Source organism: Gobio gobio (assembly GCF_949357685.1).
Source record: "Gobio gobio genome assembly, chromosome: 14".
Classification (NCBI taxonomy): Eukaryota; Metazoa; Chordata; class Actinopteri; order Cypriniformes; family Gobionidae; genus Gobio; species Gobio gobio.
In genome coordinates this window covers 51,343,373-51,415,461 of record NC_137107.1, presented here as the reverse complement: position 1 = coordinate 51,415,461, position 72,089 = coordinate 51,343,373, and the positions used below count along the sequence as shown (strand labels likewise).

General features: G+C 40.5%; 2 protein-coding genes and 1 long non-coding RNA gene across 3 annotated transcripts; all 3 read right to left on the bottom strand.

Moving 5' to 3' along the window:
• Positions 1-18,654: 18,654 nt before the first annotated feature.
• On the bottom strand, positions 18,655-22,994 carry LOC307137231. Its single transcript, XR_013817893.1, has 4 exons — positions 22,869-22,994; positions 21,169-21,351; positions 21,018-21,069; positions 18,655-20,928 (listed from the first exon to the last, which is right to left on the bottom strand). It is a non-coding gene; the product is annotated as an uncharacterized lncRNA (long non-coding RNA).
• Positions 22,995-27,762: 4,768 nt separating this feature from the next.
• On the bottom strand, positions 27,763-36,851 carry LOC307137940 (uncharacterized protein). The gene is made up of 2 exons (XM_079835975.1): positions 34,126-36,851; positions 27,763-29,055 (listed from the first exon to the last, which is right to left on the bottom strand). Exons 1-2 carry the CDS (start codon positions 34,148-34,150, stop codon positions 28,094-28,096), a joined length of 987 nt encoding a protein of 328 aa, XP_079692101.1. The 5' UTR covers positions 34,151-36,851; the 3' UTR covers positions 27,763-28,093.
• An 8,406-nt stretch (positions 36,852-45,257) lies between these two features.
• On the bottom strand, positions 45,258-57,418 carry LOC307137939 (uncharacterized protein). The gene is made up of 3 exons (XM_079835974.1): positions 57,233-57,418; positions 50,917-50,996; positions 45,258-49,511 (listed from the first exon to the last, which is right to left on the bottom strand). Exons 2-3 carry the CDS (start codon positions 50,939-50,941, stop codon positions 47,794-47,796), a joined length of 1,743 nt encoding a protein of 580 aa, XP_079692100.1. The 5' UTR covers positions 50,942-50,996; positions 57,233-57,418; the 3' UTR covers positions 45,258-47,793.
• Between the last annotated feature and the right edge of the window lie 14,671 nt (positions 57,419-72,089).

Sequence of the window (72,089 nt, the reverse complement as noted above, 5' to 3'; positions counted from 1 at the left end):
GTGTGTTAGCTGGGACACAAGCAGAACGAATTTGTGTGTAAATCGTTCGTAAAGCCGCTCTGACGTAAATTTTCGGATTCACGAAAATGTTCGTATTTTCAAAATGTTAGTTGGTACGAAAGAAATGAACACCTGCTCCCTACCACGTGTAAATGGTGCGTAAAACATTTGAACGTGTTCTTATTTAGGCAAACTGACGACCATGTGTACCATAATAATATTTAATATGCAGCGCTCGTCACTGTCACTTTTTAACCGGCCGTCCAATCACAGTGGAGGAGGGGCGGGACAAAAACTACACCGACCAATCATCCCGCTTGTAAACCGACTAAAAAACAATGGACTAGTCCCAATCATAGACTGTAAAAAACTATGGACGTAGTGTCCGTGACGTCACCCATAGGATTCTGAAGAGCAGTTTTGAAGCGTAAAGTCGGGTCTGTTGAAACGGTCTGTAAAGCTGAGGTGATGACTAACAGACAGCAAATAAACGGCAATCCACCTGTCACTCAAAGTGGCCACGCCCTTAATTAAGCAGAACTTTAAGGCTTTATATAATGTAAACGAATGAGTTATAAACCCCCCCCCCCCCCCCCCCCCCCCCCTCACAGTCGTCATGAAGGGCAACTTTAGCCGTACAGACCAAAAGCACAGTTTGTCCCAGACTGTAAACATGTGTTCTTCTGCTGTAAAGTTGGGGATTTTAACACGAGCTCAATGAGATTCTGCTCCTTCTGGAGTCTGTCTCTAGTGGCCAGTCCATGAACTGCAGTTTAACTCACTTCAGTATCGGCTTCAGGAGAAACTGCGGGAGGAGCCGCTTGGTCCCAATGTGAACACACCATGATGAACAGCCATATTGCTGCGGCGCCTGGGGAGCAGTTTGGGGTTCGGTGTCTTGCTCAAGGGTCTCACATGGTCTCACCCCAGGCGTGGTATTGAGGGTGGAGGAGAGCGCTGGTTATTCCCCACCGACAATTCCTGCCAGAACTGAGACCCGAACCGGACTCTCAGACCTGAGACTTTAACCCTCAACCTTCGGGCAACAAGTCCGACTCTAACCCTTCAGCCACGACTGCTGGTCTGATAAAAGGAGCTGCTGCTGCTTTCTAAAAGAGAAAACACACTCTCAGATCTATAACACACATACACACAGTCAGTTCTACACAGTTTCTGTTTAGTCTGTGGTTCGTCTCACCTCTTCTGTGAGTCAGTCTGAGACATCAGAATCGTGTCTGCATCATGAGAAACTACAAGTGAACACACAGACATCTGATTATTAATGCATAGTCATCATAGAAGATTAAACTGTTCCTGATGAGGATGCATAAGAGTGTCATCTTTACTAACAGTTTGGTTTGCCGCTATTAATGCTCATCCGTCGAACCATTTTCCCTGTTGATTCACTCGGTTGTGACTCGTCCTCTTTGCTTGACATTTTTCTCTTTCTTTCTTTGCCTTCTCCTACAGTTTGTGATGCATTCCTGCCATGCATTCAATTGTCTTTTATTCCGTTTTTTTCATATATCTGTTGAAAATAATTAATAAATACAGTTTATATTTAAGTTTACATTAGTTAATGTACAATGTCAATACTAACCAAGTGTGGTTCTACCAAACGTATTTACTTACGTTTCTACACATTGAAACGCTGGGGAGACCTGGTATAGTTGTAACACAACCAATTCCACGAATCACGGATCAGATAGGAGTCATGTGACAGTTTCAGTTTCCCCAGGCTTCCTTTACGATCCCACATGGAGGTTTTCCCGTCTCTCCTGAAGCTACAGCAGAAAATCTAATTCTGAGGTAAGAAAGTAAAATAAAATTACAAGGTAATATTTTGTTAAGTACTTCTACCGTTGTAGATAATGTTGTATGAGTTATATCAGGTCAAAGTGTAGTTTCTCTAGTAAAGAATGGTGTATCAACAGCAGCACCATGCTAATACAGCTAGCTAAACAATGGGTGACAGTGGCGGGGTAGGTTGTAACACGTGTTTTGAAACAACTATCCACTTACAACTAAGAACATTTTTGTGATTTTAATAATTCTACTGAATGCCTATGTTTATGTTAATGTGCTCTCGCAACCCTCTACAATGCGAGTAAATCTTCACTCTGGGCGACTAAACAATATCAATCATTAGCCATTGGCTAATAAATTCTCTTATTTTACTCACTAGTGTGTGTGTGAGTTAGAGGCTAAGAATAAGTATCATATATATATTTTCACTCTGAACACTCAGAGAAACAATTTGGCTCTCTGTCAAGGGATCTGTCTATTTCAGTTCAGATTATTCAGCTTTTAAGAAAAAGCAGAACGTTTTCTCCGGTAGTGGGCAGGACTAATGCGCAAATGGCAATCTCATTGGCTGCCGCTCATCTATTACCTTCACTGTTTTGATTTCAGCAAATCAGCTGGAGTGAACAGACAACGTGATTAATATTCATGAACCCAGCAGCTCATCAACCCTTAAGGCCCGGGTATACTTCGGCGATCCGCGTTCGTGCACCGTCCGCATGACGTAATTTTCGTAATTCGGAGGGCTCGCGGCGCATGCGCCAGCAGTACAGAAGAGTCCACTAGGTGGCAATACGCACAGTATTGAGCACAGTGTTCAGCCGTCGAAGAACAGTGTGCAAAGACCGGTTTAAAAACAACATGCTTGGGAAAAAAAAGAGAGAATTTTTGATTCTTCAGTGTTTCTTCCAAACTATGTTGCAATGGTGGATGCACTACAGTCTCCGATCATGCCCAGCGAACTCAGTGCTGCCCTCCGATGTCTGGTAGAGCATAGACATTTTTTTTTACTGTGCATGTGTCGAACGCGATATTCCGCGCGCATCTGTGGTGTAGTATACTTTGAAAGACGCGCGGACAGGGCTGCGCGAGTGACGCGTCCGGGCGCTGTAAGTGAAGTATACCCTGGGCTTGAGTGCGCTGTATATTGTTATTAGTAGTAGTAGTAGTATCTTATTAATAATTACTATTATATATTACTATTATCATTTTATACAGAAACACTGAATGACCAACAATATCTTAAGCACCACCACCAATACTACGTTCAGTTAAAATATCAAATAAGTTATATACTTATATTTATTAGGGCTGTCAAACTATTAATCTCGATATATAATATAGATGTAGATCTCGATATAGATGTATATTTGAATACACACATGTATATATTTAAGAAATATGTGCATGTATATTTATATAATTTATTTTAAATATAAAAACATTTCTTAAATATATACATGCATGTGTGCGTATTTATATAATAATTTATAATAATAATACTCCTATATTATGTAAACAAACTTTTATTTTGGATGCGGTTAATTGATTTGACAGCGCTAATATAAATAAAATAGAAAATCAGTCTGTCGAGTAAACTAAAACATTTACTAGCCAATGGCGATTCTGTTGCCAAGGTGTGCGTAAAGGGTTGTCTCGCTCACACACACATACACTCACACACACACACACACACACACACACACAAAACCATATGAATGTGCATGTACAGACATGCACAAACAAACGCACACAATATTCACACATATTTTATTGTTGCAGCCATTTATTTAAAATAAAACTGTTGTTGTGGCATATCACTTGTAGCCTACCCTTAAGTTTTTGTGCATTTTCTCTACCTGTTACAATCTACCCCAGTAACAAAGGATCAATTTGTATTTGTCATCATCTCACCAAGTCTGTGATATAATGGTTGCCATTTGTAGTAGACACATTTTCAGACGTGTAGCTAAAAAAGGGTAGTTTTAGGTGCTGAAGAAAAAAGTGTTACAACCATACCCGGTCTCCCCTACCACTCCAATATTTACTGACAGCACTAAAACGTAAATTATGTAGGCTATGTATGAACATTTTACAGATGTACGAATGCATACAAATTCCTATTTATGAATATTAAAATCATGGTATTGATTTTTATTTTATTTTATTGTATTCATCTTTCATATCAGTGACATCTTTTGTCGCATTTATTTAATGCAGTTTACTCATCTACTTAATGTGAAATATCTGTTCTGTTATTTCTGCCGCAAAAAAGTTTCGATTGATTGTTTTGTATTTGTTTTTTTATGTGCATTTTTGAATGAGGAAATTATATATCTAGCTTTAGCATTTAGCATTAGACATCTAGCTATATGATATAAAAGATTCGTGAATATTAAGTTTTTTTTAGCTGTTTAAACGTAAATGGTAATGTTACGTCCACATTAGCATCTATCCAAGTACCTTTTTTGTTAAGCCATCAGGGCTGGCAATACAGATATAGTAAGTTTCACTTTTACTCACAACACTTTCAGGTCATAAGTAACTGTTTTAAATAAAAATAAAAAAGTTATTTACAAAATGTTTAAAGATAAAATGAATCACCTTGTGATGAGCTGGAGAGAGGGAAATATCCACTGCAGGTCTGAGATCTGTGCTGAAGTTGAGCGTTTAAAGTTTCAACAATGAAGATGGAGCACATAACTGAGTCCCCACTCCCCATTATATAAAGCACAAGTATTAATTGTTTCATGCAGTCTATACACTCAATGCATCTTGCATAATCAATTTCTGATTGACCATACAGTTTTTGCTTCTTTTTCTTTTCTTATTTGGCTCTATTTGTATTCTGTATGCCTCCCAAGACTCAATAACGTGACTGTAACATGCATGTCACATTTGCACGGGGTCGCTTCTAGGCATGGGCAGGGGTTAGACTGAGCCCACCCAAGATCTGCATTGCCCACCCAAACGAGGCTGAATCCAGCTTCTTATTGACGCTATCCGTTCCACCTTAAAACCCCGTTTGTGAGCTTCTTATTCACGCTCAATTTAAGGGCCGTGCGGTTTTTCTCTTTTTCACGCTTTTTAAGGGCTTGTGTTGCTTTTGTGTCTATGTTCAGAATAAAAGAATAATATATTATCGAAAATGGACTGTAAAAATATAAAAGCATATACAATAGGCTATAATTACAGTAGGCTTATTCTTTAATGATTATGATACATGCCATCGGCTCAATTTAGGGACCATGTGGTTTTTCTCTTATTCACACTTTTTAGGGACCCTGATACTATTGTGTCTATTTTTAGAAAAGAATAATGAACTATTTTGAAAGGTAGGCTAAATAACAGAGAAATATCAGTGAAAATGACTGTAAAAATATAAATGTACATAAAATACAATTACACCATTCTTCAAAAATTGCCCTTGAATGCTTTGAATGCTTTAATAAATCAATAAAAGGTAAGGTAACTGGAGATTAATGCCAGCTCCAGCTTGGATCCAGCCTCCGAAGACATCAGATGAACCAACACTCCAGAACATCAAATATGGATGATTATACAAAATGTATAATCATGTTTTCATTGCTTTAAAATGCTAATTATTTTTTCTTAAATGCATATATAATATTTGTTAATACTATAATTTGTAATATCTTACAACTGTAGCTACTTTCTGATTGAATTGACTAATTAGGCTAAATTGACTTGAAAGAGCCATTGCATTGTTGGGTACTGTACTGTACTGTACTGTACAAGTTATGGACCCAATATGACAATACGTTTAGAAGAGAGAATCCGTGTATCATTCGTTCAGTCGATTTTTGATTTAATATTGAAAGTTGAAAATGAGAAAACCGCTCCTTTTTCGTTTTTTCTGTTTTTTTTTTAGAAAAACGAAATTTCAACTTGATTTTTCGTTTTTCGTTCAGAGGTAGAAAAATGAATAAACAGTTTGAATATTTGATTTCTACACATGCGCGGGAATTATACGCCCCTTTCTGCTGATTTGTCAGCCGAAGATCAAACTATTCCTTCATTGGTTCTTCCTCAGTTCACAGCAGAATAAAAGTCCTGCGCTGCTACAGCTGTAGCCTACGGATTCTTAACGCGTTTATTGCAGCTACATTTCATATTTTTCTCATCAAACAACCAGACTAACGAATGCCTCGACACAACCCGTACCGGGGCGGGGCAGAGCCTAGACAGGGCTTTCGTCTGTGCAGATATAAATTCCTATTTCTTTGCATCAACTGGCAGTATGACGGCTGTCATAGCCTATATATATATATATAACACTAATGCAAAAAGGAAAGAATAATGCGTTGCAACCAGAAAAACCGGAGAACAACAGAGATATTAAAATAGGCTACATATGCCTAGCCTACTCTTCTTTTTTTATGATTTAAAATTGATCTCAAAAGATTGTCATTAAAGCCTGTAATAACTTTGCATTTCGGTTTGTTTCTCAAACCAGTATACCTTCAGAGCGCTTGGAATATAGGCTATAGCACGAGTTGCACATGAATTAGGCTATGCTGCGATATATTTGCATCCGCTTTAAAAAATAAATAGGCCTAAATAAAAAAAGCAAAATGCGAACAGGACATCACAGTGATTAAGCCCAAAGTTAATGTGGGTGGGGATAATTAACAAAGTGTATAGCCTATAACGCATAGGCTATGCATTTTGTAATAATAAAGCACATTTTATAATTGACCGTATTTGCCAGAAAAGTCGCACCGAGTGTAATTCACATGACGCCGGATCATGTTGAGAGAAAAACACGCGAACGTTGCATTGTAGTAAAATATGCATTTTATTATTGGCATAAATTCAGAAAAATACCGGAAAATAAAATAGGCTATTAACATTATAAACACTATTAACACGGACGCTATGTGGAAGCTATTTTACTTCCCATCAGTGACAAATCCTTAAATGAATGGTAGCCTATTCAGAAAACAACAACAATGAAAAATATAGGCCCTAAGTAGCCATATAATAAAAAATATACATAGAATCCTAGCCTATACATTATGCCATTTATTACAAACAACATTTAGTTTAAACACCAAACCTAAATTAATTTATTTGAATTGAAACATATCGACGTTGGGCTCGTCGCTCGTGCATCTTTCATTCGGTCCAAAGATTCCATATTTGCAATGTAACATTTGGATGCTATTATTTTATGTAAAGAAGGCTTCGTATTTCAGCCTAGTCCCATGCGTAGAGGTATCAGCATCTTCACATGCAGAGATATGAGTTTGGAATTACAGCAAGTAGCCTACTAACTTGCACAGCCTTTAATATTGTACAACAGACAAATTAAATTAAACCAAACTTTTTATATGTTTGGTTTTATTTTGATAATGAACAGGGTGCGATGCCAGAACGCCTGTTATCTCGCAAAAATCACTGGCGCAATCACTGAATTTTTTCCTCATTCGAAACAGTAAAATATTTATTTTATTTGTGTACATTTAAAATTACTACAAAATGTCATGCCTTTGAAAAATTAAGAAACCAACAGGATGCGCTGCTTTAGCGCATCTCGGTCTCATATGAACATCTATCTGACGCACAACAGACATATGAACTACAATACAGCGAATACTGGACGCCTTAAAAAGTCAACATTTCGATTATGCATTATATAAGTCACTTTGGAATAAATCATCATGGCATGTTTCATGATAAAAAACATGACTTTACAGTATGGAAAATATGGTAGGATAGCCTATAGCAAATTATTTTGCGGACCCATTGCACTTTCCTGGACTAAAACCGCTGGTTACACAGACGAAAGCCCTGTCTAGGCTCTGCCCCGCCCCGGTACAGGTTGTGTCGAGCCATTTGTTAGTCTGGTTGTTTGATGATAAAAATATAAAATGTAGCTGCAATAAACGCCGTAGGCTACAGCTGTAGCAGCGCAGGACTTTTATTCTGCTGGGTGGAATTGAGGAAGAACCGATGAAGGAATAGTTTGATCTTCGGCTGACCAATCAGCAGAAAGGGGCGTATAATTCCCGCCCACGTGTCGAAATCGAATATTCAAACTGTTTATTCATTTTTCTACCTCTGAACAAAAAACGAGTTGAAATTTCGTTTTTCTAAAAAAAAAAAAAACGAGCTGTTTTCTAATTTTTCAACTTTCAATATTAAATATAAAAATCACAGATTATTATACCCAGTGCACTTGGCTGTCACCATGCAGAATTCCAGACATTTTTACTGCATCATTTTGAAATTATGGATCCATGAATTTGACAGATATGACAATACAGTCAGAATAGCTATTGCATTGTCGGCCCATTTGGAGGCGCCATATCTTAGGGGTCTTTATGGGTGCGGCCAAACTTTCACTGGGGACTTATACCCAGTGTGCTTGACTGTCACCATGCCACATTCCAGACATTTTTACTGTTGCATTTTGAAGTTTTAGATCCATGAATTTTGAAGATATATGAAAGTACAGTTAGAATAGAAATGACATTGCTGGCCCAATTTGAGGCGCTATATCTCGGCTGCCTTTATGGGTGCGTTCAAAGTTGCACTGGGAACTTACCCAGTGCACTTGATTATCACCATGCAGAATTCCAGACATTTTTACCGAAGCATTTTGAAGTTATGACTTGGTGTCTCCGCTGTAATAGATGGTGCGCTAAAAGGACAAGGACTTTATAGTAGGGACTTTTTGCCATTTGAGATGCCTTGGAAAAAAATGTCCCAATCACCTTGAATTCACCCTAGAGCTACTCCTCTAATGAAATTCAAATTTTCAGAATTTTTCACATTACCAATTATTTTGAATAATATTTAACTTGGTCATGTCCAATGAGCCGCTTTTTGCATTTTCTGCCCAGTTTACGCTGCCGTTTCCCGGCCGACACAGAGGGTGCGTTAAAAAGAATGCAAGGACTTTATACTAGAGCTACCCCTCTAACGAAATTCCAAATTTTCAGCATTTTTCACTTTACCATATATTTTTTATAAACATTTGAACTTGCCGCTTTACACAGAGTCGTATTGTGCATTCAGCCCATTTCACGGCGTTGTTTCTCAGCCGACATGGAGGGTGCGTTAAAAAGACACGAGGACATTATAGTAGAGCTACTCTTCTAATGAAATTCAAATTTTCAGCACTTTTCACTGTTGTGTTATTTTTTAATGACACGTTGAACGTCGCATTTTCTGCTGTTTCTGGGCCGCCACAGAGGGTGCTTTAAATTGGACGAGCCCAAGTAGAGCTGCTCCATAATAAAGTTGACATTTTAAGCAGTTTTTAGACCTACTATAGATCATTTATGAAGCGTTGAGCCAATTCTACAGTTAAAACTGTTTACAATTTGGATTCTGCTAGAGGAGTAGCTCTACTATAATGATCTTGTCCACTATAGGCTAATGATCAATGCACCCTCATGGCAGCCGAGAAACAGCACCACAAATTGGGCAGAAATATAGCGTAAATATTTGTCTATACACACATTGTTTTATTTGCCAAATTCAACGGTTAGTAAAAAAGATTTCATGGACAGAAGATGTTTAAAATGCATTATATTTATACTTCATTTGAAACCATGCTCTCTTTGGCTTTCTGCTTAAATAACAGCACTGAAATAAGAATGCGCTGTTTAATCAGGTTAGAGCCATTCGCACACAAAACGTGAGACACAGGTGACAGTCAGTGCAGGTCTAGAGACGCGTTTTTTAAAAGTTATTTTTTAATTTGATGCTCCGTTTAGAAAGCCGGGTCGTCATGCACCTCTGCGAAAGTAAGGACGTGAGACACGTCTAGGGTGATGTCTACATTAAAAACGACAGGAAAGTATGTGGAATGGGATGAAAAAACACATCCTGTGTGGCATTTAATTGCCTCTTTTCAAGCAATTAAGATAGCATTCATTGCTATAGTAGGCCTAATGAAGGCTTCCAATCTGTTTTCTTTCCAAATTATCACTGGGAAAAAAATGAAAATGTTAGCATTTTATTTAAAAGTGAAAATAAGGCATCGAAATAAGACAACCATTTTTTTCTTTCTTTCAATATTTTAATTATGCTTTAGGCCTAGTGAATATTAAAAATAAATATATATCCATCTCATACACACCATAACTTATACTATACAACTATAACTATAAACACAAACATATATATTTTTTTGCTTCAATGTTTTTTGTTTAAACTTCACTGAAAAGCCATTAAATGGCCCATAATCCATATTAAATTCGGAAGATGTTTTTTTAATATTTTTTTTATATATAATTTCATCAGTCATAATGTCAGTGAACAGGAGGCTTATGGTGTGACAACATGCACACTATACAGGGGTCAATGCTTTTTTCCCTCCTAGGCCTATAGACAATAATGGAAAATGTTCAATAAATATAAATGATCGTCAAGACTGTAATATTTAAGTCTGTGCATAAACTGACTCATTGAAGTAAAAACTAAAAAGAGTCTCCCCTTGGACCTGGTAGCCGTTTTTAAGGTTCTGGCATATGTGTTGCTCATTTCAAAATCAAGGTTGTGTAAATAAAATAAATAAAATTGTGTGTGTGTGTGTGTGTGTGTGTGTGTGTGTGTGTGTGTGTGTGTGTGTGTGTGTGTGTGTGTGTGTGTGTGTGTGTGTGTGTGTGTGTGTGTGTGCTGACACAATGAGTGTGTTTCCATTGTCTGATGGTCACACCTTCATTTTGAAACTCCTTGGGGATGTAACAGTTTTTGACTTTTCAGTGTCAGGGTCAATTTCAGATAGGCCTATATGTAATATCAGGGAACATCAGGTGTTTTTCACTTTAAGCCACACCTTAATTCCCCCATTCAAAGACACGCAGTGCCACGGTCCTGATGGTTAGGAAAACACGGTCACTATGTGACACAAAAACACATACAGCTGTGTTTGAGTTCTATAAAATACTGGGTATCTTATTCAATTTAGTTGTAGAAGTAGCCTATTCAAAAGAAAATTCAAGGCAAAACTGAACATATTTATTAAATAATTGCTTATTGATAAATGTTCACCTTTTGATTATTATTGTTGCCTGTAGTAATTATGTCTGGTTTTTAATTTCCAACCTATTTTGGGTTCATTTTAAGTCAGCCATACAGTGATTATTAGACAATAGCTGGGTTAAATAAAACTGCCCAGCAGGTTGTGCAAACATTTAACCCAATCACTGGGCTAAAACAATCCAATCACTGGGCTAAAACAACCCAACCGCTGGGCTAAAACAACCCAACCGCTGGGTATAAACAACCCAACCGCTTGGTTAAAACAACCCAATCGTTGGGCTAAAACAATCCAACCCCTGGGCTAAAACAACCCAACCGCTGGGTATAAACAACCCAACCGCTTGGTTAAAACAACCCAATCGCTGGGTATAAACAATCCAACCCCTGGGCTAAAACAACCCAACCGCTGGGTTAAAACAACCCAATCGCTGGGCTAAAACAACCCAACCGCTGGGCTAAAACAACCCAACTGCTGGTTTAGAACAACCCAACCGCTGAGCTAAAACAACCCAATCGCTGGGCTAAGACAACCCAATCGCTGGACTAAAACAACTCCACCGCTGGGTTAAAACAACCCAATTGCTGGGCTAAAACAACCCAACCGCTGGGTTAAAATAACCGAACCGCTGGGTTAAAACAACCCAATTGCTGGGCTAAAACAACCTAATCGCTGGGCTAAAACAACCCAACCGCTGGGTAGAAACAACCCAACCGCTGGGATAAAACAACCCAACTGCTGGGTTAGAACAACCCAATCGCTGGGCTAAAACAACCCATCCGCTTAGTTAAAACAACCCAACCGCTGGGCTAAAACAACCCAATCGCTGGGCTAAAACAACGCAATCGCTGGGTTAAAACAACCCAATGGCCGGGCTAAAACAACCCAATCGCTGGGCTAAAACAACCCAACCGCTGGGTAGAAACAACCCAACCACTGGGCTAAAACAACCCAACTGCTGGGTTAGAACAACCCAACCGCTGAGCTAAAACAACCCAATCGCTGGGCTAAAACAACCCAATCGCTGGACTAAAACAACTCCACCGCTGGGTTAAAACAACCCAATTGCTGGGCTAAAACAACTCAACCGCTGGGCTAAAACAACCCAATTACTCGGCTAAAACAACCCAACCGCTGGGTTAAAACCACCCAACCGCTGGGCTAACAACAACCCAATCACACAAAATGAATTAATTTCCATATTGTCTTTGTTCCAATGTAGAGAGCACTATTATCTTTATTATGATGGGGTTTTTTTATATTACCATAATGCATGTTTAATATCATTAGTGCTGTGGTGTTTTAATGGTTTCATGAGAATGACCCACAGATTTATTCTTCACAGTGATAAACATGAAAATAACAATCAATGATGCAAACAGAATTCAGTTCAAGGGGAATGAAGAGGAAACGCAACACGTGTTAATACAGTTGTTTAAATACAGGGAATGGTGAAAGTGTAGAATAATATTGTTGTCCCTAGCAGGATGCAGTTAAGTGAGTTTTCAGCTGTTTCTTGGATACACAGACGCTCCTACAACAAAGTTCATGAGTTCATGTGTGATCTTATCCAGAAACACCAGCACTGATGTCAGTCCGATCCCTGCATGTGAAACACATTTTACTCACTGACCTTCACTCATAGAAACACAAAGGGCAACATGACAATAAACACAAACAGCTTACGTTTGAGCTCTTTTATTCTCTGTAAATGAAGTGTGTGTGTCTCACCTCTTCTGTGACTGTTTAGGTCTGTCTGTCTCAGGAGAAACTAGAAATCACACACACAAACATCTGATTAGAGTATATATAGCAGATGAAATCATGATTGATTGGACACATTCAGACACCAGAGAAGAGGAAGCAGCAGAATGTGTGAATGAAAGACGATAGTAACAATGTTTAACTCACAGTTTGGTTTTCCACTGTTAATGCTGTTACGTCTTACTACTCCCAGCGGCTTTTTCCCTCTTGATTTGTTAGATTGCATCTCATCCTTTTTCTTTGCCATTTTTCTATTTCTTTGAGCACAAACTGAAGCCTGTGGTGAATGTTGTCCTGCTTGTAGTCATGGTGCCGATTATGTTTGTGGTGGCGCACCAGTTAAAGAAACAGACTCTTAGCTACACAAGTCCTGTCATTTACTCTCCCTCATGTCGTTCCAAACCCGTAAGACTTTCCTTCATCTTCTGTACACAAATGAAGAACTTTTTGATGGAATCTGAACCAGTTCTGTCCCTCTGCTTTTTAGATCTATGACACAACCAATATCCCATTAGCAAACGTGCTGATGTTCAGGAAAACATCACTCTTGCTCTTGTGGTATTATAAACATTAACAACAAGGGGTTTAGGGACATTTTTGCCCCATGTCCTGAATTTTTATTCACTTTGGTGGCATTATTTACCCATACACCCAGGGGCGCAACTACCCAGTAATCCCCCCCCCCCCCCCACCCCCAACACACACACACACACACACACACACACCAACACAAAAATAAATAAATAAATAAGTGAGCCGGACATCATTATGTATGGGCTCTAAATAATAAAGGTTTATTTTAAAGTACTTATACCAGACACTGTAGGTCTACCATAATTATACGGTATGTACATATATATTATTAACAATGTAAACAATAAAAAAACTGTCACAAATTGACAAACATTATGATCGGATTCCAATAAAGAAACGAAAAGAACACTCTTTAGTTCCTACTAAATTGTGACATGGCGTGCGTTTTCACTTGCCCGTTTATCCAGTATTGATGGTCATTGCAAAAACTGTCATGCAGATCGGCTGAGGATGGGAACCGATGATGGTGAATGAATTTAAATTTTATTGTAACTGTAATCATAGCCGCGAGTGAGATGATTGACAGGACGATAGCGGAGGCACAAGCGCAAGATCACTTTTGTTAATAAAAAAACCCACAAACTGAGGGTTTCCATTTTAAAGGGGAATTTCCAAATATCTTTTATTTATTGTTATAATTCGGGTATAGCTATTTTATGTCATATGTCTTATTCGTTTTTTTAACAAAAGTTTAATATAGGCCTATGCGAGTTTTTTATTGTACTATTTTATTGTTGTTGTATTTTCATTAAAAATAGGCTAATAACGAACAGGAAAATAAATATTCGTTTGAAAGTAATTAAAGAGGAAATTATGAGTTAAGCAATATCATACGAGCAAGAGTGCTATTTTCCATAATAGTCAAACTATTTCTTATAAATATAAAGTTTGCTAAATTAATTTTCACTTTGTTTACCACTTTCTTCACATGTTTTTTTTAAAAGAGAGTTGAGAATCCATTATTATTCCTAGGTATTTAAATTCATGTACTAGCTTTACATGTACAAGTTTCTGTCGCTGGACGAATACTTCTGCTTTCACATCATGATCTGGCCTTTTTGTAAAAACATACAGACGGTTTTCTTAACATTCAGATGTAAACATGATAAGCCTGATTAAAAATATCAAAAGCCTATTTGATATTTGATAAGCCATTTTGAAACGTGATTCTTTGAATCAGTTAATTTCTGTGCAGGCTCTTGTTGATTTTTTGTCTGTACACAAGACAACATCATCAGCATACATTTGACATACAACATCTGGAGGACAGATATTTGGTAAATCATTTACATGCATACTAAATAACAATGGACCTAAAATAGAACCTTGTGGAACTCCAATATTACACTCTAAAAAATGCTGGGTTAAAAATAAAATAAGTTGGGTTGAAAATGGACAAACCCAGCAATTGGGTTGTTTTTAAGCAAACATTTAGCCGAACTTCTGGGTTAAAACAACCCAATTGCTGGGTTTGCCCATTTTCAACCAAACTTGGGCTGTTTTTAACCCAGCATTTTTTAGAGTGTATAATCTAGATATTCTGATGTTGCATTTATAACCCTTAAACATTGATTAATTTATCAGTGCTAATCTCAGGACAGTTATGGGACAGTTTAGTAATGCAATTGTTTTTGCTGATCAAAATGTAAAGTTACTCCCAGAATTCTAAAGTCTGATATGATGCACTCTAAAAAATAACCAAACTTTGGGTTAAAACAGCCCAGCATTTTGTGTAGAGTGCAGATCAGCATTTATTTTGCAGATTTTAGTGCATTTCTCAGAGATACAGACCAGCTTTGAGGCTAAAAAGACATCCTGGAATTTACCACGGTTATAGAACATGTGAAAACCATAGACTGTAAAGAAATATGGATGTAGTGTCCATGACGTCACCCATAGGATTCTGAAGAGCAGTTTTGAAGCGTAAAGTCGGGTCGATCTGGCCGTCGCCATCTTGGCAGCGCGTCATCGAGCGTCACACCCGGATAACAGAAGATGGGCAAAGAGGCGGGACGTGGGCGGAGCTGAGGTGATGACTAACAGACAGCAGACAAACGGCAATCCACCTGTCACTCGCCCTTAATTATGCAGAACTTTAAGGCTTTATATAATGTAAACGAATGAGTTATAAAACAATTCCCCCCCTCACAATCGTCATGAAGGGCAAAATTAGCCATATAGACCAAAAGCACAGTGTGTCCCAGACTGTAAACATGTGTTCTTCTGTTGTAAAGTTGGGCATTTTAACATGAGCTCATTGAGATTCTGCTCCTTCTGGAGTCTGTCTCTAGTGGCCAGTCCATGAACTGCAGTTTAACTCACTTCAGTATCGGCTTCAGGAGAAACTGCGGGAGGAGCCGCTTGGTGAAAACTTGAAAAAACTAAATATGAAGTGTAAAATTGAACACTGTTCATTTTCAACGAAGATGATGATTTGTTTTTACAAATGAATTCACAGTGACTCCACCCACTTACAATTGAGTCTGCATGTTATGAAAGCATACAGTCTGTGGTTATGAGCCATCCATCGAAAGGGACTTTAATTTGCAAACAAACAAATGAAGCATCCGCACGTGTTTGAATATATGCAAATAATTTGTTTTTACTCTTTCCTGTTCTGCTGGTTCCATCAGTGTTGGCATGATGTGGTTTTGACATCATCATAATAACAATAATAATATGTTTAATTTTTATGTTTTTTTTATGTTTTATATGTTTATTCTTTCAAGAACCCAAGGTCGCTTCAAAATGGAGTTCAAGAGTACAATCAATTTACAATCAAAAAAGACAGTCAGTCTTCTCATTATAGCAAATAAACAAGCAGGTGTACAACAAATAACTCCAGATGGACAACAACAACAAAGAAGTTATAGAATCAAAGACAACAATTAACAATTGTTGTTCATTTAGCATAACATGAAGAAGTGTGAGATCACTTGAAGGCAGAGGAGGTGAGGAAGATTATATATTTACTGAGCAGAGAAGTTTTAAGTTGGGACAAAAGTCTGGAGAAGGTGCATTATGGATATTCAGTCTTCACTAAATGAAGCTCATATCTTCAGAAGTTTCAAAACTGAATTATTAATAATCATTATTAAATATTCAGCAATGTTATTAACAAAAGGTAATCTAGGCAGTTGTGTAGGCATGCATGTTGTACAATCATTTGTTTTACATTACAGTCAAAATTTTGGTCTTCTGCTCACCAAGGCTGCGTTTATGTTATTAAAAATACAAAAAAGCTGTAATATTGTGAAATTTTATTAAAATGCAAAATAACACATGAGAACACGTTTTCTATGAGAAAATAAAGTGTAATTTATTCCTGTGTTTTTGCTGTATTTTGGATCAAATAAATGCCGCATTGGTGAGCAGAAGAGACTTTCAAAAACAAGTTTCTAAAATGTTTACTGGTAGTGTATGTTGTTTTTTTTATATTTTCTTTTTTAAAAAAATGTTTTATTGTATGTGATTTCATGTATAAAGTCTCATATATAAAACAAATAGTCTGTTTACAGCATATGTCTTCCTTTTGAGGAGCTCATGTCTGATCCTATGCAGAAGTATCCTCAATTATTTCAATCATAACAGATCCCTGCAGAAGTGAGAGTGTGTGTGAGATCATTTGTGCCTTACAGGATGAGTTCACTTCAGAATTAACGTTTCCTGATGATTACTCGCTCCCATCTCATCCAAGATGTTCATGTCTTTCTTTCTTCAGTGGAAATTAAGTTTTTTGATGAAAACATTCCAGTATTCTTCTCCACATGAGAACTGTCGCAGAGCAGCGCAAGGTGAGCATCTGAGGTTAACGTGTATAAATGTGTGTTTGTGTTGTAAATGTGGCGATGGTTCCTCTAGATCAGACTCTATTCCTCTGGGATTGGTCAGAGTCTCTGAAGCTCTTCCTCTGAAACTGCATTGATTTGATCTTCAACCGTTGGTTCCCATTGAAGTCCATTATGAGCAAAAAAATCCTGGAATGTTTTCCTCAAAAAACTTAATTTCTTTTCCACTGAAGAAAGACAGACATGAACATCTTGGATGAGATGGAGTGAGGACATTATCAGGAAATGTTCAATCTGAAGTTAACTCATCCTTTAAGTTATTAACTTCAGCGGTGAACAAAACTGAACTTCAGTAGGAACACACAGTACAACATGAACATGAGCACGAAAGTAAACAGAAATATCATTCATATTTATTTTTACTAGACGTGTGGACCAACGTTATTCTTACAGTACAGATTTATTACAGTGAGATTTATTCTAAAAAATAATTTCATTCTGATATTGTTTATTCTCTCACCTCTTCATCAGAATGAATCTCTGCAGGACGGTCAGAATCATGAGAAACTAGAAATAATAACACAAGTGTCTGGTTATTTTCATATACAGTTTATATAGACTCATTTGATGAAAGATAATAGTAACAGTGTTTTATCATGAATATACTCACAATTTGGTGTCCCGCTGTTAATGCTGCTCCGTTTTACTTCTCTCAGCATCTTTTTCTCTCTTGGTTTATTAGTTTGTATCTCGTCCTCTTCGGTTGCCATTCTCTTGTCCTGATGTTTAATTGTCTTGCAGATCATCTGCCATTATATTATTTTAACTCTGTTAACACCATCATTGTGCATTGCAAAAAATAGAGATTAAATTTAGAGTTAAAGTTTAAATAACTACTGAAAGTTAAAAGTGTTTGAATCACCTTGTGCTGTTCGCTGTTCGTGTGAGTAGTTGGTGATGCCACACCTGTTTCTCTCTCACTGGTTGATGCAAATACATTGGCTGATTCATTTCCTCCACATGATGCATTCAAACGTGGATTCCTAGCCTTAGATTATTATAAGGCATGTGAACAATTAAACTAGGCAGGCCGATATTCTGATCATATATTTTTCCAAGCACATACATTTTAATAATTGCTGTTAGGACTCTATATAATCATTTATAAATGATATGTAATTAATGACGAATGACTTAAAGTAACAAAAGCATGAAACATCAGTAACTGAGACACAATAAGAAAACATTGAGCCGTAAAACAATATTGTAAACTTTATTTCACTGTGGTGACTTTGACGCATGGATGACATTTCTCATAGGCATATGCCTAATAGATTTTCTTAGTAAAATTAAATATTCACACATTGTAACCCTGTGTGTGTGTTGGTGGTCAAGGGATTCATTTGACCCTGAAATGTGAGGTAATTTATTTAACCCTAAAGCCATCACTTGGACAAATGAGGGCAACTTTTTTTTTTTTTTTTTAAATACTTCCCTTAATCTGAGCGGTACAAGACTCGGCTACTTTTCCGAAGTTTGCCTCCTAAACACACAAAAATAATATTGACTCGACTCTACAATGTTAAGTGCTAGAAAAAAAGTCCTTAACCCCGCCTTCATGGACAAAAATGGGCCCCCTAGGAATAAATTGGAAAAACTGTAATTTCGTGCATATTTTTTTATTTATTTGTCCAATAAAAATCAATAAATCCAACACAATGTAGATAATACATACACACAAATGAAGGAGTGAGATATAGTGAATTCTGATGTGTCATATACCGCAAAACCGATATAATTTAGAAAAATACTGTGATATAAATGTTTGGTATGTGTATTGCTCTTTGTTTACTACTGATCAGTCCTTGAAACTGCATCCGTTTCACTTTCAGTTTGATCTTGTTTTGCAGATGCATAAACTTGCAGCGATAAAAGTCTTTTTCCAGTACATTTACCAAAAACACAATGAAGGGAGAAATAGAACATACATGTTACAACAATAAGATGAGAACAGTGAGTACTGAAAAACGATCATATTCATTCAGGGAAATTCATCCTGGAGCAAAAGCGGTGGTTGCCATGGTAGCGAGAGAGAGTGACAGTCGCCCAAGCCAATCACTTGTTTCGGCCCGAAAGAAAATAATGAGCGGTGTTTATTGCAGATTAAAAAGTCTAGAGTCACTCGATTTTTATACTCTCTTTTTCAGAGTACTTCAATTTTAATTTTGTATTGACATATAAAGACAGTTTAAACAAATTTGGACAAAAGTGTTTTAGATCATACTTACCTACCCCACCTTTAAAGGAATATTATAATATGTGTACATATAATAATACAAAAAAATAAATATTTGAATATGTGAAAGTGATGTGTGGCCATGTATGATGCTCTGCATTTAACCCGCACACATACACACAGTAGTGAACACCGTTCGTAAAGCCGCTCTGATGTAAATTATCGGATTCACGAAAATGTTCAAAATGTTAGTTGGTACGAAAGAAATGTACACCTGCTCCCTACTTATGGCACACTGACGACAATGTGTACCATAATAATATTTAATATGCAGCGCTCGTCACTGTCACTTTTTACCCGGCCGTCCAATCACAGTGGAGGAGGGGCGGGACAAAAACTACATGACCAATCATCCCACTTGTACACCGACTAAAAAACAATAATAGAGAAGTTAATACTGCAGTATTAGCAGTATTAACTTTATTAGCAGTATTAACTTTTATTACTGCAGTAAGCATTTTTTATTTTCAGTAATATTCTTCAAAATGAGAAGCTAGTAACACATTACTGCCATGGATATTCTGTATCATAGCAACCAAAGTATCTCAGCTGCGCTTGCAAAGCGCTCTCAAGCGCCACCCACTGGCCATTTTCAGAAGAGCACCAGGCATTTTTTAGCTGGATAAAAATGCTTTGGCACATGATAATTTAATATTTATTGCTAGGCATGGTCAATTAGTCTCTTTAAAATACTGGAGCCAAACCTGAAGGATTTCCAGAAGATTCCTGGACACGTCATTTGCAGTTGTGACTCATGGGCGGGGATTATGCTAATTATGAATGAGGGTGCACGCGCACCCTATTTATGAATGTTTGGAATTCATTAATATACGTTTAACTACTGTAAAAGGTAAAAAGACTGTAAAAAAAATATGGGCGTAGTGTCCGTGACGTAACCCATAGGATTCTGAAGAGCAGTTTTGAAGAGAAAAGTAGGATCGAGCTGGCCGTCGCCATCTTGGCAGCGCGTCATCGTGCTTCACTCCTGGATAACAGACAATGGGCAAAGAGGCGGGACGTGGGCGGAGCTTAAGTGACGTGATGACTAACAGACAGCAGACAAATGGCAATCCACCTGTCACTCAAAGTGGCCACGCCCTTAATTATGCAGAACTTTAAGGCTTTATATAATGTAAACGAATGAGTTATAAAAACACCCCCCCTCACAGTCGTCATGAAGGGCAACTTTAGCCGTATAGACCAAAAGCACAGTTTGTCCCAGACTGTAAACATGTGTTCTTCTGCTGTAAAGTTGGGGATTTTAACACGAGCTCAATGAGATTCTGCTCCTTCTGGAGTCTGTCTCTAGTGGCCAGTCCATGAACTGCAGTTTAACTCACTTCAGTATGGGCTTCAAGAGAAACTGCGGGAGGAGCCGCTTGGTCCCAATGTGAACACACCATGATGAACAGCCATATTGCTGCGGCGCCTGGGGAGCAGTTTGGGGTTCGGTGTCTTGCTCAAGGGTCTCACATGGTCTCACCCCAGGCGTGGTATTGAGGGTGGAGGAGAGCGCTGGTTATTCCCCACCGACAATTCCTGCCAGAACTGAGACTCGAACCGAACTCTCAGACCTGAGACTTTAACCTTCAACCTTCGGGTTACAAGTCCGACTCTAACCCTTCAGCCACGACTGCTGGTCTGATAAAAGGAGCTGCTGCTGCTTTCTAAAAGAGAAAACACACTCTCAGATCTATAACACACATACACACAGTCAGTTCTACACAGTTTCTGTTTAGTCTGTGGTTAGTCTCACCTCTTCTGTGAGTCAGTCTGAGACATCAGAATCGTGTCTGCATCATGAGAAACTACAAATGAACACACAGACATCTGATTATTAATGATAGTCATCATAGAAGATTAAACTGTTCCTGATGAGGATGCATAAGAGTGTCATCTTTACTCACAGTTTGGTTTGCCGCTATTAATGCTCATCCGTCGAACCATTTTCACTTTTGATTTACTCGGTTGTGACTCGTCCTATTTGCTTGACATTTTTCTCTTTCTTTCTTGTCCTTCTCCTACAGTTTGTGATGCATATATATTCCCGCCATGCATTCATTTGTCTTATATTCAGTTTTTTTGTATATCTGTTGAAAAAAAAAAAATGAATACAGTTTATATTTAAGTGATGTTTGATATTCGTTGATGTACAACGTTAATACCAACCAAGTGTGGCATTTATGTACGTTTCTACACATTGAAACATCCTACTACAATATATATGTATTGACAGCATTCAAACTTAAATTATGTACGTATGAACATTTTACAGATGTACGAATGCATTTATTTTTTTTACTGCATTCAACTTTCATATCAATTACCTGTTTTGTCACATTTATTTAATGCAGTTAACTAATCTACTTAATGTGAAATATGTCACTCTGTTATGTGATTTCTGCCGCAAACAGTTTCGATAGAATAGTGTTTTTTTTACCAAACATAATGTAAAATCTTTTTTTTTATTATTTTTTAATTATTATTACATTTGAATAATTTAAGTGAAATATGTGCATACATATATATCAATCACAGGCTAAACATTACTAAATGTGGCTGAACTTAATAATCCAGAAGAAGTGTTGGTGAAGAGCCGTTTGGGAGCTGAAAGAGTTGACTCTTTATTTGTGAGCTGAGCCAAACGACTCGGTTCCCTAAAAAGATCCGGAATTCCCATCATGATTCACAACAGCGACCGTTGACTCATATCCCGCTCTCTCTCGTTTTGAATTAAAAAATTCCAAGCAGCATGACATGACGCATTTTACTGGAATGATATCACACGCTCATTGGCTCTCGCCAGCTTCGTCTCAGATATCGGTTGATGTGCATTTTTGAATAAGAATATAATAGAGATCGCTTTTTGACTGTCTCAGTTTGTGTAAATCCACTTGGGGTTCAGAGTATTTATTTTTTCCCATATTAATTTCACATGTCTAGTACAATTATGTGGTTTTGTTTAATTAATACATTGTTTACTTTATTCTTGATTTACCCCGGAAGAATGAAGTGAAATGTGACAACATGCCCCATAGATAGCCTATATTATAACATATGTAACATTAACACGTCAGCTTAAAATGTTATCTGATCTAATCAGAAAATATCCAAGACAAACTAAAATATTTTGACAATAAAATGCAATTTTTAACTTTATAAATAAAATAATGTCATTTTTTTCCCCCATTAAAAATAAACTTTTTTATTTGTGAGGGGGTGAGCTATTTTTGAGTTTGACAACAAACACACCTCAAAATAGTTCAATACATCATAATAATTAATTACTAATGAACAATTACTCTCAGTCTTTATTCACCTCTTTCTCATGGTTTCTCAACAGTAAGTTTGGTCATCCTGGCATGTGTGGAAAGTGTTAAACCGTCTTACAACTAACCCCGCGCTCCCCTACATCTAGCTTTAGCTATGATATAAAAGATTCGTAAATATTACGTTGTTCAGCTGTTTAATTACTGCTACGTCCATATTGTATTATCTATCCAACCGCATGTTTAAGTTTCAGTTTCGCTTTCGGTAGGCAACTGTTCAAATTTAAATACAAAAAAAAAAGGTTATTTACAAAATGTTTAAAGATAAAATGAATCACCTTGTGATGAGCTGAAGAGAGGGAAATATCCACTGCGGGTCTGAGATCTGCGCTGAAGTTGAGCGTTTAAACAATGACGATGGGAGAATAACTCCACTCAGGGGCGGTTCTAGACCCTTTTTAGGGGGGCTTTAGCCCCTGTCTGTCATGCCAGCCCCCCTAAAACGATCAACTTTCATTTTCATTTCATCGTTTATTCGTATTTCGTTATCAAAATTTTTAAAATAAAAGTGACAATAAGAAATACAGGGCATGTCGATTAAATAAAGACTGATTCAAATTTTTTTTTTAAAACAAAAATGTTTATTTTATTTTATTATTTTCAGCGCATGCGTGTGGTGATAGCTCTTCGTCAGAAGTGTAACGCTTGTAAAATAAACAACGGCACATAGGACGTTATAGAAGGTATTTTCTGTGATTTTTTTTTTATTGATTAGCCTGCATTAATGTATTAAATGTATATAATGTCCCATCCCAAATTAGCTTTCCATAGGAGCCCAGCTCATGATATGCGGACAAAATATAAGTTTGCTATAGGCAAACTAGCCACTAGTTAAGAATACGTATTGTTTTCATTTAGTTGAATCGTGGATGTGATTTACTGAAACGAGGTAATAAATGGTGAGAAGGAATTCAGTTCGTAGCTACTGTAGTTAAACATCATCATTATCCAGTTTATTTCAGCATTGCTTGCTCACGCTATTCAAACCAAAGCAATCGAGTTTTTCGTTGACAATTTTTTTTCATTTACCTAGCTAACAACATATTGATAATAATGAGATCTCAGGTGAAAATAGTACACAACACTTCAATTACGTATTTTAAGTGCACTATTTTCGAGCACTATTTATTGTAGGCTATTTTATATGCCAAAAATCTTCTTTAGTACTTCTTAAGATAATCTTAAAGGAGAAGTCCTCTTTCAAATTAAAACCAGTCCATGACTTAGCCTCAAGTCATCCTAGGTGTGTATGACTTCCTTTATCTAGGATGGCTTGAGGGTGAATAAGTCATGGACTGGTTTTAATTTGATTGTTTAATTCAACTGTAAGAAGCAAATTTTAGTTAATATTCATGGTGTGAGGGGCGGACTGGCCATCTGGCACACCGGGTGCTGGACAATGTGGGCCGGCCGTTGCGTAATAAATATGAAGAATAAATTATAGTAAAATTACGTAGCCTATCCTTCCGTAAGCTCAGACGAATGGCCCGCACAGCCCAATTGAGGCAACTCTAATCTATTTAGCCTGATCAGTCAGTGGCGTAAAGTGCTTGTCAATCTCAGAATCTTTGCAATATCCAATCAAATTTAAGGAGGCGGGATTTAGCTTACTGTCCACAGCAGCCGAGCAGCGCAGCAATGAACGCAATCCGAGGTAAAATAAACTGCTGAATATGACGAGTCAATAGGATACAGCAATATTTCCCGACTGTTAACGATTTTAAAAATGTTAAACGACGGACATTAATTTCCAGGGATGTAAACTACTGCTGACCTTTTAGAATTAATCAGATTGTAATGCCTTTTACGTTATTCGTCACAGAATCCACAAAGAAACATTAGCGTATGTGTCGCAGTTTTCAGCAAATCAGAGGGAATGTTTGTCTTTCCGTTTCTAGGCTTTGTTCAGTAATTTCACAATCATTTTCAAATTATTCATAATACTCAAAATATATTTCTGAAACCAGGAAACACAAATTATAACCGAAAGAAGTATGCCAGTCATTCAGTATGATACGCATTTCAATAAAACAGTTATATAATTCATATTTTTGTATAAATAGCTTCGGTGTTTAAAATTGCCCTGTGTATAATGAGGTGGGTTTATGGTGCCGCAGACTGGGTGTGATGGGCCGCTTTGTGCCAGAAAGTCGTAGGGTGAATCCAGAGTGAGGAAGAGAGCAGGGAAAATCATCACAGACTCCGCTCACCCTGGACATCTCCTGTTTGAACTGTTACCATCAGGACGGCGACTCCGATCACTGGCCACTAGGGGTGGAAATTTCGATTCTTTCAAGAGATTCGTTCATTTTCAGTTCGTTCATCAAAATGATTCATTCAGATTCGTTCACTGATTCGTTCAGTGACCATTTTTTTATATTACATAAATATCCCAGCAGGTGGCAAAAAGAGTGTCTTGTGTGTTATTTCTTAAGTCAACAAACGTATTTACTTACAAAAAATTATTTGGCTTTATTAAAATGTGTGCATAATCTACTCATTAAATAAAATAAGTCTAAATAAGTGGTTCAGATGACCAAAGCACAAGGTTTTCTTGCATGATTAACATTTAATTGTTTGGTCAGACATTTACACATTCATATATCTGGGATTATGGTAAACGAACGTGGAGTTATAAACAAAGGTAGCCTAAAATTGCGCTTTGCAGCCATCCGCTCTCTGCACGAGACTGATTCACATGCTAAATGACCGACATCCATTTCCACGAACGAGATGTACCACCAGTTCGTTCACGAACGAGATGTAGCAGTTCGTTCGATTCGTTCACGAACGAGATCTCTCTCGTTCAGATTCAAAAAAGCAACTCGGTCAGTGATGGACGTGTTCGTTACCTCCAATAATATTGAATTTTTTTATTTGTTTTACAGTTTTTGGAGACTCAAACGTAATGAAGTCATTTTTATTAATTTTATAAAACAACAACAATGAAAATAAATAATACAAACACAATACATCAGTCCTTAAGTAATAATTTAACCATCAGCCTGCATTATTACACTGTTTTCATTAAAATGGTAAAGTGTAAATGTCTTTCTTTGCTGCATATATGCCTAACTACACAAGCCGAGCTCTACATGTTCGCTATCAGTATCGTTCAATAGCTGGTTCATTTCGTTCACGAACGAAATACAGTTCGTTCACGAACAAGTCGAGAAGGAGATCAGTCTTTGGTTCAGAGTCAGACTCAAAAGCATCTCGGTCAGTAAAAGGCGTATTCGTTCACTGAATTCAACAAATCACATGCTCCGTCACATCTTATACTCAAACGCTATAGAGTGCCGAAGTTATGACGTCAGTTTGTAGGCCAACCCGGAAGTTAGCGGCGCATGGGTTCCCTCGATCGAAAAGCCATGCATTTTCCCCATAGACTTTTGGAAAATCGCAAAAAATAAGATCTGTGTTCAACAAAGAGTTATGACCCTTACACGTTTTGTCTATCAAGATAATCTTTACAAATTAATCCAAAATATATAAATTTTGAAGCTTAAATAAAGCCGTCAGATATAAAATGCTAACGGTAGGCTATAAACGGACTACAGCACACCATGGTCGCGGATCAACGTCATCATCAAGCTTCCTCAAACTTTATTTAAAAAACACGCTCGCTCATTATGATCTGCGCTGTGTATGAACACTTATCCACTTTTTCATGAGAAATATTGCCCATTCGTTTTTTCCAAAAATGTTAGAAACTAATTTTGTTTATGCGTGCCTCTCTGAGATTTATCTTTTGTTAATGTTTTTTCAGACAATATGATAATCACTGTGATAACATTAAATGACATGAAACACAACCCAGTCTCTTTTTGTTAAATGCAAGTTTATGTATGATCAATAATACAAAACGTATAATAAGCTACACATGAAATAAAGCAAACAATTCAGTCAAACATTCAATGTCAGTGCTAGTAGGCTAACTTACAACGGTAACGTACAGTTATAGCCTAAAAATAAACAAGTAATGAAACTTCACTTTGCCCTCAGCCTAAACGATTTGCCAGGGAACAAATTATATATCCATGAGAGCAAATATGGGCTGTTAAATCTCCACAAGACGAATTATAGCTCGAGACGCCACAGAGACATCAGAGCCAGCGGCAGAAGGACTGGCCGAGGAAAGTCAACTCTCGCCGGCTAAACAAGCGCTGACCGCCGCTGACTCACTGGAGCTCACAACTCCGAAAACACCAGATAAAATGTTAAAATAGGCACTCTTCTTATAAATAAACCACAGATTTGAGCTTTAAACAACTACATTATCGACTGAAAAAGTCTTAAAACTACGTTTTGTCACACATTAACAGTAATTTTAACACAAAAAGACGTGTAAAAACAGCCCATGTCAGCCATTTCTCAACGAGACGAACATGTAAAGAGAGTAAACTCCAAATGTTCAAGCATCCAAATTTGCGCGAATAGCGTGATTTATTCACGCCACATAAGTTCTTCATAAGGCTGAAACGCGGGCTAGTGAGAGATTGCCTGTTTGTCACGATGACGTCTAAAGTCCCCGCCAAAGGATGTAGTCCCTTTTAGCAACTTGTTAGCAACCACCGTTTTTAAGACACAATAAAGTTTTTAAAAATCACAAGCAGGTTTTAACTAATGTGTTTTATGTCAGATCAAAACGTGAAAATATTTAGAGGCTTTGTTAACCACAGACCTTATTTCAGGCGATTTAGCAAAAACCCATTCAAAAAACCCATAGACTTTAGGGCGAGGGAACTGGAAGGGCTAAAATGCTAACTCACTTAACGAACGTAACATCTAGGCACAGGAACAGTTTGTTCCCACAGGCCATTTCCCTCTTGAACAGTTAAATAAACCCCCCCCCCCCCCCCCCGCTCCTCTAAAGTGCAATACTCTGACTGTTTAGTGCTATCTTCTAAACTCAGGAGAATATTTATATTTATATATTCATACTACTCAAATACTGTAAATATGTTAATAATCTGTAAATGTTTAGTCTGACTAAACGTAACTGTGACCTTATATTTTTTATACTATTTTTCATATTTTTATTCTTAGAATTTGTATTACTATGTTCTTGTTGTGTTTGTTTTGTATATGTGCACTGGAAGCTACAGCACCAAGAAAAATTCCTTGTGTATGCAAGCACACTTGGCAATAAAGCTCTTTCTGATTCTGATTCTGATTGATTGTGAGTTCATTTTTTCATTGTCACACAAGTCGAGTTCCTTTTTATTCACTTATTAGTCTCAACATGTACAGAGCATTTCTTGCAAATGCAGAACAAAGATTCAAATGCAACAATCTTTATATTTGTGCTCAAGCTCAATTAATGAAAACTCCTCAAAGAAAAAAAAAACATCTCTTCATTAATCACATTTTACAGCAACAATAGTTTCATTTACTATTACTGACCCTGCCAAAATGTCCTTGACAAATGATCAAACTTCACTATTAATGTTAGAAAATTACCTTTAGATTAATTAAACAAACTCTGATCATGAACATTTGCTCATTTAGGAAACTTCAGGCAATGCTTATTCTCATGAGTCAGTAGATTAGTTGATCGGGTGAATCTCTTCCCACAGTGTGAGCACTTGTACGGTTTCTCTCCAGTGTGAATTCTCTGGTGTCGTTTTAAGACCTTTGATGAACTGATGGTCTTCCCACAGTCAAAGCACATATAAGGTCTCACACCAGTATGAATGCGCTCATGCTCTTTTAAATGTTCCAGTCGTGAAAAATTCTTTCCACAAAAGGAGCAAACGTGAGGCTTCACACCAGAATGAACTGTAAGGTGTCTTCTTAAGTCTGATGCAGCAGCAAATATTTTCTCACACTGATCACAGCTGAATGATCTCACTCCAGAGTGACGGTGCAGATGATCATCGAGAGTGCTCTTTCGAGTGAAACTCTTTCCACACTGAGAGCATGAGAACGGTTTCTCTCCAGTGTGAATTCTCTGGTGTTGTTTTAATTCGCTGGATGAACTGAAGGTCTTCTCACAATCAAAGCACATATAAGGTCTCACACCAGTATGAATGCGCTCATGCCCTTTTAAACATTCCAGTCGTGAAAAACTCTTTCCACAAAAAGAACAAATGTGAGGCTTCACACCAGAATGAACTGTAAGGTGTCTTCTTAAGTCTGATGCCGCAACAAATGTTTTCTCACACTGATCACAGCTGAATGATCTCACTCCAGAGTGACGGCGCAGATGATCATCGAGAGAGCTCTTTCGAGTGAAACTCTTTCCACACTGAGAGCATGAGAACGGTTTCTCTCCAGTGTGAATCCTCATGTGCATATTTAAGTTTTGTTTATATGTGACACTCTTTCCACACTGAGTGCAGGTGTAAGTCTTTCGAGCTCGTTCCTGTGTGAAACTCTTTGTCTTTGAAGCGACTGTGTTTCCATCTTCATTTGTGAGATGATGAGGTTTCTGCTGTTTGTCTTCATTCACTTCCACAGGGTCTAAAATCGACATATTCAATAAAAGAAGAACAAATGAGAAACAAAAAGAAAATCTCAAAACAAAAAGGTTCAATCTCAATCTAGCACAAATCCAGTCTAATCTAAACACACGTTTGAGCTGTTTTAACTGAAAGCAACTTGCACTGACACACTGCATCTTGAAATATGTCACTGCCACTGTTTAGTCTCAAGATGTTCACCAGTAATGTTTTTAAAACATATTTATAAAATTTAAATGTCTTAATTGAACTCAGGTCTAATCCTGGCTTAATCTAAGCCCTGTCTGTGAAACCAGGCCTAATGGTGCGTTCACACCGGACGCAAATGACGCGAATAAATCGTGCTATTTGCGCGAAGTTGGATGCTTGAACATTTTGAGTTTACTCGCTTCATTCATGCGTGACATTCACTTCACAACAGATGTCAATTTGCGTCATGGGAGGGGCTTCTGCCAGCGGCTCGTCTCGTTGAGAAATGGCTGACATGGGCTGTGTTTACACGTCTTTTTTGTTAAAATTCTACTGTTAATGTGTGACAAAATGTAGTTTTAAGACTTTTTCAGGCGATAATGTAGTTGTTTAAAGCTCAAATCTGTGGTTTATTTATAAAAAGAGCGCCTATTTGGACATTTTATCTGGGGTTTTCGGAGTTGTGAGCTCCAGTGGATCAGCGGCGCTCAGCGCTCAATAACCCCGGAGAGAGCAGACTTTCCTCTGCCAGTCCTTCTGCCGTCTGCCGCTGGCTCTGATGTCTCTGTGGTGTCTCGAGCTATAATTCGTCTTGTGTAGATGTAACGGGCGATCTTTGGTCTCATGGATCTATAATTTGTTCCCTGGCAAATCGTTTAGGCTGAGGGCAAAGTGAAGTTTCATAACTTTTTTATTTTTAGGCTATTTAACTTTACGTTACCGTTGTAGCCGACTAGCGCTGACTTTGAATGTTTGACTGAATTGTTTGCTTTATTTCATGTATAGCTTATTATACCTTTTACTTATACTTTTGTATTATTGATCATACATAAACTTGCATTTAACAAAAAGAGACTGGGTTGTGTGTCATGTAATTTAATGTTATCACAGTGATAATCATATGCACTCTTGTCTGAACCAGATATTAATATATGATTGATATAAACCAGTTCCCCTTCGAGGGAACTCGCACTGCGTCATCGAGTGAAGACACTCAGGGAACGCCCCCCAGTGTAGCGCATCTAAAGCCTGAATGAAATCAATCCAATCCTGATTGGTGCTGCATCATGACGTAGTAGATGATGGAATAACCGGAAAATACAAAGGGACGCTGACACACAAACACATTAGCTTTTTTGCTCTTCAGCGAAGCGCTTTGTGTCAATATTGTCTGTCTATTTGGTGTTGTTTGTCCCATATATCAGTCAGAAAAGAAATATATACATATAAAGAGATGGCTAGCGAGCAGCAATTTAAAAGGTGTGTGCACCCGTGTCCGCGATTCCTTGCGGGCTCGGACACACCAGCTGTGTGTTCAATGCCTGGGCGTGCAGGACGCTAGCGCGGCTCCTCTTCCCCGTCCTCGCCTGACGTTCTCCAGCCCCGTGAGGAAGCCCGCGAAGCGGCTTCTTCCCGTGGGGCAGAGGACACGATGCTTCAGCTGTCTGGCTCCGATGAGTCAGGCGCTTTAAGCATTGAGGCGGGTGATGTGGAGCTTGAACTCTCGCTTCACTCACCCGCTCAAGAGGAGCAAGTGGAGGTTTTGACCCGCGCTGTGGCCAAATTAAGAATTGACTGGCCACAAGAAGAGACTGAAATCCAGCCATCCAGTAAGCTGGATGAACGGTTCTATAAGCGCCGGTCTCAACTTCCACGCTGGGGCCTTCCGTTTTGTGCAAGTCTTGGGTTAAACCTTACTCAGCCAGACTCTCCAACCCCCCAGTGCTTGATTTTGGTAACGTGCTGGAGTGGCTGAGCAAGGTTATGGGACTATGCCTAGGTGCTTGGGGCTGAGACTCAACACAAAGAAGAGTGTGTTGACGCCCTCCCAGAGAACCACGTTCCTTGGAGTCGTATGGGACTCCACGACGATGCGGGCACAAACGTCTCCCGCACGCGTGGAGTCCATACTGGCGATGGTCTCCAGAGTGAAGCTAGGCCACAGCCTCACTGTGAAGCAGTTTCAGAGACTGCTGGGGCTCATGGCAGCAGGGTCCAACGTGATACCTTTTGGCCTTCTACACATGAGACCCCTACAGTGGTGGCTGAGAGCCAAGGGGTTTTCCCCGAGGGGGAATCCGTTCTGTATGATCAGGGTAACGTGCAGATCTCTTCGTTCCCTCATCATATGGAGGAAACCTTGGTACCTGTCCCAGGTGCTGGGAGCATCATGTTGCCGGAAAACCGTTTCAACAGACACCTCCCTCACTGGTTGGGGCGCGGTCATGGACGGCCGCTTTGCACAAGGTCTGTGGGAGACCCGGCATGCTTCCTGGAACAACTGCCTGGAAATGCTGGCGGTCTACAAGGCTCTGAGGAGCTTTTTCCCAGACCTCCGCGGCCACCATGTCCTGATACGCTCAGACAACACTTCAGTAGTCACGTATCTGAATCATCAGGGGGGTCTGAGGTCGCGCCCTCTATGCAGACTGGCACACCAGATCCTTCTGTGGTCCTAGGGGAAACTGTTGTCTCTCAAAGCGTTGTATGTCCCCGGGGACCAAAATCAGAGAGCAGTCGTCCTGTCGAGGCAGGGGCTGAGGCCCGGGGAGTGGCGACTTCACCCAGAGGTGGTGGAGGCCATGTGCGAGAGATTCGGCCCAGTGGAAGTGGATCTATTTGCGTTTCGAGAGACGTCCCACTGTCCACTGTGGTTCTCTCTCAGGCATCCAGCCCCGTTAGGGGCCAACCCATGTATGGTTCTCGGACATTGTAGCACTGCTAGACGGCCCTCCGTGGAAGGTCCCTCTGAGGAGGGATCTGCACTCGCAGGCAGGGGCGGAGCTGTGGAACCTCTGGGTCTGACCCCTGAGGGGGCTCGGTACCTAGAGGCTGGCCTGTCAGCAGGTGTGGTCAAGACCCTACTCAGCTCCAGGGCTCCTTCCATCAGGAGACTGTACAGGCTTAAGTGGAATGTGTTTTCCACTTGGTGTAAAGAGTGTGAGGTGGACCCAGTTAACTGCCAGTGGCTTCAGTGCTGGAGTTCCTCCAAGATCGTTTCTCCGCCGGTCTTACCCCGTCCACGCTTAAGGTGTATGTGGCTGCCAATGGGTCTTTCCACTCGCCTGTAGGAGATGGGCCTTTGGGGAAGCACCATCTGGTTGTACGGTTCCTCCGTGGGGTTCAGAGGATGAGGCCTGCGGCTCGCTCCAGAGTCCCAACCTGGGACCTGGCGGTGGAACTCGAAGGGTTTGCCGAGGCCCCCTTCGAGCCACTGGAGTCTGCTGAGGCAAAGAACCTGACCCTTAAGGTGGCCTTTCTCCTTGCTATCACCTCTCTGAGGAGAGTGGGGGCTCTCCAGGCCTTGGCTGTTACGCCAACTTGCCTGGAGTTTGCCCCCGGCGGAGTTAAGGCCATCTTACATCTTAGGCCGGGCTATGTGCCCAAAGTGCCATCAAATGTGGCACGGTCAGTGGTTCTTCAGGCCTTCCATCCTCCACCTCACCTGATGGCAGAAGAGGGAAGACTTCACCTGCTCTCCCTGGTCAGAGCCCTAAGAATTTACTTGGAGAAGTCTTCCCAGTGGAGAAAGTCAGACCAGTTGTTGGTGTGCTTTGGTTCACCCAAGAAGGGGCTGCCTGCATCCAAATAGACAATCAGCAATTGGATTGTCCAGACTATAGCCGCGGCTTATCAGGTACTGTGAGGGGCTCATTCCACCAGGGGCATGGCCTCCTCGGTGGCCCTTCTTTCTGGAGTCTCGCTTCAGAAGATTTGCGAGACGGCCGGGTGGGCCACCCTGCACACCTTCATAAGATTTTACAGTCTGCAACTCCCGGCAACGCCTGGCGCCAGAGTGCTCGCGTCCTAAGTGTGCCTGGTCTCCCAGCTTCAGACTAGGACGAGCGTGATTACGCTGTGGCATAGTGGGTAGTTCGTTCCCAGAGTGTCGTCACTCGATCACGCAGTGTGAGTTCCCTCGAAGGGGAACGTCTCGGGTTACGACTGTAACCCTTGTTCCCCGAGAAGGGAACGAGACACTGCGTCTCGTTGCCACACCTATCACGGGTAGAGCGCTCGCTTCATCGCAAATTAGCTAATGTGTTTGTGTGTCAGCGTCCCTTTGTATCTTCCAGTTATGCCGTCATCTACTACGTCATGACGCAGCACCAATCAGGATTGGATTGAATTCATTCATGCTTAAGAGGCGCTATTATGCTGGGGGGTGTTCCCTGAGTGTCGTCACTCGACTACACAGTGTCTCGTTCCCTTCTCGGGGAACAGGGGTTACAGTCGTAACCTGAGACCATTTTCTCCTCATTGTTGTCACTACTAGAGCAAGCTCCGGATTGGTTAACGCAGCGCAAATATCCGCCAAAGTTCATATTTTTCAACTTACGCAAATCGCGCAGCAGAATGTCTATTTGCATCTTTGCATTGACTTAACATGTAAATTTCTAGCGCGAAACATTTCATTCGTGTCCGGTGTGAACGCACCATAACAGTTTACAGGCGGAAGAAAATTAATGTCACAGTTGCAATAACTCAGGACATTAAAGAGACCTTTCTACTGACTCTGAGAAACCCCAGGAGAAAGATGCCCTGGGTCTCTGATCGCCTGTGTGAACATGCCATAGTCCTGCTGCAGGAGGCATGAGGACTGCAGATGTGAACAGAGCAATAAACAGCCTTGTCTGTAATGGAAGACACCAAAGACAGCGCTACAGCGAGACAGCACATAATGACTGCTACTTACTGACAGCTGCTTTTGATATTGATGTCTGTGAAATTTGTTCAGTTTATGTCTCAGAATCTTTTTATGTTCATACAAATATTTACATTTATTTAGAAATTTGCTGGGGAAAAGCAGTTGAAAGTTGTGGGACGTTTCTTTTTTTGTTGAGTTTAGGATCTAGTTTTAGATGTATTGTGAAACACCAACCTTGTGATTCTTCTTCAAACTCCATCTTTACAGTCAGTAGTTTCTCCTGGAGTAATTCCTCCTGCTTGATTCTTCTTCTCCTGTGGGAAGATGGGAATATATTGTTATTATTATTAATATAATATTACTCAGGTGCAGATGATCTACTCTAATAAGTCTCCAGAGAGGCCTAGTGAGGCCCACTGTCTGATAGCGGGCTTTCAGGGAGGCCTGGTGAGGCCTACTACCTGCCCATAACTCATGCAAGCTGCGAAGTGGCTGAAGCCCGAGAACATGCCTCCAAGGGAGGCCTGGTGAGGTCTGCAACCTCACGACAGGTCTTCAGGGAGGCCTAGTGAGGCCTACTGCCCGATACCGGGTCTTAAGGGAGGCCTGATGAGGCCTACTACCTGCCAATAGCTCATGTTAACTGCCAAGTGACTGAAGCCCAGGAGTGTGCTCTCAGTGCTCTCCTGCTACCCAATGGCAAACCTTCAGTGGGCCTGGTGAGGCCTACTACCTGATAGTCTCACATGCCTGCTGCCAGAGGCATCCTGGTCCCCGGGCTCACCCCTAGGGAGGGTCCAGGAACTCACATCCAGGGGAGGCCTGGTGAGGCCTACTACCCGATAACGAGCTTATAGGGAGGCCTGAAGGGGCCTGCTACCTGCTAGCAATCCATGCTGACTGTCACGGCAACTGGCGACCGAGAGCCCACCTTCAGGGAGGCCTGGTGGGCCTACTACCTTATAGCAGGCCTGCAGGGACGGCTTCCTGGTGGCAGGCATGAAAAACTGGCTGCTATAACCCTGGACTGACAGTAGCTTCTCTGCTGGCTGACAAAAATAACATCCAACTTTGAGTCCATCGAGGGCTTATTCTCCCAAACTGTCAGTAGTTGTCAGGAAAACACTGTAACGCCTCAATTGGCGGCTTTTTTTCACCTGTCAATAACCAATTTCGTCTCCGTCACGGAAAACATAGAAGATGACAGCACAATCGAGTAAAATGTTGATGACATTTAATAAAACATTTCAAATAAAATAAAAACATCCTTTTCACTTTAAAATAATGGTCCAGATCACTAGTAGTTCCTGTATAGTGACTAGGTAACCCTTGAGTAACTAGTGATGCATTTTATGAATTTATTCAGAGTAAAATAGATGATTGATTACGTCTCAGACACACAATAATGTTCTTTATAATTTGTCAGTTAGTTAATAGTTATTAATGAGGCTAATCTCATTCAGTAAGTATTGATTACTTAACAAGGTACTATCTCCACTTTTTACTTCCTGCTTCGCTACTGTTTGGACGCTCTTGCTTACTGCTCAGCGCTTTGCTCTATCGCTTCTATATTTTATCTCATAATTTCAACTTCAGCTAATCAGCACAGTGCTCAAATGACAAAGCTTGACTCCAATGATAAAATTAGAAACTCTGGTGACTGGATTACTAAACAAAAAGCGGAATATTTCAACCGACCAGCCTCCCACTGCCTTCAGCTTACATTCCGGAGAAGGGAAAACACAGCTGCCTACATTCAAAAGGATAAGAAAATGCCTCTTCTAGAATCTACTTGCTGCACAAAATGCCACAGACTTTTACAAAGGATTGCAGTTCTTGAAACAAAGTTATTTGCGGAACCATCCAACCAGACGAATCACACAGCAGAGCTTCATCATGAACGCCCTCTGCACACTGCCGGTGAGTCCCATAAATGTAGTGCTACTCAACAGCTAGAGAAACAAGTAACTGATCAACACACTAATCGATGGCACAAACAGGGAGCAAGACCCAAAGGCACTCGAGACATCAGATTGTCACGAGCATCCAGAGGTGGAAAGTAACAAATTACATTTACTCGCGTTACTGTAATTGAGTAGTTTTTCTGTGTACTTCTACTTTTTTAAGTAGTTTTAAAAATCTGTAATTTTACTTTTACTTAAGTATGTTTTGTTTTAAGTATTGTACTTCGCTACATTTTAAACCACATCCGTTACTGAATAAAAATAAATAAATAATACGAAAGTGGGGAAAAAGCGATCCGGAAACGACTGCATTGAATTGAAGGGCGGGAGAACGCGCAAAAATCACAAAAAGATGGAGACGGACAAGACATGTCAGTGATGCAGATCCAGCTGAAAGCGAAACGCCGTTGTGAACCACTAGTTAGTATGGGAATACTTTGGATATAGAAAAAAAATAACGTGGTGTTGTCCTGGAGGATAGGCTATCAAAGTTACAAAAAATGTTGATGCAAATGAGGAAACGCATAGAACATGTTCGGGAACATGCCTCTGTGTAGATAAAGGTATGTTTTTAACTTAAGGCAGAGTGATTTCTGTGATGCAGAGGGAATCCCGGAATCTAGTCACGACAATTAATTTACAGTATAAAGCAGATATCACGTAAAACAAGTAAACTGATGGATGAATGAATACATCGACGGTAGAGCAGTACAATAAATCAAATCGCGACATGGTCTGTGAATATTAAAGCTCAAAACACTGCTATATAAATAAATGATCTGCTTGTTCTGTCTCTGTGATGAGCAGCGCCGTTTCGTCTACTACATACTCAAGTACGCGATGCTCGTGGTGTTTTAACGTCTCCCAAACCATATTTGGACATGAACATTTTAAAAACCAGTCAAATACACTCTGAAACAGGTTTTCACAGAAGCAGCTCTTTACTAAAACCCATCAAAATAAACTTTTTGAAAATCTGTTTTGCAGCACTTTGCCAAAAAAATAAAAGGATAAAAGTTTGTTACATTTTATTTAATTACCACCGTTTTGGTCATATATTTGTATAAAAATCATAGAAAGAAAAAATTCATAGGATTCTTAAACATTTTAATAAGTTAATGATAAAAATAAGTTGTTAATCTAATTCATAACTTGATTAGACATGTTTTATTGAAATTTTCATAAACAAAACAAATGGTTTCAAGTTTGTTATAATAAAGCATTTGTTCAATCAACCAAAAAAAAAAACTTTTTCATTCATTTAACGCCAATTTAACTGGTGATAATAATAACCATAATTTAATAATACAGTTTATTTATTAAATAATTGTTTAATACCGTGATGCTGTGAAACTCTGATGTTTTCATATCGTGAAAATCTCATTCTACCACAACCATTTTGTGGTACATTTTAAATTAACTACTTTTTACTTTTACTTGAGTACATTTTTAGACCGGTACTTTTACTTGTACTTAAGTAAAATTTCATTGAAGTAATAGTACTTTTACTTTTATGAGTGTCTGCAGAGCAGTCAGGAGGGGTGGAGGTTTAGCTGCTCTATTTAAAGGTGTCTATCAATGTAAGCAAGTATCATTTGGTGACTATTTGTCTCTAGAAAATCTGGGCATTGTGCTAAAAGGTGTTCCACGCATCCTGCTTATCATTATTTACAGGCCTCCAAAATATTCTCCAGCCTTTATTGAGGACTTTACAGAGCTGTTATCATCAATCTCATCTGAGTATGACTGCTTTGCTATTGCTGGGGATTTTAACATTCACATTGACAATGCTGAATCCAGTACAACAAAAGATCTCATGACTGTTCTTAACACTTTTGATTTGACACAACATGTACACGGACCAACACATGATCGTGGACACACTCTAGATTTACTTACAGTATCAGTAAGGGTCTAAACATTTCATCGATAGTTATTAAGGATGTGGCACTGTCTGATCATTTCTGTATTTTCTTTGATATATCAATCTCTCCTGCCATTGAAACTAGATCTGTCTCTGTCAAAAAGCGATGCTTAAATGAGAACACTAGTGTGCTGTTTATGAAGGATATATCTCTGACACAAAGCATATCTGCAGACTCTGTTGATTTTCTCTTTGACTCTTAACTCAAAAGTTAAGAGTGTAATTGATGATATTGCTCATTTGAAAGTCAGAAAAAAAGAGTGGCAAACAAAATGCACCTTGGAGAAACTCAACAGCAGTGCAATTAATGAAAAGACAATGCAGGAAATCTGAATGCATGTGGCGAAAGACAAAACTTGTCGTCCATTATAGCATCTATAAAGACAGTCTCCGTGCTTTCAATGTGGAACTAGGCAAAGCTAGACAGACCTTCTTTTCAAATATTATAAACAGAAACATAAACAACACGCGCACTCTTTTTGCTACTGTTGAGAGACTAACAAACCCCCCGAGTCACATTCCCAATGAAATGCTCTCAGACAGCAAATGCAGTGAGTTTGCTTCCTTCTTCTCCGAGAAAATCAATAATATCAGAAATGTGATCAGCACATCATTGAGTTGCTCTGGGGTGAATCAGATCAGACCACAACCTCAGAAAGTTACCATGACTGATTTCGAAGCAATTGATGGTAAACTTTTAGAAAAAAATGGTACAGCACCTTAAAACATCAACCTGAGCCCTTGACACACTCCCCACTTCTTTTTTCAAAAGTGAGCTTAACTGTTTAGAAGCAGATCTCCTAGAAGTGGTAAATGCCTCACTTCTTTCTGGGACTTTTCCAAACTCCCTTAAAACCGCAGTAATTAAGCCTCTCCTGAAAAAGAGAAACCTGGATAACTCCATATTAAGCAACTACAGACCAATCTCAAATCTTCCTTTCATAGGCAAGATCATTGAAAGAGTTGTTTTCAGTCAGCTGAACAAATTCTTGAGCTCAAACGGATACTTTAACAATTTTCAATCTGGTTTCGACCGCATCACAGCACAGAGACAGCGCTCATAAAGATAATAAATGATATTCGCCTCAATACAGATACAGGCAAAACATCAATTCTGGTACTACTCGACCTCAGTGCTGCATTTGACACTGTTGACCACAACATACTTCTTGACAGGCTAGAAAACTGGGTCGGGCTTTCTGGAATGGTCCTTAAATGGTTCAGGTCATACTTAGAAGGGAGAGGTTATTATGTGAGTATAGGTGACCATAAGTCTGAGTGGATATCCATGACATGTGGAGTCCCACAAGGGTCAATTCTTGCACCACTCCTATTCAACCTATACATGCTCCCACTGAGCCAAATAATGAAAAATAACAAAATGGCTTACCACAGCTATGCTGATGACACCCAGATCTACTTAGCCCTATCACCTCATGACTACAGCCCCATTGACTCTCTATGTAAATGCATTGATGAAGTTAACAGTTGGATGTGCCAAAACTTTCTTCAGTTAAACAAAGACAAAACTGAAATCACTACATTTGGAAACAAAGATGAAATTCTCAAGGTGAACGCATATCTTGAGGTTAAAGGGCTAATAACAAAAAAGCAAGTCAGGAATCTGGGTGTGATTTTAGAGTCAGACCTGAGTGTCAGTAGTCATGTCAAAGCAATAACTAAATCAGCTTACTATCATCTTAAAAATATATCAAGAATTAGATGCTGTGTTTCCAGGCAAGACTTAGAGAAACTCGTTCATGCTTTTATCACCAGTAGGGTGGACTATTGTAATGGTCTTCTCACCGGCCTTCCCAAAAAGCCCATTAGACAGCTGCAGCTCATACAGAACGCAGAGCAGAACATATGACCATATCACACCAGTCCTCAGATCTTTACACTGGCCTCCAGTTACATTTAGGATCGATTTTAAAGTACTATTACTTGTATATAAATCACTCAATGACCAAGGACCTAAATACATTGCAGATATGCTGATTAAGTAAAACCAACAGATCACTCAGATCATCAGGATCAAGTCAATTAGAAATACCAAGAGTTCACTCAAAGCAAGGAGAGTCTGCTTTTAGCTATTATGCCAGCCGTAGCTGGTGTGCTCCAACAGAATCCAGACTCAAAACATCTGTGCACATCTGTCCAGACTCAAAACACATCTGTTTTTCTGTGCATTTACTGAATGAGCACTGTGCCATTGTACGTCCGACTGATTGGACCTTATCTTATGCATTTACTGAATGAGCTCTCTGCTTTGTCCGAACTGCTTGCACTTTAATCATGTGTTTCAATTTAACCCTGTTTTTATTTTTTGTTTTAATTATACTTTTTATTTTTGTATTTTTTTTATTTTGTTAAGGCAGTCTGGGTGGTCCCAGACGATCCAGACGATCCGTTTAGATCTGCTCTGACTGATAGATCTGTATAGCCTTGGTGTCAGGATGGTAAAAGAGGAACCAGTTGCGGGAATAACTGTTTATTGAATGACAAAAGCAGACAAAATCAAGAACACAGAGAAAAAGTCCATGGTCAGAAGGGGAAACCGGGATGATGCCAGCCAGGTACAAGGGAGTTCTATGTCGACCCAACAGGGGGCGTTGGAGAAAGGATTCTCAGAGGGAATGGCAGAGCAGGCCCTAGCTGCAACACTGGAGAAATGAGTGCAATCCAAAGACAATGAAGTAGGCGAGTTCACAGATGATCACCTGGTGACGTAAAGTCACAATGGCAGGGGGGAGAGAGAGAGAGAGAGAGAGAGAGAGAGAGAGAGAGAGAGAGATGAGTAAACCTGAAGAGTGGAGGTTGGGTCCTGGCAGTGGATGCTGAAATCCTTTGTGGTAGGCAGGAGCAAAAAGAAAAGGGGAAAAACAAATGAAAACTAGCCAGACGGGAGCTCAACTAGTTTAGGAAAACAGGGAAAAATAAAGAAAATAAAGAAATAACCAAAACTGAAGAAAGTAGACAGGAACTAAAGACTAGACTAAGACTCAAGACTAAAACTTTTGCAGAAGAGCTAAGTCTCAGAGACCATAGACAAGAGCCAGATAACTCAGCAGAGCTTCGATCTGGCACAGGACAGAAAACAAGAGGGGAATATAAAGGGTGGCAAACAAACAAAAACAGGTGTGAGCTATAATGAGATAAGGTAACAAGAGGGGTGGAGTAACAATAGACAGAGCACATGGCAACACAAATAACCAAGTGGACCAGACAAACACAAACAAGCCTAAAACAGATCAGACCGGCACCCTGACAGTACCCCCCACTCCAGGAGCGACCCCGGACGCTCCAGGTATGGAAGAGGCCCGTCGACGTTGGAAGTCCTCGATCAAGGAGTGGTCCAAGATGTCCCGAGACGCAACCAGCATCTCCTCAGGACCGTACCCCTCCCAGTCCACCAAGTACTGGTATCCTCTACCACGCTTCCTAGCGTCCAGCAGCCTCCTAACGGTAAACACAGGAGAACCGTCAACAAGACGGGGGGAGGGGGGCAAGGACCAGACATACCAGGGTTCAAAGGGGAAGAAATGACAGGCTTGACTCGAGACACATGAAAGACTGGGTGGACACAAGCAAAGACAGAAGGGAGCCTGAGCCGCACTGCTGCAGGACTTAATACTTTGGTAATGCGGTATGGCCCTAAGAACCTGGGTGCCAATTTGCGTGCTGGCACTTTAAGGGGCAGGTCCTTAGTGGAAAGCCAAGCCCTCTGCCCACAGACATACTTGAGTGCAGGAGTCCGACAGCGATCTGCTGCCACCTTGGCACATCTCCCCGCCCGGATGAGCGCCTTCCTGGCTCTTTCCCAAGTGCGTCTGCATCGTTGGACAAAGGCCTGGGCGGAGGGGACAGCTGCATCAGGTTCCTGTGAAGCAAAAAGAGGAGGCTGATAACCAACAGAACTTTGGAAAGGAGACATACCAGTGGCTGCCACAGGGAGTGTATTGTGGGCGCACTCTGCCCAGGTAAGCTGCTGGCTCCAGGAGGCAGGATTGTGGGATGCCAGACAGCAGAGCATCCGCTCCAAATCTTGGTTAGCTCGCTCGGACTGCCCGTTTGGTCTGCGGATGGAATCCCGAAGTCAGACTTGCAGAAGCACCGATTTGACGACAGAACTCCTTCCAAAAATGGGAAACAAACTGGGGCCCCCTGTCAGAGACCACATCTTTGGGAAGACCATGAATCCTGAAGATGTGGCGGAGAAGTCCTGGGAGGAGGTCGATGGAACAGTCATAGGGTCTGTGGGGAGGAAGTGAGGCCGCTCTGGACTTGCTGAAGACCCCCCGAAGGTCGAGGTACTCGGCAGGGACACGTCAGATCCTTAGTCTCCTCCACCTGAAACACAGAAGAAGAAGAGCCAGCAGACGAAGCAACACCCAAGACAAAACTTGTGACAATAAGAGCTCCACGCCAACACAGAATTCTCGGCCCAACCCACGTGAGGTTCGTGCTTCACCAGCCATGGGTGCCCCAACACAATAGGTGTGCCAGGAGACTCAAGGAGGAAAAACGCAATCTCCTCACTGTGGTTGCCCGAGATAACTAAACTTACAGGGGAAGTAACATGGGTAACTTGAGTGAGGATGGTGCCGTTGAGAGCCCTGGCAGTGAGCTTCTTCTTGAGAGGGATGATAGGGACGCCCCACCGAGACACAAGGGATGCATCAATGAAATTTCCTTCGGCCCCGGAATCCACCAGAGCCGAACAAGGCCTTGAGAAAGGCCCCCACCTGATAAAGGCGGGTAGCTGGGTACGGAGCACAGGGGAATCAGAAAAAGGGGTGACGCTCACCAGTACTTCCCCGTCTACTGGCGAGCTCGGGCTTCTAAAGGACAGACCACAGCGAAATGCCCAGATTTGCCAAAATAGAAGCAGAGTCGCTGATTAAGCCGTCACTGCTTCTCCTCTGCCGCCAATCGAGTCCTCCCCACCTGCATAGGCTCCACCTCAGGGAGAGGCTCAGGACGCACAGCTTCGGAAACAGGATGAGGTGGATTCAGCCAAGAAGTGTGGGCCGTAACGCGTTGACGGCGTAGGCTGATGAGTGTCTCTACACGAGTGTCTCTACAGGCAGGTCATGGATGGCAATCTCGTCTTGAATCTCAGGGTTGAGCCCCTCCCTGAAAACATCCCATAAAGCCACTTCATTCCAGCTGCAGAGGGCTGCCAGTGTCCGGAACTGAATGGAAAAGTCAGTGACTGATGACTCCCCCTGCCTTAGTCTCACAAGCTGGCTGGCCGCCTCCTTCCCAGCGACTGAGCGGTTAAACACCTTGGTCATCTCCTGACGAAACAGCTCAAATGTGGCACAGTATGGTGCTTTCTTCTCCCAAACAGTAGTTCCCCACTCTCGGGCCTTCCCAGTGAGTAGGGTAATGACGAATGCCACCTTAGCAGCGTCTGTGGCAAAAGTGGTGGGTTTGAGAGCGAACGTGATGGCACACTGGGAGAGGAATGGGCGACATGACTTAGGATCCCCGTCATACGTAGGTGGTGTTGGCACTCTGGGTTCAGGAGCCGCTGGGGCAACAACTGGAACAGAAGCAGAGGCAGCTGCAGCTGCAGCGGAGCGAATACTGTCCTGGTCTCTCATCAATTCCCTGACCTGGGTGGTAAGTGTAGCTTTCCTGTAGCTCAAACAGTAGAGCATGGCGCTAGCAACGCCAAGGTGATGGGTTCGATTCCCAGGGAAAGCAAGAACTGACAAAATGTAAAAATGTGTACCTTGAATGCAATGTAAGTCGCTTTGGATAAAAGCGTCTGCCAAATGCATAAATGTAAATGTAAGTTCAACAAACTTGAGAGGTCATGGCCTCTACCTCTCTGGAAGTATCTGTGAGCCGTGTGGCATGCTGACCCAGCAGCACTCCCTGCTGGACGACGGCCGCCCGGATCTGGTCAGAACCCGCTGATTCCATGCTGGCCAGATCGAACTGTCAGGTTGGTAAAAGAGGAACCAGTTACGGGAATAACTGTTTATTGAATGACAAAAGCAGACAAAATCAGGAACACAGAGAAAGTCCATGGTCAGAAGGGGAAACAGGGATGATGCCAGCCAGGTACAAGGGAGTTCTATGTCGACCCAACAGGGGGCGTTGGAGAAAGGATTCTCAGAGGGAATGGCAGAGCAGGCCCAAGCTGCAACACTGGAGAAATGAGTGCAATGAAGTAGGCAAGTTCACAGATGATCACCTGGTGACGTAACGTCACAATGGCAGGGGGAAGAGAGAGAGATGAGTAAACCTGAAGGGTGGAGGTTGGGTCCTGGCAGTGGATGCTGAAATCCTTTGTGGTAGGCAGGCAAGATCCAAAAAGGAGGGAGGCCTGGATCTGGCAGCCAAAGCAGACAGGGGAGCTGGGAGCAAAAAGAAAAGGGGAAAAACAAAAACAAAAACTAGCCAGACGGGAGCTCAAAAAACTAGTTTAGGAAAACAGGGAAAAATAAAGAAAATAAAGAAATAACCAAAACTGAAGAAAGTAGACAGGAACTCAAGACTAGACTAAGACTCAAGACTAAAACTTTTGCAGAAGCGCTAAGTCTCAGAGACCATAGACAAGAGCCAGGTAACTCAGCAGAGCAGAGATTCGATCTGGCACAGGACAGAAAACAAGAGTGTACAAAAAATGTAAAAAAAAATGTGTACCTTCAATGCAATGTAAGTCGCTTTGGATAAAAGCGTCTGCCAAAATGCATAAAAATGTAAAATGTAAATGTAAGAGGGGAATATAAAGGGTGGCAAACAAACAAAAACAGGTGTGCGCTATGATGAGATAACAAGGTAACAAAAGGGGCGGAGTAACAATAGACAGAGCACATGGCATGGCAACACAAATAACCAAGTGGACCAGACAAACACAAACAAGCCTAAAGCAGATCAGACCGGCACCCTGACACTTGGTGGTAAGTGGAAGGACCGTGTAGATCCGCTCTGATGGTCGAACAAAGTAGAGATAGCTCTGGTGTTCCTGTTCCAAGAAGAAGGGTAATGTTTAAATGCACAGTTACCTGACAAACATTTTTTTGAGTACTCCCTCCGGTGCGAGGAAGACCCGTTTAGATCTGCTCTGACGGGTAAAACATCTAGAGAACGCCCTCAAGTTAGGCCAGGAAGATTTGTCTGTAAGGGTACTGTCTAAACGCACAGTTACCTGACAATTATTTTTAAAGTAAACCTGACTCTCCATTTTCTTCCACCCCAGATAGGGGATTTATTTTATTCACTTACGAATATTTTAATTTCATTTCTGTGTAAAGCACTTTGAATTGCCACTGTGTATGAAATGTGCTATACAAACAAACTTGCCTTGCCTAAATTCGATATTACTTACTGATTAGTTCAGATTGTTTCTTTATTATTTAGTAGTAGTAGCTGAAGTGTTAATGTAGTACTACTCATTAGTCCTGCATTACTTCCTACTGTTACGGGTTTGTGCTCAGGAACAGGCAGAGGACACAGGAGATGCAGATTCAGACATATTTTAATTCACAATAAACTTAATGCAGGCAAAACACACAACTTAACATAACGGTGACCAGACCAGGAGCTGAACAGAACTAGACTAACGAGGGTAACCAAGGAAACAGACAAGTGGCGGGAAAAAACTAAGACAAAGGAACACGTGACAGAATCAAAAGGCTTGTTCGACTTCACCCAGCGATGCGCAGACCGATCGGCGGCTGACTTGAAGCAGTGCATGCCGGTTAGAAATTTTGTCCGACTTGAGGCAGTGCCGACGCCACGTGACAGTGACGTATGTCAACAAAGTGCCGCGAGAGCGATTCGAGAGCAGCCGCTAATACAGCTGGTGCAGTTTCTCTAGTGCAGCTGCTCAGGGCTGCAGGAGCTCTGATGATCGACACAGCCGTTCCACGATTGGCCAGATTCACCGCATGACAGCGATCATGTGTGTTTCGTGTTTATTCTAAAACCTTCAGCTCCACTAATGCGCACAAATCTGTTTTTTATAACAGTAAAACCTCCTTTCATGTAGTCGCAATGTTATATTGTCATGTTTATCAAAATAAAACTGATTAAAAACGTAGACCCCACTTCATTGATAGTGTAGGCTGATATGTTGAACTTTATTCTTGTACAAACATGTAGTCGCGATGTTATATTGTCATGTTTATCAAAATAAAACTGATTAAAAACGTAGACCCCACTTCATTGATATAGTGTAGGCTGATATGTTGAAATTTATTCTTGTACAAACCCACGCTGTATTAAGCAGTGCATAAAGTATTACATGACAATAATGTCTGAAACATCCGTGTATTGCCAAATATTGCATTTATTTCACTTCAGCTGATAAAGTATGCAAACACAGTGCGAGTGTCACTGCAGGAAGCAGAAAGTGTCCGACTTCACGTCTCCGTTTGCAGCTCCTCCCCGTCTGCACGTGGCTACTCTCGCCGATCAGTTGCATCAGGCCGCAGCCGATGTTGAACACACCTAATAACACAACCAAAACAAACTAACATGTGACACCTGCATAGTTACCTATTAATGACGGACCATTATTCTAAAGTGTTACCAATTAAAGGTCCCATGGCATGAAATTTTCATTTTATGAGGTATTTCAACATTAATATGTGTTCCCCTAGCCTGAATATTGTCCCCAGGTGGATAGAAATGTTGATCGGTGTAAAACCGAGTTCTGGCTGTCTTTCTCTGCCTTTGAGAAAATGACAGGCCAGACGAGCCAATCCTGAAGCCTCCTGGTTTGACGTCCAAGCAGGAACGGTTACCTCCCTTTCCTCCACCCAGAGAATCTGGCACGCCCTTGCAAACGCTCGAGAGATCATTACTTGTGAACGAGTGAACGCTGGCAGTTTCTCAGTTTGGATGTACAAATGAAAACAGAAGTCTTTCTTCAGTTCCTTCTGATCTGTGATCAGTGATTTCTTATGTGTAGCTAATTATTTATTATTCGTGCACACACTGCGCCTTCTCTCTCTCCCGACAGAAAGGTGTTTTCGTGTTTTCTATCTTGTGAGTCAGTGTTTTTGTACGGCCTCGTCGCGTCTATCTGTTCTAAAATGTGCATACAGTCTTTTCTGCTCAACATCAGCAGTCACATCTTTAGAGATAAACTTCACACACGCCGAAGCTCGGCCTTCAACATCCCCGACCCCCAGTACTGCATCTCGCCTACAGCGGAGGCACCAAACGCGGCGTGAGATTAAGCAGAAGGAGGGTAAGCGTGAGCATATCTGGGCTAGGCTAGCCAGCTTTCCCCACAATAAACTGGATTACATGCTACATTACTGCTGTTGTGTCTTTGTTTGCGCCGTGTAACTTACTCAACTCTGAGATACAAACACAATAAACTCGCGCTGACAGACAGCGCTCTCATAACTCAGTAGTTACTATAAATAACTTTGTTAGCAATCGCTCCGTCTCCGTGATGTCCGCTTCGCGAACGAATCATTCTTTTGAATCGGTTCTTTTTAGTGAACCGAACCAGTTCACCAAATCGGACTGAATCGTTCTAAACGGTTCGCGTCTCGAGTCAGCGCTGATCCATAATTTACTAAAGTTACTAACTTTCTGACATGAGTGACAGCCCCTCCGACTAGAAATAAACTAATAACCTGAAGTATATGCTGTAACTACAACAGTTCACTGACTGAACTGAGACATGCTGAGAGAACTGATGAGAAGTGAACACAGGTCCATCCGTCTCTGGCAGACTCGTGCCTGCTCGTGCCTCGTTAAACCACGCCCCCTCCGCTCATTTAAAATGCAAAGATGTCAGCCAATCACAACAGTGGGCGTTTTTACTGAAGTCTCACAGCAGACACGCCTCTTGAAGCAGGGCATTCAGCCACAGGGCAAACAGCAGTATGGACAAAATGCCTTTTATTTCTAAATTATGACATTTTATGATGTAAAAATCATACTAACAATATAAGTACACCTCAGGAAACACTATAAAATAATAGAAAAATGCCATGCCATGGGACCTTTAAACAAATTCTGAACATGAACATTTGCTCATTTAGGAAACTTCAGGCAATGCTTATTCTCATGAGTCCGTAGACTAGATGATTGGGGGAAACTCTTCCCACAGTGTGAGCATTTGTACGGTTTCTCTCCAGTGTGAATTCTCTGGTGTTGTTTTAATTCGCTGGATGAACTGAAGGTCTTCTCACAGTCAAAGCACATGTAAGGTCTCACACCAGAGTGACGGCGCAAGTGATCATCGAGAGTGCTCTTTTGAGTGAAACTCTTTCCACACTGAGAGCATGAGAACGGTTTCTCTCCAGTGTGAATTCTCTGGTGTTGTTTTAATTCGCTGGATGAACTGAAGGTCTTCTCACAGTCAAAGCACATGTAAGGTCTCACACCAGAGTGACGGCGCAAGTGATCATCGAGAGTGCTCTTTTGAGTGAAACTCTTTCCACACTGAGAGCATGAGAACGGTTTCTCTCCAGTGTGAATTCTCTGGTGTCGTTTTAATTCGCTGGATGAACTGAAGGTCTTCTCACAATCAAAGCACATATAAGGTCTCACTCCAGAGTGACGGCGCAGATGATTATCGAGAGTGCTCTTTAGAGTGAAACTCTTTCCACACTGAGAGCATGAGAACGGTTTCTCTCCAGTGTGAATCCTCTGGTGTTGTTTTAATTTGTTCGATGAAGTGAATCTCTTCCCACATGAAGAGCACTGGTGCGGCTTCTCTCCAGTGTGAATTCTCTGGTGTTCTTTTAAGTCTTTGGATGAACTGAAGGTCTTCTCACAGTCAAAGCACATGTAAGGTCTCACTCCAGAGTGACGGCGCAAATGATCATCGAGAGTGCTCTTTAGAGTGAAACTCTTTCCACACTGAGAGCATGAAAACGGTTTCTCTCCAGTGTGAATTCTCTGGTGTCGTTTTAATTCGCTGGATGAACTGAAGGTCTTCTCACAGTCAAAGCACATATAAGGTCTCACTCCAGAGTGACGGCGCAGATGATTATTGAGAGTGCTCTTTAGAGTGAAACTCTTTCCACACTGAGAGCATGAAAATGGTTTTTCTCCAGTGTGAATTCTCTGGTGTATTTGTAATTTGCTTGATGAACTGAAGGTCTTCTCACAGTCAAAGCACATATAAGGTCTCACTCCGGAGTGACGGCGCAGATGACCATCGAGAGTGCTCTTTTGAGTGAAACTCTTTCCACAGTGTGAGCACTTGAACGGTTTCTCTCCAGTGTGAATTCTCTGGTGTATTTGTAATTTGCTTGATGAACTGAAGGTCTTCTCACAGTCAAAGCACATATAAGGTCTCACACCAGTATGAATGCGCTCATGCTCTTTTAAATGTTCCAGTCGTGAAAAACTCTTTCCACAAAAAGAGCAAAAGTGAGGCTTCACACCAGAATGAACTGTAAGGTGTTTTCTTAAGCCTGATGCCGCAACAAATGTTTTCTCACACTGATCACAGCTGAATGATCTCACTCCAGAGTGAAATTGCAGATGATCATCGAGAGTGCTCTTTTGAGTGAAACTCTTTCCACACTGAGAGCATGAGAACGGTTTCTCTCCAGTGTGAATCCTCATGTGCACCTTTAGGGTTTGTTTAAGTGTGAAACTCTTTCCACACTGAGTGCAGGTGAAAGTCTTTCGAGCTCGTTCCTGTGTGAAACTCTCTGTCTTTGAAGCAACTGTGTTTCCATCTTCATTTGTGAGATGATGTGGTTTCTGCTGTTTGTCTTCATTCACTTCCACAGGGTCTAAAATCAACATATTCAATAAAAGAAGAACAAATGAGAGACAAAAAGAAAATCTCAAAACAAAAAGGTTCAATCTCAATCTAGCACAAATCCAGTCCAATAAACTCAGCAAAAAAGACTAAAACACATGTTTGAGCTGTTTTAACTGAAAGCAACTTGCACTGACACACTGCATCTCGTCTTTGCATTGACTTAACATGTAAATCTCTCGCGCAAAACGTTTCATTCGTGTCCGGTGTGAACGCACCATAACAGTTTACAGGCGGAAGAAAATTAATGTCACAGTTGCAATAACTCAGGACATTAAAGAGACCTTTCTACTGACTCTGAGAAACCCCAGGAGAAAGATGCCCTGGGTCTCTGGTCGCCTGTGTGAACATGCCATAGTCCTGCTGCAGGAGGCATGAGGACTGCAGATGTGAACAGAGCAATAAACAGCAGTGTCTGTAATGGAAGACACCAAAGACGGCGCTACAGCGAGACAGGAAGGACAGCACATAATAATTGCTACTTACTGACGGCTGCTTTTGATATTGAATGTCTGTGAAATTTGTTCAGTTTATGTCTCAGCAGAGGTGTAAAAAGTACTCAAAAATGTTACTCAAGTGAAAGTACAATTACTGAGTGAAAATTTTACTCAATTAAAAGTAAAAGTATCTGGCCAGAATCCTACTTGAGTAAAAGTAAAAAAGTACCATATTAAAATTGTACTTGAGTATAAAAAAAGTAAAAGTAACAGCAAGAATGAAAACTACAGAGATTCTTGTTTAAGCTTTTAATCTCTAAAAACCACATACAAGGTTTTACCCTGCTTTAGAACTGATTTTAAATCTTGAGTGAGATGCTAACGGTCTAATCAGATTCAATGATCTATGCTAAGCTATGCTAAAAGTGCTACCACCAGACTCAAAAACGGTAAAACTCAACTGTTTAACTCTAGGGGAGTTGGAAAATGAGCCTATTTTCAAAAATAGTGGAGTGTTCCTTTAAGCAGAAGCTGATCTCATTGGCAGAATAAACAACATTTAAATTAAACTGCGCAATTCAATTGGTTTGGTAATAGCAAGGGAAAATAGAATGAAGTGATCTCCAAAAAAGAAGTACTTTTTGATTGTAAATAAAATTGTAAGGAGTAAAAAGTACTTTTGCTTTTTAAAAAATGTAATTAAGTAAAAGTAAAAGTATTGATTTTTAATTGCACTCAAGTAAAGTAAAATTCCCCAAAAATAATACTTAAGTACAGTAATCAAGTAAAATTACTCAAGTACTTTACACCTCTGTGTCTCAGAATCTTTTTATGTTCATACAAATATTTCCATATATTTAGAAATTTGCTGGGAAAAAGCAGTTGTTATTTTTTTGCTGAGTTTAGGATCTAGTTTTAGATGTATTGTGAAACACCAACCTTGTGATTCTTCCTCAAACTCCATCTTTACAGTCAGTAGTTTCTCCTGGAATAATTCCTCCTGCTTGATTCTTCTTCTCCTGTGGGAAGATGGGAATATATTGTTGTTATTATTATTAATATAATATTACTCAGGTGCAGATGATCTACTCTAATAAGTCTCCAGAGAGGCCTAGTGAGGTCTACTGCCTGATACCGGGCCTTAAGGGAGGCCTGATGAGGCCTACTACCTGCCAATAGCTCATACTAACTGCCAAGTGAACTGACAAAACTGGCTGCTAGAACCCTGGACTGACAATAGCTTCTCTGCTGGCTGACAAAAATAACATCCAACTATAAGTAGGGTTATTAGTTGGGAATTCTGCTACTTGAAGCCGACATCGTTGGGAAGTAAACACATTTCGCAATACACATGGGGCCGATTTGCAAGAGGCCTACCAAGGCTGACTACCTATCTAGGTTGCAGCTATTAATTTGCTAACCTCCCCAAACGTCGGGACTCGCTCGCAAGGAGGCCTGCTGAGGCCTACTACCTGCCCTAGAGTCTACTGCCAAGATTGCCCAAGCTGGCTGCTCACAGCCGACTGGTTTTTAATATGCCCCATCCTGGGGCTGATCCATCCCAGAGGCCTCCTGGGGCCTACTGCATGACGGCACAGTCTTACCGGCAGTGCCTACAAGCTCTGGAACCTAATCACATTGCCCATAGCAGAGTACTCTGCAAAAAAACGCCCTGGACCCTCTAAACGGGGGGAGTACCACATACGCCACCCACCTCCATGGAGGTCCTACTTTTATTAGCGGCCTACCATTCCGTGCGAGGGCGTCAGCCATGGCAATGCTCTGGCTTCAAGGGAGCGTACTACCAAACCAACATATAACAAAGGTTGTGAAGTGCTGCTCAACCCGAGCCATGAGTGAGGTAGAATGATACAGAGCTAGGAGTGGGATACCCAAATCTACCCTGCCTTATCAGAGGAGTACTGCCACCTGGCCAGGACATATAAACAGGGCCAGAGCCTGCCAAAAACTGGCGGCTTTTCAAAGAAACTAGCTCTGTGGGGCGTAGTTGAGCTACGCATACAATCTCTTCGTATTTGATGGCCTAAACCCGCCCCATGACCACTGGCTAAGTTGCTATCAATTCTGCACAGCACCAGCCTGCATTACTAGTGAAGACCCCAGAACGCAGAGAAGGGGGCGGGCCTTTGCCGAATGAGGAGGCTGACATTAGGGATACTAAAAAACTACATTCACTCAGTGAAGTTGCCCGGGGGGCCAGTGCTTTTAGCGTACGCCTTCGTAATCCCTAGAAAGCCTAGGCCAATCTAGATCTATACCCAAGGCCCGAGAGGCAGAAGTGGCAGTCATATACTAGAGCTGGCTATAGTTCTAGCGTTAGTTTGAACCTGCATTCTCAAAAAGCTTATACTGAGAGAGGATACAAACCGCCTTACCCCGAGGTGGCTACCAGTCACCAGCTTAAAACTAGGAGAAAATATACGCCTAGCAATACGCTACATATCCGCAGGAATGAGCGTATTGCTAGGCGTATATTTTCTCCTAGTTTTAAGCTGGTGACTGGTAGCCACCTCGGGGTAAGGCGGTTTGGCTTCCCAGAGCTACTCACATTTTTAAGGTCTTGGGAGGTCTAAAACTGTTCTTCAACCACAGCGAGCAGAACGGCTCTCGCTCTCTCTCTCTCTCCCTATATATATATATTATATATATATATATATATTTATCTTGCTGACTCTCTAGTAGCAACACTAGCTCACCATGGAGCCCAAGCAACTGGTGTGTAATGATCATTCTAGCCATCCTAACAGGGGAACTACAGGTCCTACAGAAATATCCAATGATCCACAGCAATCCCTGAAGCCCTCAACAGGGAGCATAAGTCTAAAAATATATTAATATTTGTCCCTCTTATAGGGGACTTACCCGCTCGCCCGCGGTGCGCCATGGTATCCACCCACAAGCTTCATTCACAGTATGTATGCCTGAGGGGGGCACACTCACAGACCAGCCAGGCGGGCCCTAGAATATCATCATCACGGGTCCACCCAGGCCGAATGTAAGAAGTGCCTGGGGGGGATGATGAAGAAGAGGAGTGAGGGTCAAAGTAATTCTTAGCTCACCCTCAGGGAGGAGACCCATCATCAACGCTGACTGCGTTTTGTGATACACAGCTCCTACTTCTCCCGGGAGTCCGCCTCTCTGTGCCCCACCCTCGACCGAAGGAGTGCACGAGAGGGAAGGCTGGCCCTCGGGCCCCGTCTCTAGTCCTCGGACCATGACACCACCTGCCTGGGACCCGGATCTCAGCGGTATGCAGGTCCTCAGTCGCTGCCGAATGCGCCTCCGCGATGCTGGCCCTCGGGCCCAGACCCCTGATCGAGATCCCTCAGCAAACCTGCCTGGTGCGCACGAAACACCGCCATGGTGTAAGAAGTAGCACCGGGCTGACCTGCTGCCGTGTATGCCCTGCCATTAAAGCGACACATCGTTTAGGTGGCAGGGTTGGAGTTCTCAGTGTCCTCGCCCACCCAGATGCGAGATTGCAAACATCCCGTTAATCGGTGGCGACGACACATACCCATATTCTCTCTTCCTCCCGACATCAGCGACATACCGCTGATGTCATACCGTTAATGTCATACTGCTGATGTCAGTGAACATGAGCCGAATATGGGTTATTCCATGCCCCCTCGATCTAAATAGGAAGATCAGGAAGGAATGAAAGCCCAACTGAGCCGATGATTTATGGCTGGGGAGAAATTAATCGTTTAGTCTAACACGAGCGATCTCTCTTTAACGCGCCAACATGGCAGCCGCAGCCTGCCTGCAGCACATTCCATAACATTCAACGGCTCAGCATACACAGTCGGGATGGCCGAGAATATTATCTCCCTTCTCACTGCCATCCCAAGAGCACTTGCAGATAAGTCTTGTCAGCCGCCAGATCGTCAGAGGGAAGAACACCTTCCCGTGATGATCAGTGAGCTCTGTCTGAGAAACCCGTGACGTGCGTCCGCGCTCAGCCTCGGCATGAGCGGGACCGCATCAGTCTCGGATGCTCTTTATTTCCAAACCCTCTTCCCTCAGAAAGAGAACCAGACGAGAGCGGAGCGATCTCGGATTGACAAACGCTCACATTATACAAACAAATAACTCCATAAGAGCTGACTGAGCATGCTCTTGATCCCAGGCAGAAAAACACACGGCTCATGTGCATAAATAATGAATTTGGATTACCTTAACTCGAAGCATTCAGACAGAACAGTCCCTGAAGACGAAAAAGCGATGTCAGGTTTGCAAGGCGCCCTTATATACTTCCTGGTCGCACCTTAATGACATCATAGGCTGTCGCCGGTCAATACGATTGCCGTGATTCGATAGTAGTTCAGACACCTGTCACGCTGGAGGCGTTCCCCATAGCGTCAGCTGACGCAGTGCGAGTTCCCTTTCGAAAGGGAACTCTTTACTCCACAAAATTACAAGAAGTTACATATACACTCTCAGAAAAAAAGGTACAGTGGAGGTACAATTTTGTTTCTTAGTGAACAAAACATATAACTGTACCTTTAAAGGTACACAATTGGTCCTTAGGGTACCATTATACCATTGTTTTCCTCACTTAGAGCAGAAGTTCGGACTTAGTGAGTCGCTGTCCTGCAGAGTTTGACTCCAACCCTGAAAGACGTCTATAGAAGCTCTTATTGAGAATTAACAGAGGTTTAGATGCTGATGTTTTATTGATAATGGTCATCATTATGGAGGCCATCAGTGTTCCTTTAGTTGGGCAGTTTGACTCTTGGCTTCTTATGTGAGATTGTGGTTTTTGATAAAGTTTTAATAAATCACATAATCTGTTAAAATAAAAATAAAAAGCTATAAACAAAAATTATCATGAAGAAAAATGTTTGACTAAACTCATCACTGACTACAACTATTAATAAATAATATTCACCAACAATACTCTCTTGCCACAGATCAGACATTCTGAATTCTGATTTTTAAACACATTCTAGGGGGAAAGAAGTTTACATGCACACAGATATCAAGAGTCCGCATATGAATCTCAACAATGGTGACATACTTAATGCTGCAATGCATGCTGGGAGCCATGAGTTTTATACTGTGGTGGTTTAGTAGGGTTGGAGCTGAACTCTGCAGGACATCAGCTCTCTAGGACCGAACTTGCGACCATTGACTTAGAGCTACAGAAATGTTCCCTTAAGGGTCCCACCCCAGTGACGGACACTTGGACCTTAAAAAGGACAATTTTGTACTCTTTTTTTTTTTTGAGAGTGTAGTGATGAAATAGCTATGAAATTATCATTGAAAGCAGTACATCAGTCATAAGCTGATGATAAATCAGAGGAGTTTAATACTTGTAAAGCACTCAAACCTGTAGAGTGAGTTCTGCAGTTCATGTCTCACAGGAAATCCTGTTTGAGATTCTCATGAGCCAAGCCATGTGACCCAATGTGCACTATCCACCCTATCTGCCCTAAATAATATTGAAAATTTCTAATCTCACACACTATTTAGGAAGGATATGCTCATTGGGACGGAGGCAATCTGATAAAAGACCGCTGCTCTCTCTCTGACTAGAGGTCATGTGTGTGTTTGAAACATCATCGCAACTAGTGCATGTTCGTGTTGCAAACATCCAATAATAACCAAAGTATTGATTATTAAAGTATTAATTATCTGGAAATTAACGCGATTCAAATGAGTAAATGACATTTGAAACGAATGTTACGCTTCAAATAAAGACTAGCCTAATCTATTACAATAGCCGGGTTTCCATTACCGATTTGCGCAAAACTTTTGCTTGAGAGTGAGTAAATTATGGGATAATTTAAATTTTTGGGTGAACTATCCCTTTAACATTGTTGAATAAAGTCAAATTGTTTGTGAGTGTTTAGGAGGAAAACTTAGGAAAAGTAGCCAAGTCTTGTACCACTCAGATTAAGTAAAGTATTTTTTAATTTATTTTAATTTTTTTAAAGGTCCCATGGCATGACATTTTGATTTTATGAGGTTTTTCAACATTAATATGAATTCCCCTAGCCTGAATATTGTCCCCAAGTGACTAGAAATTTTGATGGGTGTAAACCAAGTTCTGGCTGTCTTTCTCTGCCTTTGAGAAAATGACAGCCCAGACGAGCTGATCTTGAATTTTCCTGTTATGAAATCATAACAGAAATGGTTACCTCCCTTTCCTCTGCCCAGAGAATTTGGCACGCCCATGCAAGCGCTATATTTGTCCTTGAGAGATCATGGCTTGGGAACGAGTGAATGCTGGCAGTTTCTCGGTGTTTGGATGTCTTTTTTCAGTTCCTTCTGATCCTTCTGATGTGTAGCTAATTATTCAAGTTCACACAGAACTTTATTATTCGTGCTGCGGTCAAAAAAACTCACACACGCACACACAAATGAACGCGTGCCATTCTAAAAGCTAATTGTGTTTTTGTGTGTGTGTGTGTGTGTGTGTGTTTTTTTGTCTGTTTTGCACTCTTGATGTTTTAGAGATTCACCCCTTCACGGTTGAGTCCTTTTTTTCTGCATCCTGGCTGATTTGTAGATTGTATGCACAAAAAAACTCTGTATTTTCATATTTTTGCCAATTTCCCATTCATTTCCTATGGGGGTCATTTTTGACCCGAAGGTCCTGAGTGTGACTATTTTTTTTACGACCACTTAACCTTTTCAAATCCTGTCCCCAATTTTTTTGGGTGTTCATATACCAAGTACTAATACAGTCACCAAGTTTCGGACCATTCCGATGAAAATTATAAAACGCTTCGGGTCATTTTTGATCCGAAGTACCCCAGAGGGTTAAAGGGGTGATGAATTGAGAAATCAATAAAAGCTCATGGTAATATAAGAATATCCTGTAAGTTTCAGAGCTGAAAACTTCCTTGTTAGTCAAAGAAAAGCTTATATAGACACCAGTGCCAGCAAAAGCTCATTAAATATGCAAATCTTATCCAATCCTAGCCGTGGGCGTTTACTTCCAAGTCTTCAGTGTGGCACGGCGTGTCTTGAGAGAGCCTCAAAACCATGGCAGAAAGTAGCCTATGACTTATTCATTATGTTTTTGAATGTAAAAACCACACAAACGTCATAAGTTGACCTCAGACAACAGTATAACAAAATAAAAAAAGCCAGTTCATGACCCCTTTAATGATTGTTGTGCTATACAGGTTACATTTCAGTTTCACTATAATAGAGACATAAATATCTGGATTGAAATAAAAAAATACTCTTTACAGAACAATTAAAGAAAAGGTGTTTTAATTACCTTGTGATCAGCTGAAAAGAGGAAACATCCAGCACAGATCAGAGGAGCTTTTATACGGTATAAGAGCGTCAGACAGTGTTAAACTCCTCTGGCTTCTGCTGTAGACGCTGGTCAGTCCTGTGTGAGCTGCTCATGCACATTAAATACTGGAGACTGCAGTCAGTTCACACTCCTCAACCTTAAACTAAAACGGGAACTTGATTACAACAACCAACTTCTGTGTTTCCCCTCTGCTCTTGTTTGTCTCATAATCTTTCCACGACAATGTTTCTAAGTACAAGAAAATCTGTATGTATGAAACGTGCACACACAGATCTTACACACATGAGTAGGCAAACATTATTGATAAATCCTACGTGTGTATGTGCCACGCTTGTTCATGTTCACAGCCTCCGATGAACCACATGACAACACTTCCCTTTAAAAATCATGTGATTGTGTTTTTTTCCTCACCACAATTATGGCGAATAAGAGGAACTTCAGAGACACAGAATGAGTTGTGCAACGCCGTTTAACAACAACACATTTGCATTACACATGATTTGCGCATTAACAGAATGAAACCCTTGTCTGTTTACATCATTAAATGTGTTGGTTGATGGCGATAAATGTAAATGTAACTTGTCAACACAGTTTGATACATTTAATCCTCCTACACTGAAAAAAATGGTGTGTTGGATTTACATGATTTAATCATGTACATCTGTTCCACATGATTCAATTAAGTTAAACAAACATAATTTGTTCACATAATTTCAACATAATGGAATTAAGTAATTTTTAAGTAACCGAATTGAGTAGTCTCACAATGATTTTAATATGGCTCCCTAACAACAGTGGTGCACACGGGGGCTTGAGACCCTGCCTCTTTAATCAAAACACAAGTTTATTTTTGTATATTTTTGTTGTCACTTAACTGATCTATAACACAGTACTCAGTAGCTTTCATTATATTTGCCAGCAATAGCACATCATATATGTGCTAAGTGTGAAATTCTCTTTAATGACGTGTGCTGAGTCAGTCCACAACCTAAGCAATCGCTCCGCTCTTCTCCACTATGGTAACCCAGTGTCATTTAAATGGTTCGAATAATTCCAACATAATTAAACATTAAACACTAATAAACAATATAAAGTCTCCCCCTTTTCCTCATTTTGCCCAAAAACACATAAAATAACACTTAATTTCAACAATTTCACTCTAGTCGTCAAGTCCCAAGCAAAGCATGCTGGGATCTACAGTTTCAGCAAAAATCATTTTCGAGTACTTAATTGGTTCACATTCACACCAAATAATTTAATCTAGTAGATTGCACATTTTAGAGAACTACATTAATCGAAAGCAATGAAATCATGTTCAGAAGAGAAACACAAATTTGTTGCGTAGATCACAAATAATACGATTAAGTAAATTGGACAACATGTGTTTTCCTGTTTTTTCAGTGTACTCTGGTGAATGACCCAAATCTGTTCCTTGAATACCTAGTGTAAAGGCCTGTTCACACCGGGACGATTTTCGCACGCGTTTATCGCCGACGTTTAACGCCTCGGGACTAAACAATGGGCGCCAATGTGAGTGTTCACACCGACGCGCAAAACGCCAGGCGTAAAAGCGTCATTTTAAAAAAACCGCCTCGGGTTCGTTTTTTTATTTTGATGCGGCGCGTAAAAAACTGGCTGACCAATGAGATCCGCGCTTTTGTTCACGTGCCTGGAGCTGCTGAAGTGACAGTAAAACACGACTTGGTGGCGCTCAAGCACAAAACGCTCTTGCCGAGCACACATTGATACGACGAAGAAGTAAGTAGACAAAGAAGAAGATGGGCTGCTAATGCTGCTTGCCAGTTAGCAAAAAGTGTGTGAATGGTTTTGGCCATATACATAATATGTCTATGGTTTTGGCAAGCACGTAAATACTGTCTCTCCTCTTCTTCTGTGTGACAAGCTTAAAGTGCCGCAGCACCATCTAGTGTACCGGGAGCGCATCTACTGAATGTGCACTGAATGAGCTACGATACGTCACATTTACCTCAGAAAAAAACATATCCAGTGTCCATAAACTCGTTAGTCAGCCAGAAAAATTGACTCTAGAGAGGAGCATTTTGCTAAATATATGCACCATATTCCATTTTCATTATAATTTGTAATGTTCTTCAATATTTAATGCATGTTTGAATTAATCTGGCAAGTTTTTATGACAGCCACCATTTAAATGTTTATTTAAAAAAATATGTTTATGATTATATGATTATGTCATTTGTAAAGTTAATATTAACTTTATTATTTTAAAAAAAGTTTTTGTACAAATCAGTTAATTTTTTCCTTTAATATTATAGTACAACTGACTTCCATAGTTTACAGCATTAGTTAAGAGATTTGTTTTCCCAAATTTGTTTTAGATTTATTGCAAGATTTGTTTTACATTCCAAAATTTGCCATGTATTGTACCTGATATTTATCCAAAATAATCAATATTGAACTCTTTTGTGACAATTTATTTATTTCATTTAACTTTTTAATGACAAAAACAAAATAGTTTTTCAGTTATCACAACTGTGTTAGAGGGAAGCAGTGTTAATTTTGACAGCAAATTTTGATTTAGTTTTAGTCAGTCTTTTGACTAAAATGCCATTTGGTTTTAGTCATATTTTAGTCACCTGAATTGTTTTTTGTTTTAGTCTAGTTTTAGTCGACTAAATATCATAAGATTTTAGTCGACTAAATATCATAAGATTTTAGTCGACTAAATCTACAGTAGATTTAGTCTCCTAAAATCTAATGAGTTTAGTTAAATTGTAATAAATTAAGCATTTAAGCCTTACATAACCGACTGTCACTTGAACTGACATTTTGACATCATTTTGTTTTTGACATAAAAAATACACGAAAGAGCTCAATTCACTTTTTTGTTTGTTTTTTAAAAACAACTATATACTTTTTATAACTTTTGTTTTAGTCAGTAGGCCATATCAGGTTAAGCTAAAGCTTCAAATAAGTTTGTTTATTTTATTTATTTAATTTAAAAGTAATGAAGATTTTTTAAATGGTTTTAGTTAACTATTATAACCCTGATACTTTATTGAATATGTGTCAAATACTGGTCTTTCCTCCTGACTGTGAATTAAATGGGAATGAAATTAAATACAGTTTATTGTGTAACCAAAAACGAATATATAATGCATCACTTGTAATTTTAAACAAGCTCGAAATACACCGGGACTCTTATTTTGAAATGTCTACACCTCTGTTGCAGTTGCAGGAGCTCATTCAAGTTCAGATGAGGATATAAAATATGCATTGATACAACCGTCTAAAACATATTACTATATAAACATCGTTAAGTAAACATTGTCATTATTCATCAGCATTAGTTCATAAACAATTGCCTGGCATAAATGTGCGCTATTCATTGATTGTGAACCGCTCTATGCGTGAGCCTGTAGTAGCGCAACAGCGCCGTGTTTTCCAGCGGTTAGATTCAAATCAAATGTGCGCATCTGTTACACAGGACATCAGTTCTGACTGGATCTCTTCCCTAATCGTCCCTCCCTAACATTTTCGTCTCGTTTTTATTTGTTGACGAAAATGACAGTTGATTTTCGTCATCCAGTTTTTATTTAGTTATCGTCTCGTTTTCGTCAGTGAAAAAAGGTCGTTGACGAAAATTATGACGAAAATTATTTGTCAACGAAATTAACACTGGAGGGAAGGATGATGGGAGACCAGGGAGAGGTGTAATTCACAGTCTTTAATCAACCTAGACAATCGTCCTTAATGGCGAAACAAAGTTCAAACTGTGGGCAACAATCAGTGCCAGAAACGAAACTGCCGAATGGCAGGAGAGGATAACGGAAGATGGCCAGGATCCCCGAGACTCCTACGACCGGTCAGGGAAGTTCCTTGCGGCAGTCGGTAAGAGAAGGCAGGTACTCTGCAAACCGGCAAAGCAGAATAATATGTAGTAGCGAAGCAGTCAGCTTACAAACAGTATACAGTCTGCAGACAGGACCGGACAAGACAGAGCGTAATACAAACGTATCTCAGGTGTAGAGAATGAATAATCCGACAACAAGACAAGAAAGTAGAGGGAATAAGAAGCTGAGGAAATCAAAGGAAAAGAGGGAACAGGTGGGGAATCGGAGCGGGAAGGGGAAACAGCTGTAAGAGATAATGAGTGTGCGTAATGTGTGAGTGAGTGCGTGAGTGACCACAAGAGGGAGACAGAGAGAAACGTCTGGCCCATTTATTGAGATCTGCATGCATTCTGCAAGATTGTCTCCCAATGTTTGTCTTGACCTGCAAATGCATTAAATGTTAAATGTGATAAACTATATAGCATATGGCTAAAAGCAGCAAATCCTATTGTGAAAAGTTTGTCTTACCCTGTTCATGGTTGAGAAGTCCCTTTCACAATTTACACAACTGACTCGGACCGTCAGAGCAATAGAAGCCAGCAGGCTCATAGTTGGGTGCAGGACACCAAACTCCTCATATTTTGAGGACAGTTCAGACAATATTGCCAGCTGTGTCTTGTTCTGAAAAGGTTAAAAATGATATCAGTAACACAGTGTAGTCTTCATGCTAATGTCATGCAAAAATGTCACATTTGTAAGTTACCTTAAATCAGGGGTGTCCAAAGTCCGGCCCGTGGGCCAAATGAAGCCCGGGGATGAATTTCAAACGGCCCGCAGCGTGTCTATTAAAATATATTATATGTGGCCTGCCATGCATACTTTACAAATCGTGCAGTTTCACAATGTCAACGCAAGGTGGCAGTACTAGATTTTGGGCCAGGGAAACAGCGCCAAAAGTGGCACGAACAGCGCTACTTGTTGCAAGCTCTCTGAACAAATGTGTTTACTTGCTGAGTGTCTGCGTCTCTGCAACCACTAAACATCCCGTGAGAAGCGTTCGAGTTCAGCACAGAGGTCTCCGGTACAAGCTGCAAATCTCTCTGTGATTTAATTTAGTTTAAAGCCAGTTAAACAGAGCTGACTTAATCAACAACACTAAAGTGCAAATTAGGAGAAACACTGAGCCGATCCAGTTAAAATACTTTTCAAACAACAATTCACCATTATTTATCATGGGTTTACTGTGGTAACACTAACTGTAATCGCTGTAATTTGTCAGAAATTAAGTTTTATTTAATTTGTAATGTAGACATGTATTAAATGAGTAATAAAGGCCAAAACTTGCACCTTGCAAAATATATTAATTTATATATAAATTAGGGGTGTAACGGTACACAAAACTGACGGTTCGGTACGTACCTCGGTTTTGAAGTCACGGTTCGGTACGGATTCGGTACAGCAGTTTTACAAAATTGCTTTTTATTAATTTTTATTCAACAGTGGTTTAATGAAAAAATAATTGTGTCTGTCCTTAAATGAATTCAATTATAACTAAAAGTTTCTTAAAGATAATGCTGTAAACTATATAGGGAGCCCTTACTTGCATATTGCTATTAAAGATTAACAACAGAGCCCAAACTATTAGCCTAAATTCAGTCGCTATTTATTTTTAGATATAATAATCAACACTCGCTTCACATAAGGCAGTTTTTGCATTAACTTCTAAATCTAATTATTATTATTTTTTCTCCAATTCGTTGTTGAAATATAATCATTTAGTGGCTGTAATCTTCATGACAGGTTTATTTAAACATACATTAAACAAGACATCACTAACAGGCTAAGTAGTAGGCTATATAATGAATATAGGCTAATATAATGAATATATAGGCTAATATAGTGCATGTATTCAGTGAAAGAGTTAATCTCTCTAGTGAACTCAGCTGTGGACACTGAATGACTTCTGAGGTAAATGTGATTCTACACGACATTGTTTACAAGCTGTTTTATTGTCTTTCCGCGGTTGAAACACTGATGGAGCGATTACACAACATATGATACGTTTCAATAAGTTGTAATGTATCCTCAACATACCTTAAGATATTAATTTATGTTTATTCTTTAGAAGAGATGATCGCGTTCACTCAAGCGCGCCGCGCGCTGCCGCTTGAAGTTGAACTGATACGCGTCTATCAGTCATGTCACATTATAGAGCGTTAAAACGGCATTTATCGTTTGAATTTCGTGATAAAATGGACTGAATACTCAATATGTTCATATGGGGACTCGGATTGAAGTGTGTTCCGCGTTTTAAACAAGCCGACTGTTAACTGTTAAAGATTGCATTCATAACCGTTCGGTACACGCGCGCACCGTACCGAAAGCCCTGGACCGAAACGGTTCAATACGAATACGTGTACCGTTACACCCCTAATATATATATATATAGGCTATATATAATAAAAAGGGAACCGGCCCCCGGGTGTGTCCACAACATCGAATCTGGCCCCCTTTAAAAAAAGTTTGGACCCCCCTTCCTTAAGTGGACCTGAGACCACTTGCTCCTTGAAAGAAGCCCATTCTTCAAGGACTATTCCAAAATTGACACAGGAACAAAACTTCTCTACCAGTATCCTCAGTTTTGTGTGTGCATTGTCATCAGGGAGTGTAGCTGCTTGTGGACTGAGTATTACCAATGCAGCCACAACTCCAACCTCACAGAAACGTCTCTCGAGATGGGCAATGAGGCCATCCAAATATGGATCCATCACCTAATCAAACACATGAAAAATGTCAGTAAATTATAAGTATAAATACAACTGTGCAACAGCTATATTCAATTTAGACCAATAAAGTCAGACAAAAGCCACATAATCATACCTGTGATTGAAATCTTTGCCAGTACTGCTGTCCGTCTCCTGCATTACCTCCTCTTCTCCCTCTTTCCTGTTCAGCAGAGATGCAGAATGCACCCAGTCCTGAAGGGTCTTCCAAATTTTGGGTCAACTTACTCAGGTGTGAGCCAGGTTGATGACCACCAGAATCTTTTATGCCCTTTATTAAGGCCAGGGTGACAGGTACCTGGAAAAAATAAGCATATTGACTCACTCATGTAAAAAGATGAATTGTGGTACACTACATAAACAAAAATAAATAAACAAGATAAAACATAGCAGTTGAGCTGAGTTATTTAAGTTACCTGCTCTTTGATTGCCAGGAACATGACATCCTCCTTTTGAAAGAGCTTAGAGAGGCGTGCCAGGTGAGGGAGCACCAGGGGTGGATTTAGTGATTTGGGGGCTCCAAGCAAAATAGAGGAATGGGGCCCTATACAATTGCACATTTACAAACTAGAGGTTATTTTCACTGTTGTGATGATTGCTGCTGCACGACCCCTCCATTTCACAAATTTAAATTAGAATGAAGGAAATTATTACATGCATAAAAATTATTTCAACCAAAAATTAAGAAAGTAACTGTGCATGCGTCATCTACTCGGGTCCTTCACAGAAATTAGTGAGTGCAATTTCAAACAATAAACTTAAAATAATATGCACTGTTGCTCCATATTTAACTATAACTTCAGATGCATATGCTATGTTCATTTGTTGAGCCCTATGTAATCAGTTTTATTTTATTTCCAAATTCCAGAAAATAAATAATTCCAGATTCCTTTTTTTTATTTTTTATTCTGGATGGTTATATTAAATTGTATTAATCAAAAAGCATGTCTAATTAATTGAAATCATGAAACTTATTTAACATTAATTTAAGAGCAATTTATTAAACGTTTAACAAAATATATATTTGTTTTATGTATTTAAATTTTTCTGGTAATCAAATTAAGGCATACAACACTTATCTTTTATTCCAATGAAAATTAAACAAATCCTTTAATTTGTGTACATTCAAAGTGCTACACAACACAGGTTTAGGCCTGTTAAAATTATTACATTAAGGCATAGGCTAAGCTTCACTGTCCAAACTTTTATTTTGACGGGTTGCCTTGAAGACATTTTCCTGTGTGTTTGTGTTATGATGATAGTTTCTCTCAAATGAAATGGTACAATGCTCGTGAAGTGTAGAGCCCTATGATTTCCGCATTGCAGAAAACGCAGACTAGCGGAATCCAGTCATAAAAATTTAATTTACTGTTTAACACGGAATTTGTCAAATTTTGGATGAATAAATCCAAAGTCAGCACACTTCAATCAAATCACGATATGGACTAGGCTACTAGTGTATGTGAATATTAAACAGCGAAAATGCTATTTAAATATGAATCCTGCATGGTTTATGTCTCTGTGTTAATGAATTGTGAAGGCGAGCGTCGCGCGTGCTGCTGTAAAACGAAACCGCGCGTCTGCGCCATTCATTCCATGACATTCTGTTTGTTTTTATTACACTTTCTACAAGATGCAAGTTCAACGCGGACGCAAAGGGATTTGTCGTGGTAATGAACAGCAACCGCTTGTTCATCCGCGCTGAACGCTTATCGTATATAACAAGCATTTTAGGGGGCCCTTGGCTTTCGGGGGCCCTAGGCGGCCGCCTGCCTTTGCCTAATGGTAAGTCCGCCCCTGGCCGCACATCAGCTTGCAGATGAAGGGCGGCAATGAAGCGATAGGTGGCAAGGAATGAATAAAGTCCCTTAGCAGTAGGACATTGCGGGTCTCTACTTCGTCTGCCAAGGCACCCAGTTCAGCAGTTTTGTTCCTTAGGTTTTTTACTGCTTCATGTTGGGAGAGCCACCGTGTGTCCTTTACAGTACTTGCTAGACAATGACAGAAAAAAAACAGTTAAAAAAATGAATATAAATACAAGTAAAGTATTCATATAATGTCATTTTCTTTTAGGCATAACTTATTTACCTTCACTTTCAGCTCACACACATCGAGAATCTCTGCAGCGGCTTTCAGAGAAGCAGAGCGGTTTGCACTGTTTCTGAAGTACAGGTGCAACTGTTCCAAATGGTCTCTGAATGTAGCCATGTAAGGCCACTCTTCAGATTAGGGCTGTAACGATTTGACCAAAAATAAAAACCTTGATTAACTGAACATTTTACCTCGATTACGATTAATGAACAATTATTTTTTTTTTTGCCCTCATAAGGTTGAGTAAGTTCACTGATAAGGTTTGTACTGTAAATATTTTCTACTATTAAAAGGTGGAAATTTTTCTAATGAAAAAGTGCATTTCTTTGTGATTTAAAACACTTGAAGGAAACGGTTGACTTTCAGCAGTTATTGTCTATGGGGCAGATTTCTGTTTGTTGTACATCAGATGCAGATAAATTAGCACATAGGCCTACATTACATTTATCTGAATGCATTAATGAGAGAGTGATTGTGTGTGTGAATTACTCATACCGTCTCTATTCATTATGAAGCTGTGGTTTGTACTTCAAAGGTATTAAAATATATGCCTATAACGGTTGAGTTTCTGAGCTACCTTAGTGACTTTACTTTAGTCACAGGACAGCGTTGACACTGCGTTTCTGCGCTCGATCTTCACGTGATGTGCGAGTTTCTGTCTGAGTGTTCGTTTGTCACAACATATCAGGCATTAGTTCAACATAATACACATCTGATGGCCGAAACTCGCTTTACTGTTCAAACTTGCAGGCCTTAAAACGTATACAAATGACAAGCTTTGTGAGGACGCAGGTGATAGAGATCTGCCTTCAGGGCGCGCGTTGACAGAGACGCGACGCGGCTCAGATCTCTGTCACTGAAAAAAGCTGAGCACTGAACGGAGAAGTTTTCCGTATTGTTGTTTTTGAATAGTGCACAATCGCTTTAAATGTTGAAACTGGCAAGCCTTTAAACGCATGTACTTGACAAACTTTATGAGGACGAAAGTGAAAGCGATCTGGCTTCGGGGCTTGCGCGCGCCGTCTGTGTGTCTGTGTGTGTGTGTGTGTGTCAGCGCGTAGGCTTAGTATAAGAAGAACGGCAATTAACTGACCTGTATAAACAGTGTAAAACATGCAGTTGCTATAGTGATTCTGGGCATCTATAAACACAGATAACTGCTCCTGCATCTCTCATGCCTGCAAACTGCACTTGATGTGACTGACGGGGCGGAGTCACGTGAAAACCCAAATAACCCACATGGGAAAAATATGTCGGTTAGAGGTTCTGAATGTCGGTTTCGATTATTTTCCGATTAATCATACAGCCCTACTTCAGATGCATCCTTACAGGCCAGAGCTAGCCTATGTGCAGCACAGTGGACACTGGCCATTCCTCTGATAGCTGTTTTGCAACTTCATTTTGTCTTCCTATTAAAGGGGTGATGAACTGAGAAATCAACTTTCCCTTGAGCTTTCGATATACACTCACCTAAAGGATTATTAGGAACACCTGTTCAATTTCTCATTAATGCAATTATCTAATCAACCAATCACATGGCAGTTGCTTCAATGCATTTAGGGGTGTGGTCCTGGTCAAGACAATCTCCTGAACTCCACACTGAATGTCGGAATGGGAAAGAAAGGGGATTTAAGACATTCTGAGCGTGGCATGGTTGTTGGTGCCAGACGGGCCGGTCTGAGTATTTCACAATCTGCTCAGTTACTGGGATTTTCATGCATAACCATTTCTAGGATTTACAAAGAATGGTGTGAAAAGGGAAAAGCATCCAGTATGCGGCAGTCCTGTGGAGAAAATGCCTTGTTGATGCTAGAGGTCAGAGGAGAATGGGCCGACTGATTCAAGCTGATAGAAGAGCAACTTTGACTGAAATAACCACTCGTTACAACCGAGGTCTGCAGCAAAGCATTTGTGAAGCTACAACACACACAACCTTGAGGCGGATGAGCTACAACAGCAGAAGACCCCACCGGGTACCACTCATCTCCACTACAAATAGGAAAAAGAGGCTACAATTTGCACGAGCTCACTAAAATTGGACAGTTGAAGACTGGAAAAATGTTGCCTGGTTTGATGAGTCTCGATTTCTGTTGAGACATTCAGATGGTAGAGTCAGAATTTGGCGTAAACAGAATGAGAACATGGATCCATCATGCCTTGTTACCACTGTGCAGGCTGGTGGTGGTGGTGTAATGGTGTGGGGGATGTTTTCTTGGCACACTTTAAGTCCCTTGGTGCCAATTGGGCATGGTTTAAATGCCACGGCCTACCTGAGCATTGTTTCTGACCATGTCCATCCCTTTATGAGCACCATGTCCCCATCCTCTGATGGCTACTTCCAGCAGGATAATGCACCGTCACAAAGCTCCAATCATTTCAAATTGGTTTCTTGAACATGACAATGAGTTCACTGGACTAAAATGGCTCCACAGTCACCAGATCTCAACCCAATAGAGCATCTTTGGGATGTGGTGCAACGGGAGCTTCGTGCCCTGGATGTGCATCCCACAAATCTCCATCAACTGCAAGATGCTCTCCTATCAATATGGCCAACATTTCTAAAGAATGCTTTCAGCACCTTGTTGAATCAATGCCACGTAGAATTAAGGCAGTTCTGAAGGCAAAAGGGGGTCAAACACAGTATTAGTGTGTGTTCCTAATAATCCTTTAGGTGAGAGTATATACATACTATTGCTTCATACCCTTTTTAGTGAGATGGATGGGCCTGCATGTTTGCACACAAATTAGGGCTGTCAAATAAAAATTTGAATTTCGAATAATCGTCGAATTTACAAAATAAATTCACATGCGAATGCAAAAACCGTGGATTCTAATTTTTGGTAGAGGCGCGCGAGACATGACGATGACGGAACTGACGCAGTTTGTTTATCCAGTACAGCGGTGCGGCTGTGTTGTTAAATTTAACATCACGATTATAGTGACCCAAATTATCACGGTTATCAATATTATCACGGTTTTGTTCAAACGAAATGAAAGATTTCAAAAAGAACAGATGCACACACTTAAAACATTTCAACAAGTTTTATATTTGAAATTCAACAAACAACAAATAACTAAAGCAGCTCTAAGCACTTTTTTAAGCTAGATTCTGTGGGATTTCCTTCCTTAATGGCAGTCATCAATAGCAACGCATAACATAAATAATAATAATTTGTCGTAAATATAATCTCTAATATTATCACTGTAAATATATTCCCAAGCAATATTCTCATCAGTATTCTATCAGACACATTTAAATCTAGCATATTTTGTGTTAGAGCCCAAACAGTATCCTAGTGAAATAATGCATATCCATATTTCCATATGATTTGACAGTTTATTTTATTAAATATCAAAATGTGTGCATCATACCTGACACCTAGATGAACACTTTACAGTCTTTTTATGACTGTCATTCTCTTCAAATGCTATTGAAGTTTGAAATGTGTATAACGTTACCAATGTTGTGTGTAACTTTAGAGACGGTCCCTAAATTCGCCAGCGTTACTCCAGTCATATCAGACGCGCTCATGGATGCGCTGTGGTTCCGCTGTGTTTTTTTAAACCATTTTCGCTGCTGAAATAGAACAAAAACAGTCAAACACTGTATGATGAGTGAATCTCCTGCGTACATCGCACGTTTATCTCTGCTTTGAGTGCAGATTTCAGCGTGTGAGAGCGGCGCGCGCTCTGAACAAAACTCCGCTAATCTGAACGCCTCTGATTATGAGATATTGCATTCATAAACTCAATAGAAGCACGTGTAAGTGCTTATAATGCGCAACGCGATTATAACAGAAGGCTTTTGAGAAGACTATTATAAGTTCAACAGCCAGAGTGGCTAGTGTGCAGCCGAAATAACGTTACACTCGCAAATGGCGGTTGTTAATGTCAAGCCCTGATTATTATCCCTTAAATGTCACCCTAGTCTTGTCTGAATTTGTTCGTTCGCTTCACGTTATTATTTCCCAGACGTAGTTTTGGTATTGAGGTCAAAGTCCACTTGCCTTGCGTTCGTAGTTTTGAAGTGTTTTCCCCATTACAGCGACTTTCTTCTGGCATGTTCTGCAGACAGGGTGACCATCTTAGATTAAGTTTCCCTCAGGACTTTTGTAAAAGCCAAAATATGACCACGCCTCAGATTTGGTCCTTTTAGAAGGCAGAACAATCCCCCGAGTGCTGTCACTACCTTCTGCCATTTCTCCTCATTCAGAAAACAGCGGTGCGCCAGACTGACGCTGACTGGACAAGATTTACCGCGAGTTTTCACAACCGTGATAATCACACGCGGTTTTAATGATAATAAAATTTTATACGATATTACTAACCGTCACTAAATTTTATCGTGGTTTATCGTGAAACCGGTAATCGTTTCATCCCTACAGCGTATACAGTCAGACACAGAGCAGTGCAGAACAAGGTAATTAGGGCTTTGGAGCATTAGATGGATATAAATGAAAGAGAAAATTCTCTCAGTTGGTGGCAAAATCATGCGGTATAACGTTATATCCACATATTGCGCAGCTGGCAAAGACATACTTGAGTTGATCATACGCTCACCATAAACGCTCAGCACTCGCTGCAGGTCAAGATGTCCGTTTGGTGTTTTTGACGAACAATATGTAGATGTTTAGTGAGTGGAAATTGATTGTTTTTGAATGTCCGTTTGCTATTTTGTGTCCACATTACGTTTAGCGTTGCCACCCGTCCCGGTTTTTCCCGGGATTGTTCTTTTTTTTGAGCTTCTAAAGTAGAATTTCCTGGCTTCAAATTAAACCGTTTCCTTATACTGTTACTGTGTTTTCTTCATGGTTATGTATCCAATCCTGTGTGCTGTCGGTCGGTCGCACGCACGCATCCATCCACTCACATGCAGGATAAAACAGTGTTCAGTTGCTAGCTTTTTTAAAACTTTATATTAACTCAGTTTTGTGAAATGGGGGGAGAGACAGACTAGGAGGATAACGCAACAAAATCGGATGAGCCACCGCCAGTGTCAAAGATAAAACGATTTACAACGTACAACTCAGACTGGGCGAAAAGAGAAAACATTTCTGAATGGGTAAGGCCCTCCCCCAAGGAGACCCATTCTCCACTAGCTGCGTTTTGTGTCCTGCCAAAATTCCAGTTAAATATGAAGGAAAAAAAGCGCTGGAAAATCATGCAAAAACAAAGAAGCACCAGAGTTTTGCATTAAGCAAACCCAAAAATCTATAGCCATTGCAACATTTATGACAAAGAAAGGGAGTCCTACGACTGTTAATATAGTATATTTGCAAATATGGTTGACCCCCCCCCCCAAAAAAAACCCAACATATTTTATCTGAGTGTCCCGGTTTTTCACAAATCAAAGGTGGCAACCCTAATTACGTTGTCTGTTGAAGCGTGTTTTCTCAGGTTACTGATGCACTTGCAGTTTTATGCACTTTTATTACCTAATTTTCCTTACATGCTCATTAATGAAATTATATTTCATTTAATAACAATTGTTTGAAAAGTTATCACACTGTAAAAAGTGAATGTCATTTAATTTCAATAAAAGACGCGATGCTTGATTTGGTTTGCATTTGCTTGTTGCGCTCGCTTGCGCCCTCTTGTGGGCATAGGAGACAATACAGTACTTTTCCCCTCTAAAATTTAAGTATTGCCTTTAGAATTCTAATATAATTCGAATTTTGATAATATTTAAAGGGGGGTGAAATGCTGTTTCATGCATACTGATCTTTTGGCACTGTTAAAGACTTGGATTCCCATGCTAAACATGGACACCGTTTCATAAGCTAAGGTGGACGTTTAATTGGAGTATTTCTTTGCCAAAATTAGTACTTCCTGTTAGTCATAGATTTCGGAAAGTTTTTTTCGATCATGGGTCCGCTTGACGTCAACAGGGCGGAATTTCCTTGTATGGGCCGTACGGACAATTCTACCGGAAGAGCGCGCGCGAGAGAGAGAGAGAGAGCGTGAAAGCAATAGGCTACGCCCATCAGAGCGCTGGCTCGTACAGATTCTCCGGATCAACAACTGAGTTGCGCAAATATTTATGTCTGTTCCCTGCATTTCGGTGCCGATTGTTTTATAAACAAGGCCCAGTTCGACGCCGGATTTTCAGATCGCCTAATACTGAAGGAT

Excerpts from the sequence above, each read along its gene's own strand:
- LOC307137940 (XM_079835975.1), bottom strand. The coding sequence starts at position 34,150 with ATGGAGTTTGAAGAAGAATCACAAG. Across the intron at positions 29,056-34,125 it reads GTTTGAAGAAGAATCACAAG|ACCCTGTGGAAGTGAATGAA; the intron begins GTTGGTGTTTCA and ends TGTCGATTTTAG.
- LOC307137939 (XM_079835974.1), bottom strand. The coding sequence starts at position 50,941 with ATGGAGTTTGAGGAAGAATCACAAG. Across the intron at positions 49,512-50,916 it reads GTTTGAGGAAGAATCACAAG|ACCCTGTGGAAGTGAATGAA; the intron begins GTTGGTGTTTCA and ends TGTTGATTTTAG.